The sequence below is a fragment of the Cupressus sempervirens genome, chromosome 1 (genome assembly GCF_028749045.1).
Source record: "Cupressus sempervirens isolate cs-2001-9-10 chromosome 1, ASM2874904v1, whole genome shotgun sequence".
Classification (NCBI taxonomy): Eukaryota; Viridiplantae; Streptophyta; class Pinopsida; order Cupressales; family Cupressaceae; genus Cupressus; species Cupressus sempervirens.
The window spans coordinates 245,318,438-245,390,526 of NC_143118.1; positions in this window are offsets into that span (position 1 = coordinate 245,318,438).

Consider the following 72,089-nt stretch of genomic DNA (forward strand, 5'->3'; position numbering starts at 1 on the left):
ACACTAATATTCATATTGTGGTAATATTCATATCAATTTTGTGCTGATATGCATTTTTAAGGCGAATCAGCCATAAAGAGTCAATTGGACTATCAATTTAATAGGGTATAGTGAGGTGATTGCCTCTTAGTTGCAGAGTGTATGCCTAATGATACCCTCACAAATTAGCTTTTCCATTGTAAGTTGTTGAGTTTACTTAAAGCAAGCATCATTGTGACAAGAACATAGGATTTTATTGTATAAACATAAAGCCTTTTTATCAGCACAATTTAAAGCAATATGTTTGACTCCTCACCAATTATTTATATTTACTATCTAGTTACAAGAATAGTTCATCCAGAAATGGATGCATAAATTGATTTGAAGTTATAAGTCCTTACGAGTTACAAAATGTCTAAATATTGTACATGTCTTGAAATGGTGAGATTCTTGTAAGAAGATATAATTAATTTGTGCATTGTATTTCATATTGAGGTGTAATTTGAGGTCTCTTTTTTTTATTGATATACTTAATCTGTACATCGTATTTCATGTTGAGATGTCTGCAGTTGTATGTGGACAACAATTCTCTATGTGGGTTTCACTTTGTAATTGAAATGATCCCACTTATAAAATGTATGAATATTATACATGTCTTGGAATCAACGTCATGTATTCATTAAGAAGTTTGATGAAAACTTAAAATATATCTAGTTATTGTTTTATTATTAAGGTTCATGAGTATTTAAAATTTATGTGTATTTCTCTTTCTAAGTTTTTGATATGCACAAACTATGTGTTATTCTTGTAAAGGTTTTGTATCTTGCTATAGGGGAGCTTTTTGTTGCATCTATGGACAAGATATGTTATGCCTATCTGATTTTATTGCTTTTGTTGCTACCACTTATATTACATCCTTCCTCAATTTAGAGTTGGACCATTCTTTCTATTTCACTAATATATATTTCTTAAATATGGGCTCACCATCATATTCAACTTTTCATATCATTTTTCCTCAATTGATCTTTATTTATAGCCTTTATTTTTGTATGATCTCATCTCCTATGATAAAGAGAATTGGGTATTAGCCAACCATCAGGTATTTTCACTTGTCAAGAGTATCATATGTTAAATATTACTACTTTGAATGATAATTTCTTTCCATATTTTAATCTAGCTCTATAATCTTTTTTGGACTATTATGCAATGTAACTTTTCCTTATAGCCTTCCAACTAAAAACATTTTTTCAATGATTGCAACCCAACATTCCAAACCTTGACACAGTCTTAAGGAATCTATTAAATAGCAAGATTCCTAAAAAAATTTGCACATCTATTCATATCTAATCACTCTTTCACCAAACCCTCATTTTAAGGGTTTCTAACCTAGGGCTCTCAAGAAAAGACCCTTCCCAGACTTTCAAAACCATTCAAATGGTTTAAACATCTTACAATATTCTCCTTCAAATATTTCCAATTAGTATTTAGCTAATCTAACCCTCAGTTCCTCTTATCCAACCTATGGTGCTCTCCAAGTGCACCTTCACTATTTTGTCCACCAATCTACTCAAAGAATTGCACTCATTTCATAGTAAAATACATGTTAAATCCATTTTAATCCTCTCCCACAAGTTACATTGATAAACAGACAGTGGGAGAGGTATTATTCCATTTGCTCACAAACTACTAAGTGACTGTCACTTGTTTGTTATAGACAGTGTATTATTCAGCACTGTTACAATAAAACTTTTACAATATATTTAACTCTAATGCTAAAGAGACTCTTAAAAAATCATTTATAGCCTCTTATGAACCTTAAATCTAACAAAACACCAAAATTTTCATGCAAATAAACTTGGAAATGTAACAACAATTATGGACAGCAATTAACAGTCACAATGTGATAGTAAAAACAGAGATTATTGACTTTTTCTTTTCTAAACTTGCTTTCTCTTAGACCACCATTGTCTCATACATTTCAAAATACATTCTTTTAAATACCCCTTGCCCTTTGACTATCTTCCAAACCTCTTGGATTGAACCAACTCCCTTATAACTGTCATAGGACAGTCATCAAACAGTTTTTTATAACATTTTAATGACAGTCATTACTTTTTGTTACTCTTTGTGACTTTTTATGACCAAGGACTTATGAAACCTTGTACTTTATCCCTAAGTACTTCTAAAGGACCTTTATACAAGCCTTATTTGGCTTATGTTGCCAACATTGGCAATTTACAAGATATTGCACTTTTAGTGCCTTTTACCCCTTTAGAGGCTTTGATAGCCTTATCACATTATTTTGGACATTAATATAAACTTGTTACACCTAAATGACCCTCTATATCTCTCACATTAAATTGAATGACTCTTAACTCCTCATTGTGCCATTTCGCCTAAATTTGCCCTTTTTTGGCAATACATTACAATTTTGACAATTTCATGCTTCCCTTACATTTGATGGCTTCAATAGCCATAATTCATCATCAAATGACTTGACATGTCTTCATTAGGCATTGATTTCCATTGGTACCTTCATTATCTCCTTCATAGCTCCTGGTGTACCTTGTAGCTTCCTGTGTCCATTGGGAGCCCTTGCACCAAAGTTCCTCTTGGCTCTCTTTAAAAGATAATTTTTGAGAAAAAAATTAATTTGATCATATAGTGATTTTTTTTTTAAAGCTAACATTTTTTAAAACAGTTTTCACTCATTCTTGTTATTCTGCAGGATAAGGATTCCCTATCCATTCCAATGGGGAGCGCACATATTTGATGCAGGACAAGCATTTGCAATGATGGCTTTTGTTTTTGTCTCACTCATTGAGGTTAGCTTGTCAAAGTCCAAATTTCAGTCTTCATATTTGATTGTTTTTGTAGTTGCTGACTACTTTGTTAATTATCTATATGTTGCAAAGTATATTGATTGTTGTGCTTTGAATTGGCTTTGTATTGATGTTGTGCTTTGAATTGTGCTTTGTATCCATATGTTGCAAAGCATAAATAATAAAGATTTTGTTGCATGTTGTAGTTGCAACTAGCCTGGTGGACATCTATGAAAGTTGTGGAAGAATACACATGGCATTGATATGTGTGTGTGTATGTATGCATTTTTTTATGTATGTACATATATAATATCTATATGTATGTACATAGCTATGTGTGTACATGGATGTATACCATTTTTAATGGAATACCTCAAAGAAATGTGGTTTTATAGCATTCCATAATTGTAAAATATGCACAAATTGGGATATATATGTGGATACATGCATGCACTACAATTATTACATGTACGTATGTAGAAACCTAATTTTACATGCATGCACTACAATTGTTTGAAACCTGATTTTATTTGAAAATGAAATTTTCTTGAAACCATAAAATATATGTGCAAAAACACCATCAATTACACCCTAAGAACATTGTAACCCTTGTTGCGTTTGAGTAGCACAATTTGTGGCACCTTGCACCTTGATGGCTCTCATGGGCCCCTCTGGCTTCAGAAAATCTACTCTCTTGGATGCCCTTGCATGTAATATCAATTGGGTTTCCATTTTCCATGAAGTAGATGATGAATTTCATATTTGATTTGTGATTCATGAAGTTTTAGATGTTTGATTTGTGTTGTGGAAATCAAGTAGATTGGCAGCTAATGCAATTCAGTTTGGATCTATCAAGCTGAATGGATGAAAGCAAAAGCTCTCCTTTGGAACTATTGTATGAATTAATCAAAGAAGTTTTTTTTGGGTGAATTGTTGATGTTTGATGTTATATTCTTACATGGGTGTTGTTTTCCTCTCCTCTTTTTTCTTGTAGGCATATGTAACTCAAGAGGATATTCTAATTGGGACCTTGACGGTGAGAGAAAGCATAGCATACTCTGGTCATGTAAGGCTCCTTGATAAAATGCCCTACTCAAATAAATCAGCATTAGCAGAGTCTACACTTGTGGAAATGGGTCTTTAGGAATGTGCCAACACTCCCATAGGAATCTGGCACCTAAGGGGAATCAGTGGTGGAGAAAAGAGAAGAGTGAGCATTGCCTTAGAAATTATAATGAGGCCAAGGTTGTTGTTTCTAGATGAACCAACAAGTGGCTTAGACAGGTAAGAATCTTTCTAAATTGGTGGCAGATACTAAATCCATCATCAAGGTTTTTGTTTGTTAGAAGTTTTGTGGATGTTCCTCAGATGATACCATTGGTTAAAATTCATCTAACAAGGAACCTTTAAACCTAATGACAGTTGTTTGAATTGGTTATATTGTGAAGTCTTATATATGTAAGAGGGAGCTGCTATTATAGATATAGAAGAGGGAGTCAGGTGTACTTGAAGAGAATGTTTTGAGACTTGTTCGTGTAAGAAAGTAATAATAATTTATATTGCAGTCAGCTTCAATTTTATCTTTCCATTGAAGCTTCTAGTCCAAGGCAAAACTAATAGCATATAACAACTAGATGCTTAATTGAGAGTATACCATTTAAGCAAAACATTTTTAGATTTTGTTCAACAGTTACATGCTTTTTATGGCTTGATAAACCTTAGATGTGAGGATGAAGATGGTCATGTCTGGTCTTGCAAGTTGTAATGGACTTCAGTAATGGCCCTTCCTGTGAAATTGTTGGCTAAAACTTTTCTAATGAGATAATTTGTTATGAGCTCTTCATCAATGGGATGGAACGTGAATCTAGGAGGCAGTTGTGCATTACCCATACCATGACTATAACTAAAGTTAGGAGCCTATATTATTGAATTCTCTTCCCTATCACCCATATTCATTTCCTTTTCTATTCATGCTTTACATGGGAGTCTTTTTATATGATGATTTATCATCAATCATGTCCATTCTCTACCAAACAATTCTTATTCTATAAATTTGAGACGCTGGAACTTTTGTGGATGTGCAGGCCATCGAAACATACTATAGGGAGGATGATGAACTTATTCTCAACTGTCAGACTTAGGCAAGTGATACAAATTGTAGAATCTTAACATATGGTTGTTCAAATTCTATATCTCCTAAATGATTTCCTTTTAGCGTATAACTTGATGTGCATAGTTGCCAAGTTTTCTTATTGTATCGGGCATATTAATGAAGAAGCATATTAGTTACTATCAGTGTTTATGATAGTTTGATTAGTTACTGTCGATATTCTTTAGGCATTCTATAAAAAAGTTCACATGCCTTGCATATGATATGACATTTTGCATGCATCCTGCACTCTCTCATCCGGCTGATGGTGGAGTACAAAGAGTGATTTGAAATGGTGATGCTAAAAAACACAATCAAAGCCAAAATAAACTTGCATTACAAATGGATTGTGGAAATTTGATATTGTTGATTTTGCATGCATGTCTACTAGGACAGTCAGAACTTAAACATATTTAAGTTGTGACTATCATGGTAGACATGCATGCAAAATCAACAATATCATATTTCCACAATACATTTGTAATGCAAGTTTATTTTGGCTATGATTATGTTTTTTAGCACCATCATTTCAGATCACTCTTCGTACTCCATCATCAGCCAGATGAGAGAGTGCAAGATGCATGCAAAATATCATATCATACGCAAGGCATGTGAACTGTTTTATAGAATGCTTGAAAAAAATTTACACCCAGATGTTGGTAGAAATTTTGACCTTCATTGGTCAAAATTTCTACCTTCACTGGTGAAAATTTTTGACCTTCATTGGTCAAAATTTCTACCTTTCTTGGTCAACATTTTCAACCTTCATTGGTCAAAATTTCTACCTTTCTTCGGCAAAATTTTCTACCTTCATTGGTCAAATTTTCTACCTTTATTGGTCAAAATTTCTACCTTTTTTGGTTAATATTTTCTACCTACATTGGTCAAAATTTCTACCTTTTTTGGTCAATATTTTCTACCTTCATTGGTCAAAATTTTGACTAATTCCTAGCAGAACTTGCACCATGGCTATGGAAGTTTTTTGACCAAAGTATTGGTCAAAATTTTGACCAACTAGTAGGTTGGTCAAAATTTCAACCAAATTTTTTTTGTCAAACTTTGGTCAAAAATTGAGTCAAAATTTCAACCAATAATGGTCAAAAAATGGTCTCAGATGTACTAGTGCATGAATCAAGTGTTTGAGCAAGATTGAGTCATAACTGCCTCTCCCACTATATAATCTATACAGCATCTTGGGATTTGGTAGATGACTCCTTTTACATAATATATAGTAAAAGAGGGGTCCTAGAGAGTAAATAAAGTATTTTTGTGGTGATGCCCTAGGTGAGCTAGAGATACATGGCTAGGGATCACAGTATGCAACAGAGGTTATATGAGTGATTGAATGAATGAACTGCATCAATCAAAGTATGGATTGTGAAAGGAGAAGGTTTTTAGGAACCCTACCTATAGGGTGGATCATTGGTAGAATTTTTTACGGATTATTAAACTTATTTCTTGCAAAACTAGTTTAATTACCTTAGAAACCCTAATTTTTAGGCACCAATATAGGTCATACTGTACGAATGCCTTGATAGTTTAAGACCTCATAAATTCTTAAGTTCTTTGAAAAGGGTGTTAGGTTCAGTGGATAGGCTATACCCTTTTTAAGTATTTTTCCAAGTTATTCCATTTTTTCTTGATTTGGAGGGCTAATTGCTTGTAGCCTATTTACAAAAAATTTTAAGCAATTTTGTGTAGTTCTTGGAACTCGATTAGAGTTTCATTTCCAATGGTAGTATAAAGTCTTGGAGAGTGTCCTAGGGATCTCTGAGATTCCCAAACCTTCATTTGAGGGTTATTTGTGAGTTTGGGGTTAAATGTAGAGACATGGAAGGAGAAGCAATAAGACCGAATCAAGCTTAGGAATAGTGTTAGAGAGTTGTTGTTCTTACTTAATGGTGTGCACTAGTTGAAGAGCCTAGGACCTCATAATCAGGATCCTAAGGGAAGTAGGGTAGGTAGTGTGTCATCTTAAAATGGAAGCACTTCCATCATGGTAGGTTTATCACCCTCTCTAAATACATTTGCCATGATAGATTAGCATTAAGGATGCATTATATATTCCATTCCTTCATTTTAGGTGAAATTAGGGTTAGGATCTCAAAGATTCTCCTTAATTTATTTCCTCAATTGCTCTATTTTCTAGGTAGGACTTAGGAATATTTCCTTCTATCCTTTATCATATTTGTTATAGGACTTGGTGTCTATTCCAAGAATTTAGTCCTATTCTAACATCATTTCTAGGTTTTTGGGCATCCTCATAATCCTCCCTTTTTTTTGCTCTATCTGATGATGATTCCTAGGTCAATCCTAACCTAGGGAAAGGTTGACTAGGTCAACCTTGACCTATGGAAAGGTCAACTAGTTTGACCTTGACCTAGGGAATGGTTGAGGTGGTTAAACCAACTCTGTTAAGAGATTTGAAATCACTGCTACAATGGTTAGAAAGAAACAATGAATCGACCTAAACAAGATGCAACTAGATTTGCTGACTACAGGTCTCTGTTCAGCATCATTAGATCCTCTTTGATCAAATATAGCTTTGCTACTCCTCAATGATCTTTGATCATCCTTAAAATTCACTTCCACAATAATCAGTCTTCATATCACATTAATTCCACACACACTTCCACTACACACTTAGAATTTGCAACTTGACCTCTTAATTATACCATTCAAATTGTCAAGTCGGCCCATTTACATGTTACATTTACCAATAAACCATACATCAGTCGGCTACAAACATTACTCTAAACAAATAAATGTCATTTCATAAAATAATGAAATCCTTTACTGGCCGACCCTACTCGGTAAATATTACTTCCAAAAATTTCCTAAGTTAACCTTCTTGACTCGGTTAACATTGCAATATTCGTAAAATCCTTTGGCTATCGAGTTTACTCAATAAGAACTAAATTCCTTCATGAGAGCTATGTAAGAATTGCTTCTACCACATTTCCTTTGATGACCGAGTGAGCTTGGTAAGAACTATTTCTGCCACATTTCCTTTGATGATCGAGTGAGCTTGGTAAGATCTATTTACTTGGTAGATACTGCAAGTTTTCTTTACTAACCTCCTGGGCTCGGTAGATTCTATCCTTTTGGCTCGCTAACCATCTGAGCTCGGTAGACACTGTCCTTTGCCTTGCCAACCTTCTGAGCTTGGTAGACACTATCCTTTGCCTTGCTGACCTTCTGAGCTTGGTAGACACTGTCCTTTGCCTTGCTAACCTTTTGAGCTTGGTAGACATTGTCCTTTGCCTTGATGACCTTCTAAGCTTGGTAGTCTTTATCTAATGACTGATATGACATTTGTGTCACATCAAGGACAACACACAATTAAATAATTGTATCCAACACCTAGGTTAGGGACAAGGTCATCCTTGACCTCTTTAGAAGTTTGATCCCCTTTTTCATTTTCGGTCCTAAAGGGCTCTAAAATTAGTGTCAGGCTTTTAGATTTGAATATAGAAGGGGTTAATTCAAGATTCATTCATTTATGTTCACTCCTTATTTGGTTATGTTGATTGGACCATAATTCAAGGTAAATTTTGAATTATGGGTCCTGACATTACTCTAGGAACCTCACCTTGAAGCCTATATATAAAGACTTTCATTTGCGTCTATCTACAACTAGACTAGAAAGAGAGAACATGATTGTAATAACTAGAAGGACAACTCGAAGAAAGAGTAGAAAGATGTAATATTGTAAGAGAATGATATAGAAGATCAAGCTATTGTGGATATCAAGCATTTTTATACCATTGTGAACATCTATTTGGAGCAAGAGAGATCCAATCTTCCCAAATCTACCATTATTGATATTTAAGCATTCAAATAGACAATCATGGGGTAGTAATTATCGATTATGAGTTTGTTAAGAGTACATTAGCCTTGGGGGGTTGGTATTCTTTCTTATCCTATTCAAGTCTATGCATTGTTTTTTCATATATATTCATGCTAGGGTTTTAATCTAGTAGATTAGATCTTGGCATTACACATTCATTATACACACATTCTATTATATTTGGCTATTCATGGAGCTAGAAATCACCAAGAAAGGGGTTTGACTAAGGAAAATCCCCATATAGCCACCCCAAAACCCTATTTAGATATATATGCAAGGGTTGTTTCAAATATCAGAGTGCAGATTTGGATACCCTTTTTGGAAAAATTCTGAAATTTATGAATGAAATTTTCATCGAAGAAGAAAAGGTCAAGGTCAGCTTTTTGGGGCATAATTGTACCTCACCAATAGGTTCAAGGTTGACCTCCCTTCAAAAAAAAAATATTTCTAGGTTTTCTCTGTTTCAACATTTCCAGTCTGGAATGTTGTAGATTTTTTGGAAACTGTGCATAGGCATCAGAAAATAGGTATTTTCATATTGGTTCCATGTTGTAGTATGTATATTGTCCTATCAAATTTCAAGCATTTCTATTACTTATTTCATATCAACTCTAAAACAAATAAATAAATAGTGGTAAATGTCCTACGCATTGTTAAAGATCTTTTTTTTTGTTCCTATTCATTTTGGTGAACCCATGATGTATGACTATTTCTTTTTGGTGTTAGATTTTTATCTTGTGTTAGATCTTGCATGTTAATTAGATTTCCTTTATTTATATGTTTTAAAAATATAGAGAAAGCAAAATTTCTTTAAAAATACTAAAACATTTACATTTTCATGCTTTTCGTATTTCAATATGTATGATTCTTATTTGGAATAATTTGATGAAGTTTTTATTGTAAAAGAGGATAGATTCCCTAATGAGGTACATGGAAGTGAGATTGAAAATGGTCCAGATAAGATCTCCATTAATCCTATTCCTATTTCACTCTCCTCCACAACCTCTCCAATTGACCTTTACCATAGGGTGTGTGCATGGTTACCTTCATGTTCCACTATATGCAATATTGATAAACCTAAGATGATATATCCTACACCTTTGAGGATAGTTAAAGGATGTCCTTGAATAAAAATTAAGGGTAAACCTAAAGATCCTTTGGATTTCTTTGATACTACCAATTTTGTTTCACATGCTTGTCACACATGGAATAACCCTTAGCCTACTATTCCAGTATCTTTACCATCTTCTCAACCTATTCTTCCTCAAGCTCCTAAGTTTTCTTCTACATTTAAGGAGTATAACTTAGTTGATCAATTATGTGCTACTCCTGGTATGATATATTTATGGGAGTTACTTCAAACTTCTCTGACATATTATGAGGCATTGCAAAAATATTTATCTAATCTTCCTACTTCACTTATAATCAAGAAAACATTCATTCTATTTTGGATTGCATGCATGATATGCCTTATGTATCTCCTATTGTGTTTTCTAATAATGATTTGCCATCTCTTGAGGTGCAAAATCAATATGATGCTCTTATGGTTGTTGTTTATATTAATTAGAGTATTATTCAAGGAACATTAATTGATAATGGATTTGGACTTAATGTTTATAGCATGAAAATGGTTAAAGCAATTAAGGCTGATCTTACTACTATTCAACCTAATAATGTTCTTGTAGTGGATTTGATAATATTGTGAAGAGAACTTTGGGAATTTTAATTTACCTATTAAAGTTGGTCTAGTTATTCTAAATACACCTACTCATGTTATGCCTGGACCTATCAATTACAATCTTCTTTTAGGAAAACCTTGGTTACATACTATGCATGTTGTTCCTTCTACTCTTCATCATAAGGTTCAATTTATTTATAACAACTTAATGTATACATTACATGCAGATGATGCACTGAATCCTTGCTTAAATGTAGACTATGTTAAAATCTCTAAGCCTTCCAACCAAGTAAAGAGATTGAAAAATAACCTAAGATAAAATAACCTATGATAAAACAACCTAAGATACAACAACCTACGATAAAACAACCTGAGATTCAATAGCTAGAAACTTCATCTTCTTCTTTAACTGAGGATGATTGGGGGAAGTTGGATTTTAATCCTACTTTTATTGGAAAATATAGGGTCTCTAATTTTTAATTCATGAAGAAACAAATTGAATTTGAGAAACAAGTTTTTATTCCTTCTCTACTTTCTGAGGAACTAAAAAGTAATTTTCTTGTTGCTTTGATTAATGAAATGATTGAAACAATAAAACCTAATTTTTCTGATATTGTAACATATGTCATTTCTTGGACTCCATCTAAAATGGTTGATTGATATGGTTCTAGTTTTCATTTGCTTAATAAATTAGTATTTAATGCAAAAGGATGTGGTAAATATGAGAAAGGTATACAAGTACCTTTGGATAATGAAATTTATGATCACACATATGGATTAGGGTTTAATCCATAGAAACAACCATCATATTTTCCTCTCAATGTTAATCATATATGTGGTGGTTAGTTGAAATTGGTTAACCCATTTCTTATTGACATAAATCAAGCACCTAGTTTGGATATTTTTCCTGAAGATGAAAGTTTAATGGAATTTTTTGGGATTAATGATGATTTACCTAAGTTCCATCATAAAAAAGAAAGCCTTATTGTTGAAATAAAAATGCTTATTTTGGAGAACATGATAATCAGGATATTCTTCCTTTATTGATGGATACTTTGATACAAAGTAATTTTTTAATAACTAAGACTATTGATATTCAAATGGATGAGAATAATCTTGAGAAGATAATAAATATTTGGAAATATTTAAATTAGGATGAGTGTGATCAATTAGGTTCCCTTTTACAAGAATTTAAGGATATTTTTTCTTGGACATATTTGGATATGTCGAGTGTTGATTCTAGGATTGTTACTCATAATATTGTTTTGAAACCAAATATCAAACCTGTGAAGTAGAAAATTTGAAAGGTGAATCCATGGATTGCTTTATTAGTCAAAAGTGAAATTGAAAAGGTATTGGATTATGGATTTATCCATTCTATTGATTACTCTAATTCAATTTCAAATATTGTACCTATTTCAAAAGGGGAAAATAAGATTAGCATGTGTACTAAATTTAGAGATTTAAACTTAGCATCCTTAAAGGATGATTTCCCATTACCCAATATTGATATGATTGTGGATTCAACAGTGGTTCATGCTTTGTTAGCTTTTATAGATGGTTTTTCTGGATAAAATCAAATATGTATTCCTCTTGAAGATCAATTTAGAATTGCATTTAAAACACCTTAAGGAATATTTTTTTGGTCCATGATGCCTTTTGGATTAAATGATCCATGAGAAACTTATTAACATGCTATGACTTTGATTTCTCATAATTACATCCATAAGATTCTTGATAACTAAGTCGATGATATTTAAGTAAAGTCTCTACAAAGAGAAGATCATGTTACTATTTTAAGACAAATATGTGAATGGATTAGAAGTTACAACATGAGATTGAAACCTAAGAAATGTGTTTTTGGAGCTCACTCTAGTAAATTTTTAGGATTTATAATCTCTAAGCGAGGCATAGAAGCTAATACTGAAAAGATTGAAGTTATTGTTAATATGCTTCCTCGTAAGAATATTTCTCAACTTCATACTAGACAAGGAAATATATGAGTTATTTGTCACTTTGTTTCTAAGTTATCTAATTGAACAATTCCTTTTACTTCCTTTCTTAGAAAGGATACCACTTTATCTTGAAATGATAAATGTAAACAAACTTTTGACCAATTTAAGGAGTATCTTGCAAATCCTCTTATCTTGCAACCAACTAAATTTGATAAGCCATTTCACTTATATACTTCAATGACTTTGAAGGTTGTGAGTGCCTTGTTATCTCAAAATGATGATGATGGTAAGGAAAGACCTGTGTATTACATTAGTCAAACTTTACTTGATTATGAAACAAGATACACATATTTGGAAAGATAATTTGTCGATGTAGTTTATGCATGTTAGAAACTTAGGCATTATCTTATAAATGCTGAAGTCAATGTGATTGTCAACATTGATCCTTTGAAACATCTTTTCTTACAAAATGATGTGTTTAGCCATTTGGAAAAGTGGGTGATCTTACTTATAGAATTTGATCTTAATTTTATTTTTCAAAAATATATTAAGGGGCAAGCTTTGAAGGATTATTTAGCTAAAGCTCCTTGTCCTGATTCATAAACATGTTCTACTTCAATGGAATTTCCTAATGATAATATTATTGTTATTCAGCAAGATGATATTTGGAAATTATATTTTGATGGATCTAAATGTAACACAAGATCTTGTGTTGGTATTATCTTAATTCCTCCTCAAAAAGGCCAATTCCTTTATCATACAAATTGAGTTTTCCTTGTACTAATGGAATATGCAGCTCTTATAGCTATTTTACGAGAAACTTCATCCCTTAACATCAAACACTTGCAAATATATTGAGATTATCAATCTAAGAATGATAAAATGACACAATATAGAGATTTGGTAAGCATGGCTTCTTTTGTGTGTCCAAAATATAATACGAAGAAGTTTCAATTTACAATAAAAATTGTAAAAAACCCTCCAAATTTTAAAAAGATTACCTCTAATTGTTTTAACTTGCATGAATGGTATTCTCGCATTTTTCATTTTTTGTAAGATGGTACTTTTCCTAAATCAACAACAAGAAACACATGTAATCGTATTAGGAAGCTTGTAGTGTGTTACATCATTTTAGGAGATACACTTTGAAAATGCTCTTATGAAGGATTGTTATTAAGATGTCTCAAAAGAACTAAAATTTTGGTAGCTTTGGGAGAAGCTCATTGTAGTTCTTGGGGAGGGAATTTTGGTGGAAAATCTTTGCTTAATAAATTACTTAGAATAGGATATTATTGGAAAATGATGGAGCAAGATTCTTTTATGTCTATTAAGAAATGTCCTCAATGTCAACAACATAGTAATTTGATTCATGCTCCTACTCATGATCTTCGTAATCAAGTTTCTCGATGGCCTTTTAGTATTTGGGGTTTTGATCTTATTAGAAAAATCTCACCACCTTCTTCTCAAGGACATGCTTACATTCTAACTACTACAGATTATTTTATGAAGTGGATTAAAGTTGTTCCTCTTGGTTTAATAACTCCAGATATTATTTGTGATTTCTATTAGAATGCTTTGGAATAACTAAGAGGGGGGAGGTGAATTAGTTATCCAAGGTCTAGATGTAGAAATAAAACTTTTCACAACTTAGTGAACCAATAAAACATTCATACCCATGCATGCAACTTACTGGATTATGCAATCACTAAAACTTGTATGTTACTGTCAAATCAACTTTCAGAAATGTAAATAATGAAACACAACAGATTCAGCAGTACATTTGACACAATGATTTACATGTAAACCCAATTTGGAAAAAACCACTAGTAACATGCTATTCCTTTTCACTCTTCTGAAGTGATGCCCTGTGAAAGGCCAACCCTATTAAAGGTTAAAATACACACTATTAAATGTGATCTAGTTAAGGGATTTCAATCACCCTATTAGAAGTGAGCATTTTTGGAGGACCTTAGGCCATGCACTTGGAATGCCACCCGGTTAAAGGATTTACAAATTACTATTAGGTCAACCTTAATCCAAAGGATTTACCCTAGACTGATACAATTGTTAGAGAGTAATAGTAGAGCTTTAATCTAATACAACTTACAAGTTCTCTTATAGATTACAAATCTTTATTCAGTCCTTAGTTCTTCTTGGCCTTCATACTTTGCAGCTCTGACAACTTGTTCGCCCTTCAAGCATTCATCTCCTTAAGCCTTCTTGCTTAACATGCCATTGTAGACTCTTGTCTTGGGTCACTTGATGAAGCAAAACTATTAACTCCTTCTAATCCTTAGGTTCTCACACATGAAAACTTTTCTTCATGACCAAACATTCCTATAAATATGAAATTAGGATATTTTCTCACTCATTTTCCATCATCAAAATCTAGGGTTCAAATGGATTAGGTAGGATACAATGTATCTACACCATATCTTGTCTTTCTTCTATAAAATTCTCCTAGAATCCATTTGAATTTTCCAAAAAATGGTTTACATCAATTTCTATGCCACCAGCTCATCAACCTTATCTTTCTCCTGGTTCACAAGTTTCAAGAAAAAAAACTTGTCATCTTAGATTTAGCAAATCTTTGATCTTTAACATAATGTAGCAACTCAGCATTACCAACCTTCTGATGCTCGGTACATACTATGTTGCTTGGCATCAACTAAACTTTACTGATGCTTGGCATCAACTAAAATTTACTCAACATCAATTGTCTTGCTCAACATCCATAGAATTTTCTTTCACTCAGCTTCGACTAACTTTATGCTCGACTTGCACTAACTTTGCTCAGCACCTACTATCCACTTGTTCAAGCTTTGCAAACAAACTTTGTATAACTTGTTCTTCTAAACTTTCTTAGTGTAGCCAACATTTGTAACCTTAGTAGATTATCAATACATCATGTGATCACTATCTTAACTGATCCTTGTACTGCATTACATAATCATAACTCAACCTTTCCTCTAGGTGTTATTGTTACCTCTTATTGATCAAATCCTCTTCATCAATTAACTAAGTGATAGTACTTGAATCTTATAAGCAATTGTCTTACCAGCAAATAGTAAGTTTGACATCAGTGACAAAACAATGATTGAAACACATAGTCTTCTTCAACAATCTCTCTTAACAATGATCTTTTCAATCAAATTTCAACAATCTCCCTCTTTGGCATTGATGGCAAACCAAACTGATCAACCAAGTCAATCAAATGGTGAACATCTTGTTCAAGAAAATTATCTAGGTTAAAACAGTAAAGCAATACCAAAAAAAAACTTGTATCAAAATTTCTCCCTCTATTATAAAATTCCATCTTCTAATTAGGTTACAAAATTCTTTCTTATAACTCCCTCTAAGTTCCTTCTTATATCTCCCTCTTACTAGGTAGATTAGGATTTCTCCCTCTTTCTTACATACATGAGTCTTCTTCAAATCACCAACATCAGTAATTATGTGATCTCCCTCTAAGATCAATAGCTTCTTGAGCTTCTTTGACAACAATCTCTTGGACTTTTTCCCTTAGCACTTATAAGGAATATGTCCCTCTATGATTATACATTCTAGCTCTCTGATCAATATCTCCTTTCTCTAATTACACTTTCTTTCTTTGATGTACTTTCTCCCTTTCTAATTAGTAGATCTCCCTTTTTTATGGTGATCAGTTTAATGTACTTTCTCCCTCTTTAACAACAATGCCAAAGACATGTACCAAAAACTTGTCATCTTAAAGCAAGTAGATATAAGCTTTTGTAGTTTCTTCAACTTCTCCTTTTGTCACCTTTCTTATGACTAATTTGAAGTTTCAACTCTATGATTACTTTAGGTAGCTCCTAAAGTAAGATCCTTTGTATCAATGTGTAACATATGAACATCAGCTTATTTGATGCAGGGCACTCCTCTTGTTACTTAGATAGCCTTTGATAGGGGTATCACCCCTGATTTACCTCTTATATACTCATGATCAGCCTTAGGTAATGGTTTTGTGAAGATATCAACAATTTGTTCCTTTGATTTAACATATTCCATCTTCACCTCTTTGTCTTGAACTAATTCTCTCAAGTAATGATACTTGATAGAAATGTGCTTTGTCTTTGTGTGTTTGATATATTGATAGCATTTGTATTATCACAATAAATTATCATTGGTTCTATTATTTATTCCTTCATTCCTTTGAGTAGTTGTTGATCCATACAATGTTTGTGCAGTTTACAGCAGCAACAACATATTCAGCTTATGTAGTAGATTGTGAAGTGCAACTTTATTTCTTTCCAGTCTATGTAACTAGTCTCTTGCCTAAGAAAAATGCTTCTCCACTGGTGCTCTTTCTATCATCAATGTTTCTAGCCAAATCAACATCAGTGTAGGATTTCAGTTCAAAAAATTTATTCTTCTTGTAGTATAGACCAAACTCTTCTATTCCTTTCAAATGTCTCATTATTCTCTTCACATCCATTAAGTGATTCTCCCTTGGATTAGTAGAGAATCTTGCAACTATCCCTATAGATAATGCAATATCAGGCCTGCTATTACTACATATAGCAATTTGTCAATCATAGACCTATATAATGTTTGATTCACTTTAGCATAATCATCATTCTTTGACAACTTATGTCTTGTCACCATAGGTGTACTTAATGGTTTGGAATCTTCTAATCCAAAAAAATTTAGTATCTCCTCAACATACTTTGTTGAGTGATGTATATACCATACTTCATCTGATAAAGTTGCAAACTCACAAAAAAATTGATTTGTCCAAACATAGACATTTCAAATGCTTGCTTCATTTGATTTGTAAAATCCTGACATAAAGCATCTTGTCTTCCAAATATGATTTCATCAACAAATATTTTAGATAGCAAAATACCTTTTCCTTTCTTATTCTTTATGTACAGATTGTTTTTATCATTAGATCTTTCAAATCTAATCTCTCATACAATGCTCTTGGTGCTTTTTTCAAGCCATATAGAGCTTTGTGAAATCTACATACCATGTTCTTATTGTTATTATCAACAAAACCTTATGGTTGTTCTATGTAAACTTCCTCTTCTAATATGCCATTCAAAAATGCAAATTTAATATCCATCTAATAAACTTTGAAACCTTTGTATGGAGCATAAGCAAGTAGAGTTCTTACTCCTTCCATTCTAGCAATAGGAGCAAATGTCTCCCCATAGTCAATTCCTTCTTCTTGTGCATATCCCTTTTAAACTAATCTTGTTTTGTTTCTTGTGAATTCACCATTTTCATCTAGCTTATTTTTTAATACCCACTTGGTGCCAATCACATTCTTCTCTTCTGGTCTAGGAACTAGACTCCAGGTTTTGTTCTTCTCTATCTCTTTAATCTCTTCTTCCATGGCTTTGTACTAATCCACATCTTCTAAAGAATCTTTCACTATTTTGGGCTCCTTTATGCTTAGAAAACATGGTTCACTTCTTAATATATTTCTTGTCATTGGCCTAGCATTTTTATCTCCAATGATTTGATCAGTAGGATGATGTCTTTTGACATATTTGGACAAGCTTGGCTTCGCTCTTATTTCTTCATTTTGTCTTTCAGCTTTAGAATCACAATGTATCTCTCTGTCAGGTATCATAGCATCTCTTTCATGTTTAGTAATCTCAGAATCAATATGTGCACCCACTTCATTCTGTAACTCAGTATTTGAATGTAACTTAGTTCCTGAATGTAACTTGACATTCATAGGATGTGACTTAGCAATTATTGACACTTGCTATTGGTTTGTAACTTGATTTGCAACATCTTCTTCAATAGGCATTCCTTCATAAAAATATACAAATGATTTGTATTCTTTTGGTTCTTTCATAGTTTTAGCCTCATGTACTTCTATATATTCATCAAAATTCACATTTGCACTTTCCACAATTTTTTTAGTGTTAGTATTCAAACACTTATAAGCTTTGCTTCTTGTGGAGTATCCTAGAAATATATCTTCTTCACTTTTTGCATCAAGCCTATCATTCCTAACATCTTTAAGAATGTAACACTTACTTCCAAATACCTTAAAGTATTTTACATTGGGTGGATATCCGTACCATAGTTCAAAAGGTATTGAATGAGTACCTTTCTTGATTTGCACATGGTTCAAGGTATATATAGTAGTACTTAAAGCTTCCCTTCAATATTTCAAAGCAATATTCTTCTCCATCATGAGTGTTCTAGCACAATCCATTATAGATCTATTTCTCCCTTCAACAATCCCATTTTGTGGAGGGCTCCTAGGGGTAAATGTTTGTCTTTTGATTCCTCTATCATTATAGAACATCTCAAACTCATTTGAGGTTAATTCTCCTCCTCTATCAGATCTCGAGCATTTTAGACTTTTACCTATTTCTTTCTCAACTCTTTCCAAGTACCACTTAAACATTTGAAAAGGATTAGATTTCTATTTTAGAAACATAACTATCATCATCTTAAAATAATCATCAACAAATAGCATTATGTACTTATCTCCTCTGTAGGTTTCCACTTCAATTGGTCCACAGAAGTCAGTATGAACAATCTCTAGTATTTCTTTAGAGGTGTAAGCTTTACTCTTAAAGCTTGACTTTTTCATTTTTCCTAGCTGACATTATTTGCACACTACATTATCAGGATTCTTCAACTTAGGAAAAACTCTAACTTTCTTCATGTCACTGATACTAACCAAGTTATCAAAATTAAAATGACATAACCTCTTGTGCCATAGCCATATATTATCAAATTTTACAACAAGACAAGTAGCATCCTCTATATCAAGATAGAATAGATCACTTCTAGTTTGATCACCTTTTCCAATCATTTTCCCCTTTGTGTCATATATCTTAGCAGTCTTGTTTCCAAATTCAACCTTACATCCCAAATTGTTCAATTGTGATACACTTAATAAGTTATAGTTTAGTCCTTCAACATAGTAAGAATTTTCATGTGAAATCTTGTCTACGAGTTTGATAGAACCTTTTCCTTTTATCAAATATAGTGCATCATTACCAAATCATACACTATTTCCATCATAACAATTCAAGGTAATGAATTTAGTTTTGTCTCCAATCATGTGATGTGAGCATTCACTGCCAATGATCCATCTATCATTTTTGTTCACACAAGTCACAAGTGTAGTTGCCTCATCTTCATCAGATTTTTCCTTCATTGCAACATACACCACTTCATCATCATGTTCATCAAAATCATCCCTAGTTTCTTCTTCAACAATGTAGCATGACTTCTTCCCTTTGTCTTTTTAATCTTCGTTGTCATCTTCTCTTTTGTTCTTGTACTTTTTGTCATCTCTATAGTTCTACTCTATACATCTTGTAGCAATATGACCAACCTCATTGCAATTGAAATAAATGATGGGTAACTTACCTTTGAATTTTCTTTTACCTCTATGAAACCTTCTTGCCAATAGTACTTCCAATTTTTCAACATCTTCCTCATCTATGTCACTATCACTAGCTAAATATTTTATCTTTCTCTTCTTCTTCTTCTACTTCACTTCATCAGAGTCTACCTACCATACCTTCAAGGGTTAGATCATTTCTTGGAATACATCTTAGTTCTTGAATTGTAGAAACTCTAATAGCATAGATAGGCAGTAGTGTTCTCAAGAATTTACATAGCATAGTATCATCATCTATGTGACCTTTAGCTCCTCTTATTGCACTAACAACTTCTTTTATTCTAGCAATATTTTCACCTTCTTCCATTCTCATATCATCAAACTTACCTCTGAGACTCTCGGATTTTGCTCTTTGAACATTTTTGTCTCCTCCATAGATAGTGTGTAGGGCATCCTAGATTTTCTTTGCAGTGTCACAGCCTTTGATATCATCAAATTTGGCATAGCTTAGGGTAGAGGAAATCTCCAACATTTTTTGATTGTGTTCTTTCTTCTTCTTCATATCTTGAGCAATTAGGGCTCCAACTAGATTAGCATGTTCCACTAAAATGGTAGAATATGCATGATCTCCAAGTCCTCCAAGGTGTAGCTTCATAAAACTTTGCCATGTAGGAAAGTTATCTTTATTGATCTTGGGTACTTCTCTTTTTGACATCTCGATCTTTGTGCTTCTAGTACCTTGAAACTAGTCTTCCTAAGCAAATGGCTTTGATACCAATTGTTGGAATGCTTTGGAATAACTAAGAGGGGGGGGTAAATAAGTTATCCAAGGTCCATATGTAGAAATAAAACATTTCACAACTTAATGAACCCATAAAATGTTCATACCCATCCATGCAACTTACTGGTTTATGCAATCAGTAAAACTTGTATGTTACTATCAAATCAACTTGTAGAAATGTAAAGCATGAAACACAACAAATTCATCAATACACTTGACATAATGATTTATTTGGAAACCCAATTTGGGAAAAACCACCAGTAACATGCTACTCCTTTTCACTCTTATGAAGTGATGCCCTGTGAAAGGTCAATCCTATTAAAGGTCACAATACACACTGTTAAATGTGACCTGATTAAGGGATTTCAATCACCCTGTTAGAAGTGAGCTTTGTTAGAGGACTTTAGGCCTTTCACTTGGAATGCCACCCAGTTAAAGGATTTAAAAATGACTATTAGGTCAACCTTAATCCAAAGGATTTACCCTAGACTGACATAATTGTTAGAAGGTAATAGTAGAGCTTTAATCTGATACAACTTACAACTTCTCTTGCAGATTATAGATCTCTATTCAATCATCAATTCTTCTTGGCCTTCATACTTTGTAGCTCTAATAGCTTATTCACCCTTTAAGTATTCATCTCCTTAAGCCTTCTTTCTTAACATGTCATTGTAAACTCTTCTCTTGGGTCACTTGATGATGCAAAACCCTTAACTCCTTCTCCTCCTTAGGTTCTCGCACATGACAACTTTGGTTCATGACCAGACATTCTTATAAATAGGAAATTAGGATATTTTCTCACTCGTTTTCCATCATCCAAATTTAGGGTTTAGATGGATTAGGTAGGATACAATATATCTACCCCATATCTTGTCTTTCTACTAGAAACTGCTCCTTGAATCCATTTGAATTCCCCTAAAAATGGTTTACATCAATTTCCATGCCACTAGCTCATCAACCTTATCTTTCTCCTAGTTCACAAGTTTCAAGAAAAAAAATTGTTGGCTTAGATTTGGTGAACCTTTGATCTTTAACATAGTGGAGCAACTTAGCATTACCAACCTTTTGATGTTTAGCACATACTGCATTTCTCAGCATCAATTAAAAAATCACTCGACATCTACTAAATTTTAATGATGCTCAGCATCAACTAAACTTTACTCGACATCAACTATCTTACTCAACATCCACTAGAATTTTCTTTCACTTTGCTCCAACTAACTTTCTACTTGGCTTGCACTAACTTTTCTTGGCACCTACTGTCCACTTGGTCAAGTTTGGTAGACAAACTTTGTATAACTTGTTCTTCTTAACTTTCTTAGTGTAGCCAACTTTTGTAACCTTAAGTAGGTTATCAATACATCATCTCATCACTATCTTAACTGATCCTTGTACTTCATTACATAATCTAACTCAACCTTTCCTCTAGGTGCTATTGCTACCTCTTATTCATCAAATCCTCTTCATGAATCAACTAATTGATAGTACTTGAACCTTATAAATAGTTGTCTTACCAACAAATAGCAGGTTTGACATCAATGACAAAACAATGATTGAAACACATAGTCTTCTTCAAAAATCTCTCTCTTTCAACAACCTCTCTTAACAATGATCTTTTCAATCAGATTTCAACAATTTCATCCTAAACAATATCATAACAAGATTTGGTATACCTTTAGCAATAGTTTTAGATAATGATACTTCTTTCAAAAGAAAAGAAGTAGCAAAATTATTAGAGAAATATTAAATTCAACATTAAATTTTAACTCCCTATTATCGTCAATCTAATGGTCAAGCTACAACATCAAATAAAATTATTGAACAAATTTTATTAAAAATAATCAACAAGTATGTGAAAGATTGGCATACTCAATTTACATATGCTTTATGGGCTTATAGGAAAAGTGTTCGTATTGCGAAGGGTACTTCTCCTTATAATCTCTTTTATGGTATTGATGTTATTATGCCTTTGAAATTAGAAATAACTTCTTTGTGTGTTTCATTTCATGGGATAATTGACAAGGATACTTTTTGATAATAGCATTTACAAGAGTTAGAAATGCTGGATGAACAATGAATACATGCATTAGAACATATAAAATCTTATCATATATCTTTACAAGCAATATAATCATAGGGTAATTGAAAGATCATTTTCGATTGGTGATTTAGTTTTACATGAGAATTAATGAAATGTGAATGATTTACCTAGTGAAAAAGGAAAGTTTAGCCCTAATTGGCTTGGATCTCTTTTTATTATTGAATATTTTGGTTCAGGTGCTTATAAACTTGTTGATATGAATGGTATTTCTTTTAAGGAACCTATTAATATTATGTATGTTAAACATTATTATCCTTAGTTTTATTCTTTCTTTTTTGCATTTATATATTCCTTATAGACATTGTTTTATAGGTTATGTAGTTTTAGCAAAATTACATATTATATATATTTATGCATCTTCTATTAAGTTGTATATTAAACATAGAACTTGTATGTGTGAATATGTGGCCTATGCTAACACACACACACACTTCAACATGGTCCTTATTTATGGATTCATCCCAGAATGAACATTGGATTGTTCATCCGAAAATCAATCGGCAAGGCAACCTATTGCCTTCTATCTAAAGGGAATTGCTTGTTAGATATCCTCAGATTTGAGGTGTTAAGCAACTAGACCCTCTATGAATGAAGGATTTAAAAGAAAATACAACTAATTTATATGAGAATGCAGATTAATCTAGAATGGAGTATGCACGTTTAATCTAAGAACATGTAAAAAAAAGCTATGCTAAAATGTATGCATATTATGCTAAATGAGATTAAACTAGAAAATGAATATCTTATAAAAATAATGAGCTCAAATGAATGCACAATCCAGCAGCAATTCAATGCAAATTCTCATTCAACCTCCCAAAATGAAGAGATGAGGGTCTCTTAAATAGACTTTCCTGGAATCCATCAATGGTTAAGATTGATTTCAATCAATGGTTAGGATTAAAGGTGAAGTTCAGTCATAAAGGAAGATTCCCAAATTAAAGGGAGTTAACTAACTTAGATCTGAGCGTAAGAGTTAGTCAGCTCAGATAGACTTTAGTGTAAAAGCAATTGATCTGGGTCACCTCTAATTTGATCAGCAGTGAACTAGGAATTTTCTTTTTTGAACTAAAGAGAGATTTTGGTGAGATATTTAATTTAATAAAATGAGATATGCTCTTTGTTAGGATAAACCACGGACAGAAATAAAAAACTACATGCAAATATAACCAATAACAGAAAATAATAGAACACATAGAAATGAACACAAGGCACCAAGATTTAACATGGTTCACCCAATCCCTGGGCTACGTCCACCAAACAGCAAGTCTGATCTTATTACAATCTAGTGATTACAACCTGATTACAATATGTAATCCCTTACAGCTCAATACCACCGCAAGAACCAATTTCGTATCACAACATTATAAAAAATACCCAACCCTAAGCCCTTTTATACAAGTATCAAACCATTTTAGGGTTATAACAGGTTGGCCATATGTCAGCCATAATATGTCGGCTACCATGTAACAATCTATTTATGAAGTATGTACAGTACTTTCCTGATCAGTCACCATAATCTAACAATCTCCCACTTGGGGACTGATCAGGCTCCACACTAAACAACAATCTCCCACTTGGAGATTGATCCTGTAGCAATACCCTTACCACATGGGGCTCCCACTGGATCAAACCATCTTGGACTCTACTATTCTTTTATTCATGTTCAGTCTAAAAGACAAACCAAAGCTGAAAAGGAGTTCAGCTTCTCCCTTGTTACAAGCTTTGTCAATATATCTGTTGGATTGTCATTGGTATGTATCTTCTCCAGCTTTAACTGTCCATCCTCAAAAATTGACCAAATGAAATGGTACCGCAACTATATGTGTTTGGTCTTAGAATGCAGAGCTGAATTCTTAGCAAGATGAATGGCACTCTGACTATCTGTGAACAAATAATTATCCTTCTGAGGATGTCCCAATTCTTCCAAGAAGAATTGAAGCCATATCATCTCTTTGGCTTCCTCTGTAGCAGCAACATACTCTACCTCTGTAGTGGAGAGAGCATTAATTTGCTGTAACCTAGAAACCCAGCTCACGGATGCCCCACCAACAGTAAAGACATAACCTGTAGTACTCCGCCTAGTATCAATATCCCCAGCCAAATCTGAGTCAACATAGCCTTGTAAATCAGTAGTAGAGCCCCCAAAGTGTAAACACTTATTGGATGTTCCTCTCAAATATCTGAGAATCCACTTGACAGCATTCCAATGCTCAAATCCATGATGACTCATATACCTGCTAACGACTCCCACTGCATGTGCAATATCTGGCCTAGTGCATACCATAGCATACATCAAACTTCCTATAGCTGAAGCATAGGGTACCTTGGACATCTTATCCTCCTCTTCCTGTGTCTTGGGACACATCTCCTTAGTCAATTTCAAATGACCAGGTAAAGGTGTGTTGACAGCTTTAGCATTCTCCATAGAGAAATGTTGCAACACCTTCTGAACATAATCAGCTTGAGATAGCGTCAATGTTTTGTTCTTCCTATCTCTGCAAATCTTCATACCAAGGATTTTTTTTGCTGCCCCCAAATCCTTCATAGCAAATGCATGTGCTAATTTGCATTTCAGCCCCTTAATATGATCCATGTTAGACCCAACTACAAGCATATCATCAACATATAAACATAAAATAATGTAGCTATCATCATCCAACCTCTTAAAATAAACATAGTAATCTGAATGGCACCTATTATATCCATGCTCATGCATAAAACTATCAAATTTCAGATACCATTGCCGAGGTGCTTGCTTCAAGCCATATAAACTTTTCTTCAATTTGCACACTAAGTTCTCCTTACCTTTGACCTCAAAACCCTGTGGCTCAGCCATATATATTTCTTCATCCAAATCACCATGAAGAAAGGTTGTTTTAACATCCATCTGCTCTAAATGCAAATCTTCAGTAGCCACAAGACTTAAAATAGTACGAATAGAACTCATTTTAACAACAGGAGAAAATATCTCGTCAAAATCAATTCCCTTTTTCTATGCAAATCCTTTTACAACTAACCTGGCCTTAAATCTTTTCTTACCTCCTTCCTCTTCTTTCAACCTGTAAACCCATTTATTCTGTAAAGCCTTTTTACCTGCAGGCAATTTGCACAAATCCCATGTCTTATTTTTCAGCAAAGAGTCCATTTCATCTTTCATTGCAGACTCCCACTGAATCTTAGTATCCACCTGCACAGCTTCATCATAACTTTCAGGTTCACCAGAATCAGTAAGTAAAATAGAATACAAAGAGGGAGAAAACCTTTGTGGAGGTCTAATTTGCCTTGTTGACCGTCTAACATTCACTGGTGTGTGTGGTATTTTTTGTTGTGGTTGTTGCACATCATGAGGAATGGCTAGAACATCAGCTTTTGGAGTATCATCCAGCATTACATAATCATCTTCTTTCTTCTCATGTTGCTGCAATAGATCTTTGTACAACACGTTTTCATTGAATATGACATCCCGACTTCTTATAATTTTATGATTTTCAAAATCCCAAAGCCTATAACCAAATTCATTAATTCCATATCCAACAAAGACACATTTCTTTGATTTAGCTTCGAGCTTGGTTCTATTTTCAGAGTCTATATGAGCAAAAGCTTCACAACTGAAGGTCTTGAGAAAAGAATAACTCACCTTCTTCCCAGTCCATGCTTCCTCTAGAATACCACAGCCCAAAGGAGTAGAGGGACCTCTATTAATCAAATATACTACAGTATTGATAGCCTTCGCCCACATGTGTAAGGGCAACCCAGCATGCAACCCCATGCTCCTTGCGCGCTCCATTATAGTCCTGTTCATGCGTTCAGCCACTCCATTTTCCTGTGGAGTCCTTAGAACAATTTTTTGTCTATGAATACCATTAGTGGAGAAATAATATTCAAATTGATGACTGCAATACTCACCACCATTATCATATCTGAGACATTTTAATTTCTTACCAGTCTCATTTTCAACCAAGCATTTCCATTTCTTAAAAGTTTGAAATACATCATATTTCTGTCTAAGGAAATAAACCCATACTTTTCTAGTTGCGTCATCAATAAATGTAACATAATAATGAGAGCCACCAAGGGAAGATACATGGGCTGGTCCCCATACATCTGTATGCACAAGCTCTAATTTCTCCTTTTTGTTTTCCTTCCCTGTCTTTACAAAACTCACTCTCTTTTGTTTTCCATACACACAACTTTCACAGAAATCCATATTCACACATTTTAGACCTGATAAAACTTTCCTTGAATGAAGTACTTTCATACCTTTCTCACTCATGTGCCCAAGTTTATTGTGCCACAGCGTTGTATCAGAATCTACAGGAGCTATTTGTTCTCCCTGCTCAACTGCAGTAATTGTTCCTGAATATTCATTTTTCTCTGAAACAATCAAAGTAGAAGGAACAATATGACCTGTACAAAGATATAAGGTACCTACTTTCACACCTTTTGCTACTACAAGGGAACCTTTTGAAACCTTCCAATTTTTATCATTAAAAGTAACTACACAACCCTCATCACCGAGTTGCCCTGCTGAAATTAAATTTCTACTTAGTTTTGGAACATGTCTTACCTCATGTAGTAGCCAATGATTCCCATTCTGCAACTTAATCTTAATTTTTCCCTTTCCAACAATCTGATAGGGTTCATTATCCCCCAAATAAACAAGCCCAAAATCCCCTTGGACATAATCAATGAAATAACCTCTATGAGGTGTCGCATGAAATGAAGCACCAGAATCTAAAACCCATGAATCATCAACACTCTCTAAAGATAGAAGCAAAGCATCCTCTTCGGATTTGTTACTTACCACATTTGCCTCCTTGTCTCCATCTAATTTATCTCCTTCATTTTTCTTTCGATTCCAGCAATCTTTCTTTTTGTGCCCTGGTTTCCCATAGTACCAGCAATCATTTGGTCCTCTCGATTGAGACCTCCTCCCCTTTGACTTTCCTCTTGATTTCCCACGATTTCCAAAGTTACTTCTTCTTTCAGTCGTTATGCCCCTGCTTTGTGCATTTAAAGCACTTCCTGATGTAGATCCACCTGAGGGTTTTCTACGAGTTTCCTCACTTAAAATAACACCGATCACATCATCATATTTTAGGGTACTAGATCCAGGAACAGAATTACTCACCGCCATTAACAAGCCATTCCAGCTTTCAGGCAAAGAACACAAAATCAAGAGAGCCCTAATTTCTTCATCAAAATTGATACCCACAGAAGATCATTGACTAGTAATAGTATTAAACTCATTTAAATGATCTGCAATAGATCCACCTTCTGCCATTTTCATATTAAATAAACGCTTCATGAGAAATACCTTATTTGAAGCAGAGGGCTTTTCATACAGTGTCACTAGGGTTTTCATCAAATCTTCTGTCGTCTTTGATTTTGTAATATTAAATGCCACTGATGATGCCAAGCATAACCAAATGCTTTCGAGTACCTTTCTGTCCAAAAGATCCCATTCAGCCTCTGACATAGTTCCCTGATTCTTGGCTTTTCCTTCCAACGACTTCCATAAATCCTTCTGATATAAATAGTCTTCCATTTGCATCTTCCATAACTAGAAGTTCTGCCCATTAAACCTGTCAACCCTCAACTTACCCTCATCTGTCATTGCTCCCACTCAACTGTGAGACTCCCACTTAACCGTGAGACTTTCCTGTAGAGGATAACTGAAAGACAACCTTGCTCTGATACCACTTGTTAGGATAAACCACGGACAGAAATAAAAAACTACATGCAAATATAACCAATAATAGAAAATAATAGAACACACAGAAATGAACACAAGGCACCAAGATTTAACGTGGTTCACCCAATCCCTGGGCTACGTCCACCAAACAGCAAGTCAGATCTTATTACAATCTAGTGATTACAACCTGATTACAATCCGTAATCCCTTACAGCTCAATACCGCCGCAAGAACCAATTTCATATCACAACATTATAAAAAATACCCAACCCTAAGCCCTTTTATACAAGTATTAAACCACTTTAGGGTTATAACATGTCGTCCATATGTCGGCCATAATATTTTGGCTACCATGTAACAATCTATTTATGAAGTATGTACAGAACTTTCCTGATCAGTCACCACAATCTAACACTCTCATAATTACCTTTTCTATTTAATTAAATAATTCTATTTAATTTATTAAAGACACTTTTCTTATTTAATTAAATAACTTCATTTAATTAATTAGGAATGGCTTCCCATTTTATTAAATAACTTTGTTTAATTGATTAGAAGTAAGTTCTCCATTTAATTAAATAATTTTGTTTAATTAATTAAAATAGGCACATTTATTAAATTAAATAAATTTAATTCCATAGTACATTAGCCTTAGGATATAATTTAATTTAATTAAAGTATAAATACTTACTAATTAAATTAAATATTAATCAATAGGTTTAATGTGACTAATATGAGTAAATACTATAGGAATTAAATAATAAGCATGATGAATGTAGATTAGGGTTTTCGCACCTGACAATTAAGTCAAGTAGCGAGTAGCCGAATAAGAATTTGCCTAATGGAATAGGACTTTAGGAATCAATCAAAAATAGACTAGAATTGGTTGAGATGGCAATGAGCCAATTTTGGGGTATTACAGAACTAAATAATAAACAATTTTTTTCATTCATCACAAAGTAATTTAAGTTCTAATACATATATGGTCAATGGCCCTATCTATCACTACGTTGATTAGTGCGCTCTGATGAACAATGGTTGTTGGATCTCTCCAGCGTATAATAGGAAGCAGTAGATCTATGTGTCCATGCATGACTCTTGGATATGCTCATACCATGTGAGCACTCTTAGGCACTCTATAGCTCAGCTATCAATTTCTCCTCTCTTTCCTTTCACATCCTTAACTTTTGTTGGACAACTGCAAAGATATTGCCATGCCTACTAGGATCTCTATAGCCATGAGAGGACTCTTATTCACTCATTGGTAATTAGTAGGATTTGCATGTATCCTTTAGAACCTTAGATACAAAACTCCTCCACTCTGCTACACTAGCTATAGAATAAAATTTATATTTATCAATTTCATACTTTTTCAAATCAAATTACATATTTAATCATATTTCATATTTTATATCTAGGTCTCCCTCCTAGATGTCATTGAAAGGTCTGGATAGTGGGAGCATGGAGTGACTACTCTCTCTACGCTCACTATTTCAAGGCCTCATCAGTGGTTTCTCTGTGTGGGTGCATGGGGGCCATCAAGATCTTAGTGGTGATATGTGATAAATGTGTACATTTCCACCAATATCATTAGTTGGGGGCATCTCCTCTACTCTCTCCTCTGCTTTTTCCTCCTCCATGGGCTCTCCCTTAGAGATGTTCTCCTCATCTCCAATGTCCTCATCCTCCTCTATTATACCATCATCTGGGTATGTCCTCTCTAAAGCACCTAGATCACTTGTAAGATAATCCTCAGGGAAGATAAAATAGGACCCCTATAGACTCTAGTACCTAATGTAATCTTGAATCATGCCTGAATAGGTCACATCTAATGCTATCTCTATATCCTCTATATCATCGGCATCACTATCCTCTCTATCTATTGTTGAAGGTCGGCATATGGCACTAGGTCTTTGATAATAGCTCCTCAATGTACATAGTGAGGTATTGCTCTAGGGACTTCCTTTACTAGACCAAATTTTCTCATCATCTAATCATAGTAGTAAGGTACCACTATATGATTTAGATGAATCTCTAGCATCTTTCTCCATTATGAGTATCTCATCTAGAATCATGTATCAAGCCACTCTGTCATCAGGCAGTAGCATCTCCATATCACATCTACACTAGTAATGTAGTCTAGAGATACTCTCTAAAACAAGATATCTCCAAACTACCAGGCATCCTTCAGTGGATAAGAAAAAATTCTAGTTGTGCTCACATCTACCATCACTAGAATACCCTATGGATGTGTACATGTAAAGTTCTCGAACAACCAAATCTATAGAAGAGTACACATAGACAAACTCTCTTTGATATATCACCAATTAACACAACTCATAGTATAGCTGAGCTAGCAAGTTGTGACCTCATGAGAATATAGTCCTCTCACTCTCCATCCTCTATATAATGTGAGTAAGTAGTGTCAAAAATATAGTAACCTTTGAGTTTGGTAACACAACCAAGGTACTATACCAAGCATCACATTTCATATTAGAGGAATAGAGCCTAATAATATGGATGATAGATAGACATCATCTTATTCTAGTCTACATCTATGGAACATGTCTCAAGAAATACTCCTTATCTACAAGGATATTCTCACAAACTCATTGTGCTCTAGGTTTGATGCTCTCACCTCAGATCGAAAGCCACAGGATCTTGTAGACATCCTCTAATGTAACTATGATCTCTCATAAGAGAAGATGAAAGGAGCATGTATCCTCATCCCACCTCTCTATAAGAGCTAATAACATGGCTTGATGTAATCTGATCCACAGTAGGATTGCTACCTAGTATAGTCCTACATAAAGAGATGCTCTCAAAGATGAACAATGTCATGTAAGTACAGATAAATAGCATATTCATATTTTGTATCATCAAATCTATAAATTGAACTTGACTAGGTCAAGATCAACCTTCTTAGGTCAAGGTTGACCTAGAGTAGGTCAAGGTTGACCTTGTTGGTCAAATATGACTTCATCCTAGAATAAATGCAAATTTGACAGTCAATGTTGACCTTCTTGGGTCAAGGTCGATATTTTTGGATCAGGTTCAACCTTTAAAGGTCAAGGCCAACCTTGCCTATATAAATCACATATTTGGAAGGTACAAAATCAAATAGCAGCAAACTCACCTCGAGAAGTGGTTATTTGGTAGCTAGGCACTGTCTCAATAGCCCCATGTGTGTCACTCAAAGTTCTTCTCTCCTCAATATCTTGCTTCCTCGTTTTGAATCTACAAAAAGTAAGAATGAGTCAGTATGACATCCTTTGCATTATTTAAAAGTATAATTAGGGTTTCTTTTAGGGTTTACTTATGTTAAACCTAGATTCCTCTTTTCTCATGCATTTAGATAGGCATTCACTCTTTCATCATAGTCTAAGATCAAAAATTCCAATTTTAGTGTTGTCAGTGGCATTGGAAATGTGATTTAGGTACCTAACTCCTTAAATCAATTTAGGAAGGCTATGAATCCTTCTAAGTGGTTTAAGAAAGACCTTTTCAACAAGATACATATCTAGTTTCTAGAGTTATCCTTATCACCTGGCTTCACCCTTCGAAATAAAAAGCCAAAATAGGGGGCATAAGGAGATTTATGAACTTCTCAATTGTCATTTAGTAATATTTAGGTGATTTATGGATTTTCATTAACTTTGTGTGTTGTAGGTTCTAATAGTTTTTTGTAGGATCTCTACCTTGAGGACTTGGTTGTAACCTTTTTATTTACTATGATGTTTTCTTACTTTAGCTTGCATATTCATGTAGTGTCATATTTGAGCTAAAGTGGGGGCTAAATGTATCATATTGAAATGGAATCACTTCCATTGTGGTAGGTTTAGAACCCTCTCTTAGTACATTTACCATGATAGATTAGCATTAAGGACACATTCTCCATTCGATTCCTTTATTTTAGGTGAAATTAGGATAAGGATCTTAAAGATTCTCCTTAATTTCCCTCCTCAATAGCTTTATTCTCTAGGTAGGACTTATGAATAGGTCCTCCTATCATTTATCGTATTCTTTATAGGACTTGGTTTCTATTCTAACCATTTAATCTTGTTCTGATATCATTTCTAGGTTTTGGGCATCCTCGAAATACCCCCTTTTTATGCTCAGCCTGATGATGATTCCTAGCTTGACCCTAACCTAGGCAAAGGTCAACCAGGTTAACCCTAACCTAGGGAAAGGTTAAACTCAACCTTGACCTAGGTTAGGTTGGAGGTCATCCTTGACCTCTTTAGGAGTTTGATCCCCTTTTTTATTTTTGGTGTTGGAGGGCTCTTAATTTAGTGTCAAGATTTTAGATTTGAATAGGGAAGGTGTTAATTCGAGATCAATTTATTTATTTTCCCTCTTTAGTTGGTTATGTTTTTTTAGACCATAATTATAGGTGAAATTTGAGTTATGGGTCCTCACATTACTCTAGGAACCTGTTGGGACTAAAAATTGTGTAGTCAATTTTGAGAACCATTGAAAAAATCAAGCCCTTAAATGCTTTTAAATGAGATTGTACTTGGTTGTCAGTCTGAGGCCTAAAAGGTGTTTAATGTTTCTAACACCTTTCATTTAGTGCGTCTATGTGTTCTATGAAATTAAACTAACATTTTGAACCATTCTGTGAAGTCCCATTTTGAGCTAGTGTCAAAATTTACAATTCTACCTGTGTCAAATAGCGATCAAAGGCCCAGTTTGCATCTGAATATCTTTTACCCAGGAATGTTTCATGACTAGCCACTTTGGGGATGTTTAGTATGCATAACAAAGAGCCTATGTTTAAATTTTCAAGTCATTTCAAATCCGTTTGACTAGGTTTTGCACCCCCCAAAGCTGGTCATTTACTGTTTTGTGCATTTGACTAGTTGTTCACAATTCTAGGAAGCCCTGTTCGACCAATCATATCTTTGACCTAGTTGACCCAAATGAAAAAATTCTTTTTGCATTGTGTTCCAAGGGTTAGACACTTCATATGTTCCAATTTTGAGATCATGTCAAATCCACTTGATCAATTTGCTAACATGATTAAAAACCCAGTTTGCATTGTTTTGTTACGGCTAAGGTATCCAGATTGATTCACATCCCTGTTCGGCATGTTATAACTTTGATCCTGTGATTGATAAGCCTAAGTGAATTGTACCATTGTGTTGTGTCCTAAAAATTCTTGAATTATGCCAGTTCTTAAGTCATGACAAATCCTTCTACATACTTTCACATGTCCGTACATTTGCTAAAAATTACTTTTTGACACATTTCTCAGTTAAAATTTCCAAGTGCCTATTTTTGGAAATTCGCCATGTGCCCTGTGATTCGTCATGAGCCCAAAACATGGAATTATATTCTCTCCATGGCAAAGAACTTATATCTTAGTTTTCAAAACCCCAAGTGATCAATAACCCAGTTTATAATGCCAAACCCGAGCCCAGTTTATGTTTTTTAACATTGTTTGCCTGCAAGATAATTGAAGTATGGATGTTCGGCAATTAAAATCTCTTGACTAGGAATCCATCATGGGTTGAAAATTTGCAGTGTGATAGAGTATGTAGGATTGAACACTCATGCCGATTTTCATGGCCTGGTTACTTGATTGAGTTAGTTTTTACGGCCACACCTGGCGGACCTTCAGACACAAATTTCACACTAGTGCGAAAATGATTAAAAATGAAATTTTAAAGTGATTGTTTTACATCCAATCATTACAATGCTTCACTATAGTCATTGCCATTATCTTAGTTCACTAAATGTATGAGATTGGACTTTTTTTTGAATGATAAAGGAATCAAATAAATGTGAAGGGCTATTTGTTTTGACAATATAATGTTTTATCACAAGAAGAAAACTAAGAAAATTTGTAGATGCATTGAGCAAAATAGAGGGCTTTCATGCCATAACAGAGGCATCACCAGGAAAAGAGTCATTCATCCACAGGGAAGGAAGAAGGGAAGCACCAGTTGAGAGTCTCACGTTTTAAAGAAGATCACCAGCAAGGAACTCCATGTGTTGGAGAAAATCACAGAGCAACCCATGTTTTTGGGGCATCCATATGTTGCAGGGCGTCCAAAGAGAAGAATAAAGATTACCAAGGGAAATGCCACTGTCTGAGGCAATAGGAACAGCAAAAGGCTCCATGTTTTGGCATAGGGACTATGAAAAATGCATCTCACACACTGAATGAAGCCCCACGATTAAAAGGCAAGTCCATGGCAGCAAATAATGCAGCAATGCACATTTTTGAGAGGGCCATGTGAGGATAAGTGTAGGAATTTACACAATGGGGAGGCCTATCAAATATGGCACATGATCCATGTATGAACAAGGGAGTTGTTCACTACAACCAAAAAGCATTGAAGTCATTTTATCTCATATTCATTGTGGGAAAGAGATTTTGATTATTTAAATACAAATATTTACCAATGCTTTGTGTCAACAAGACAAAGGCTTTTGAAAAGCCAAAGCTAGCACAGATGGGCCCATGGTTGGCTGAAAATAGATACAATTTTGAAGAAAAACATGCACACAAAAGGATGACATCAGCAAATTCGGTCAGGAAAGTTCAAAATCTGGCAAGTTGCCATAGCGCTTGCTGGAAAATCTCAGAAAATCTGGCTAGCGACTTGGCGACTTGCTGGAAAATTTCAAATTTGACTAAAAGGTAAAATGAGCACGTGGGTCCTGCTTGGATATGGAGCAGCGAACCAGAAGGTGACATGTGGCAAACGCTTCTTGATGTGGCATGCTTCCCAAGGTGTTGATATGGTTGAGGGTGACACATGTCGCGAGGTCGCTATGTTGTTGATGATGTGGCAAATGCTGACATGTTACAATGACATAGTGACTATGACGTGGCAATGATGACATGGCAACCGGTGACATGGCCATCAAATTGACAAATCTGGTGATGACACACGGCACCCAGTTGGAGGTGTCTAACAACTGTGCATGGAAGGAGCGAATCATAATATGCCATGTGTCAAGGTTGGTCAACAAAGTTTGAACCGGATAGAAAATGGTGGAGAATTTGAGAAATTTCAAATTTAAATATTTTATTATTTCTCCCATTTAAATAATTTTTGAAACTTTAATATAGTTTAAACTATATAAAAGGTTTTAATTTTTTGCAAAATAATGTGCAAACCTATGAATGGAAGCTTGATTTTCAGAGGGACATAACTGGGGCTATTTTAATCCAAAATAGGAACTCCAATATACTGTTGAAATTGGGAAGAGCTGAATTTTCTATTTCTACAGTCAGATTATGCACAGGTGTTCACTGGTTCACGTGGTAGGCCAGTTTGTCAAATCCAAGGTATTGGCAACAAAATAATCAGATTTAATCTTTGAGCATCTAAATCAGTTATAGGGAAGTTCTGAAGACCTTTTGGAACCCGAATGTGAAAAAAATCATCCTTAAGCAGTTTTCTTACATTCTAGAAGTTCCATTGAACTGGATTTTCACTTTTATGGTGAATTCATTTTAGTATCAAGAATTAGTTACATCCTTTCATCATTACATTTTGAGATATTTTTATGAGCCAAAATGAAAGGATTTAATTTTCAGTTATAGAGAGAAGGTAGAGAGAAGCTTTTAGTTATCTTGGAAAGGAATTCTGAGGGTACACTTGTCGACTGCAAATTCAATTCGAGAATTTCCCTCTTCATACATATTCTTTCTTCTTCTCTGAAACAAGTTTGGTGGCTTTTCTATTTCCAATTCTTGGAGCTCTGCTCAGGCTGTGAAAGCCACACAGCCAGCATTTCTCTTTTGTATTGAGCAGCATTTATGTTTTATGTAGATAGTTCTTGCCCGTTAGATGATTTCATGAGTCATTTTTGTATATCTTTCATATATTTGGTTTCAAAGAAAACAAATAAAGCACAGCAAAGGTTTAAGTTCAATCTGAATCTTATCTCCTGATTATGGATCTGTTATTTCTTCTAATTTGTGATCAAAGAGCATGAATTAGGTTGCATTTCATTTTGGAATGTATGTGGTTAAAATGTCTTGCGGATGGAACAAAGAACCATGTAATTGCTTGTTGTTTATCACAGGGTTTACAGATTTCATGATAGGATGTTCTGAGTATGAGATTCATTTTGTAGCAAAAGTCAGTTCACAAAGTGAAGGATAGATCAGGGATCTTGATGTAGAGATATGTCTGAGATTTCTAGGAGATGTATGGTTATAATTCATTTAATTGCCCAATGGATAAGGCACTGGTTAAAGATAGGATCATTAAGTTTTTTTGCTCATACTTGGGTCATACTATTATCAACATATTAAATCAATTTTCCCTTTTATGTTGAAAGCTATTCAATGTTAACCCGCACTTAGCTTGTCAGTTTCATGAGTTATGTTCTTAGCTATTTCATGCTTTTGACTCCTGGTTAAGTATAGAAGATTTAGGGGTTTTTATCTGCTTTATATTAGATTTAGTGTATGCTTTGACAACTAGTACCATATAAAGAATCTATAGGTATACCCACCTAGGTTTTGCAGAGCCTGAAGTGTAGAAGGATCATAGCCTTATAGTTGGCCGAGGTTCTCGATGAAGTGTGTCCATTATTGGAGATAGCTGCCCGTAGACGCATTCTTGCCTTGCATACTTGGTTGTTCAAACACTGTTAAATCAGGAGCCAACAGAACCTCACCTTGAAACCTCTATATAAAGCCTCTCATTTGCATCTATCTACAACTAGACTGGAAAGAAAGAACCAAATGCAATAACTAGAAGGACAACTAGAATCAAGAGATGATGATATGAAGATGAAATATTGCAAGAGAATGATATAGAACATCAAGCTATTATGGATATCAAGTATTTTTATACCATTGTGAACATCTATTTGGAGCAAGAGAGATACAATCTTCCTTGATCTGCCATTATCGATGTTCAAGTATTTAAAGATATAATCATGGGGTAGCAATTATGGATTATGAGTTTGGTAAGAGTACCTTAACCTTAGGGGCTTGGTATGTTTTCTTATCCTATTCAATTCTATGCATTTCTTTGTCAAATATATATTCATGCTAGGGTTTTAATCAAATAGATTAGATCTTGGTAGTACACATATATTATACACACATTCTATCATATCCAACTATTCATGGAGGTAGAAATCACCAAAACGGGGGTTTGACTAAGGCAAAACCCTATATAGCCACCCCAAAACCTTATTTTTAGATATATGTAGGTGGTATTTCAAAGATTGAAGTGTGGATTTGGATACCCTTTTCAAAAAAAATTTAAGATCTGCAAACAAAAATTTTGTCAGAGTGAAAAAGGTGAAGATCAACCTTTTAGGGCACAATTGTACCTTGCCAATAAGGTCAAGGTCAACCTCCTTAAAAAAAGACAAAATATTTCTTAGTTTTCTTTATTTTGATATTTCCAATCTAGAATGGGTTATAAATTATCTAGAAATAGTTATTTTCATATTGGTTCCATTTCGAGGTATGTATCTTATCCTTTCAAATTTAAGCATTTCAATTACTTATTTCATATCAACTCTAAAACAAATAAATGAATAGTGGTGAATAACCTATGCATTGTTAAAGTTCCATTTTTCTTCATATTTAGGTAGAAACCCTATTTGGTCAGGAGCAATACCTAAGGAGACCCTAGAGGAATCTAGGTTAGAAGCAAGGCTAGTAGACACATCAGGGTGGTGTTATAGCGATTTAAGAACTTGGGAAGGAAGTGTATGTCTACAAGTACTAGAGAATTAGTGGATGAGTCAAATATGGTGACTAATGAAGAGCTAGCTAAGTAAGTTGATGAGAAAAAGGAGAAGAATAGACTCCTTGAAGAGACCATAGCAAAGGTAAAGGTAAAGTTGGATGCAATTGCTGATGTAGCCAAGAAAAATGAAGAAGAGAGAAATGCTAGGGGTAAGGAGATAGTAGAAGAAGATCTTTTCCTAAGCTAGACCCTATCTTGAATAAAGAACCTTTCTTGAAGGCCATAAAAGCCCTAGGAGGAAAGGCTTTGAAAGGTGTGTCACTATTTAGTGGGAAGATGGGCATAGATGTAGTGATGAATTGGATAGATGGGATGGAGAACCATTTTGAATGTGAAGGGTTGTTAGAGGCGCAAAATATCGAAGTAGCCAAATCAAGACTTAGAGGATCAGCATTGACTTGGTGGAAATATGTTCAAGATGAGAGGGTCAGGGTGGCAAGAAGCCTATAGCCAATTGGAATGCCATGGTAACCAAAATAAGGAAGAATTTCCTACCAAATGACTATGTGATTGAACTCCATAAAAGGAGACAAGGACTGAAACAAAATGATTTGGATGTGACCTCTTATACAGAGGATTTTTAGATATTATTCCTTAGATCCAAGAAGAAAGAGGAAGAGCCAATAAAGATGGCTAGATAAATTGGTGGTCTAAAGTGGAATATCCAAGAGGAGCTAATCTTATGGACACCTACTATTATTCAAAAGTGCCATCAACTATCCCTAAAGGTGGAAGAGAAGACTAGGAAAAAAAGGGAATCAAACTTTAAGGATAGGTGAAAGGGTAAAAATCAAAGAGGACAAAGAGGAGGATACCAAGGTAGAGGTAATGAGCAAAGGAACCAAGGGGAGACCAAGCTGACTAACCAAGCCATTGAAATCACTCCTAGAGGAGGTTATAGAAAAGGAAGATGTGTTAGTGTAAATAATTAATTCCTATTTACACTTTACTTAAGTTTACTTATGTTAAATGCATTATTTTATTATTTATCATATAGACACCTAGGAGTATGCATACTCATATGAGTTGTCTTGTTGACAACATAGGAGTTAGCAACTCATTTTAGCCCATGGTGTCTAGAACATAGGATTTTGCATAATCAACTGAGTTGTCATGTAGACAACATAGTTTTTCACACTCTAATTAAGCACATCATGTCTACAACATCTTTTTATGTGATATACCTATGTTAGCTTATCCTCTCATCATCGCACAAACTTTTGTGCTCAATGGAGAATAATCCACTCTTGGTGGACATATGCTTAGTTGTGAGGCTTATCACTTTCCTAACTCCTAGTCATTCTAGAGGCCTTTATATACAAGAACTTCTAGTGTGTATAATCAATTATTCATTCTTATATTGTTATCATGATCATACATCATTTGGTCTATATTATACTTTGTTCTTGAGCTTCTTGATCTTGGTGTCATTTTTCCCTAAGGCAAATTCTTACATGGTATCAAAGCCATAGTAGTTTCATTGCATAGCCATTGTGGAGATTTTTTTGTAGGTCAAGATTGGAGCTTGGTGGTGTAAATTAGATGTTAGCATCAGATTTATTGATCTCATGGAGTCATGTCACAAGTGTCAATTTGGTTTAAAATTGAAGTTGACAAAAATGAACAATAAAAAATAGAGTGCTTTGATGATTGATCATCTAAGAGAGCATAAGGAAGTATTTCCTTTTCTATGTTCCAAATAACTACCTTATTACATTGATCCATCACCTATTAGCATACTTTTGCAAGCCATTTTTATAAATATCAGTTATGATTGTTTTGTTGTCCTTGGAAAGGCTAGTGAACCTTATGACCTTTTGATGTGCCTTTGGAAAGCATATGGAGATCCAACAATCCCTCTATTCCTAAAGGATATTTTCCCTCTAGTCACTCCAGTTGTGGTACCTACAACTTCAATTGAGATCATACCTACTAATGCTCATGTTGCTTCTATTGATCCAGTTCTAGCCACATATGCTCCTAATTCAGTGTAGCAAGAAACACAATGTCTTCCTATTTCAGCTTCATGGGATGACTTTCTTCCAGACATTATAGTTTTTTTCATGGAGTCTTACATTGAAGGTGTGGGAGACATTATTGATGACATCCATCTTCTCTTTGTTGAGGAGAATTCTTCTTCACTTGTTGTGAGGGAACACTCTGACCCTCAACCACTTGATCTTTCTTTTGAGACTAACATGATTATGGACACTTATTTTCAATAGTTGGAGGAGGACTCTTTTACTTCAAAGGAGACATATCAGTATTTGGAGATTATATTCTAATTTCCTTAGACATCATATCTTTTGAGGATTCTTCCTACTAGTTAGGGAGCATTCTCTACTACACCTATGGCGCCACTTCTTCCTACAACTTCTTTCAGTTTTCATGGTATAGCTTCTTCAGTCATTAAGGAGCTTCTTTCATGGGTGTGCATTCATCATTAAGGGGTGGCTACATTGCTTCTCTTCCCATGTCTTCCTATAAGGATGATTCCTTGTCTTTGGAGTTTGATTCACTTTCATACATGGACATGTTACCTTATTTGCCATCTTCTTTTGGGAATTCACCAGATTGGCTTGTGGCATCTACATTCATCAAGGACTTGTTAACATATGAGAAGACTTCAAAGGAAGCATCCATAGCATACTACATATAGATTCCTCATCCAGCTTCCTATCTACAATGGGAAGTATACTTGCACCTATACTTGGTGTATCTTCTTCCTAAAGGGAGAAAAGTTGTTTGTAGGCATTGGATACTTTTTTTGTCTTCATGAAATCCTTTCAAGAGATTATTATTCAATATGGGGGGATACCATCTTCTATTTTTTCTTAAGGGGGATATGCTTGTACATGCATGATGTATGTCATAATAGGTGGTTCTTGATTACTCCATCCTTGCATGCATCTTGTATTTCTTTATCTCTCTTTTTGGAGGAGGTTTTTCCCATGAGGTTTTCCCTCTTCCTCTATTTTTAGAGAGTTTTCATTGCATTTATACATGGGTACCTAACATGGCCTAGTAGTTGGGACCCATCATGCATTTTCATCATAGCCCCCTAAGTTGCACTTAAGGGGGGGGGGGGGGGGGGGGGGGGGTTAGTCTAAATAATTAATTACTATCTGTGAGCTTAAGTGCATTCCCCTAAGTTGCACTTAGTGTAAATAATTAATTACTATTTACACTTTACTTAAGTTTACTTATGTTAAATGCATTATTTTATATTTATCATATAGACACCTAGGAGTATGTGTACTCATATGAGTTGTCTTGTTGACAACACATGAGTTAGCAACTCAATTAGCCCATGGTGTCTACAACACAAAAGTTTGCATAATCAACTAAGTTGTCATGTAGAAAACATAGCTGTTCACACTCTAATTAAGCACATGGTGTCTACAACGTCATTTTATTTGATACACCTATGTTAGCTTATCCTCTCATCATCACACAAACTTTTGTGCTCAATGGAGGATAATCCACTCTTGGTGGACATGTGCTTAGTTGTGACACTTATCACTTTGCTAACTCCTAGTCATTCTAGAGGCCTTTATGTAGGCACTTCTAGTGTGTATAAGTAATTATTCATTCACATATTGTTATTATGATCATATATCATTTGGTCCATATTGTGCTTTGTTCTTGACCTTCTTGATCTTGGTGTCATTTTTTCCTAAGGAAAATTCTTACAAAAGGTAACCAAGGAGGTTCTAATAGAGTTAGAGGATTAGGAAGAAGCAACTCATACTTTGCTAGTATGAAGTGTTATAATCATGGTCAACTAGGCCAACTAGCATATAGATGCCTTGAAAAGCCCTCTTCTTCAAATCATGACAAAAAAGTAGCATATGTACAAGAGGATAACTCTAGCTGTAAGGATAATGAAGTGGATCACATAGAGTCTAAAAAAGGTAAGAACCTTATCTTTAGGAGGATACTAATCAAACAACCTACTCCTAGTGAACCTAAGCATAAAAGGGCACTATTTAGGATTAGATGTAAAATCCTTGGAAAAGTTTGTTAGTGGTGGATTTAGGCTCTATTGATAACATTATATTAGAGGAGGCATTCAAGAAGTTTAAACTAATTATAATACCACATGTGAATCCATACATGGTGAGTTGGCTCAACAAGGGTCAAAGTATATTGGTCAATAGACAAACTTTGGTGGATTTCTCCATAGCAAGGTACAAGGACAGGTTATTATGTGACATTTTTCCCATGGATGATTTCCATATATTGCTAGGTAGACCCTAGTACTATGATAGAGAGGTAGTGTATGATGGGAAATCAAGCTCCATATCATTCAAGAAAGGAGGCAGAAACCTTTGAAAACCAATCTTTGGTGGAGGGAGAGGAATCACAGTCCAACATGTCTAGTGTGTGACTATGCAGTGGAAAAGAATTTGTTAATGATCTCAAGGATGAGGAAAGCCAAAGTTATGTAGTTGTGATGAAGTCCAAGGGAGAAGACAAGACAATCAAAGATCCATTACCTACAGAGTTTCAATAATTGCTTGAAAAGTACAAATGCATTGTTAGTGACAACACTCCTACTACCCTACCTCCTAGAAGAGTCATCAAAAATCAAATAGACTTTGTTCCTAGTGCATCCTTACCAAACAAAGAAGCATGCAAGCTCACTCTGGACCAAAACTTGGAAGCGGCAAGACAAGTGCAGGAACTAATGGACCAAGGTTTGATCAAGAAGAGCATAAGCCCATGTGCAATCCCTGTTGTACTAACATCCAAGAAGGGAGGAATGGAGAATAGGTACAAACTCAAGGGCTATAAATAAGATCACAATCAGGTATATGTTTCCCATACCTAGGATTGAAGACCTCATGGATTGTCTTAGAGGAGCAATGTACTTTAGAAAGTTGGACTTGAAAAGTGGATACTACCAAATCAAGATTAAGGAGGGAGATGAATGGAAAACAAAATTTAAGACAATGGATGGACTATATGATTGGCTTGTGATGTCATTTGGTCTCTCTAATACCCCTAGTACATTCATGAGGCTCATGAATGAAGTGCTTAAATATTTTATTGGGAGATTTTTGGTTGTATATCTGATTATATACTCATCTTAAATAAGACAAAGGAGGAGCACATCAAGCATGTAGAAGTAGTGTTAAAAAGACTTCATGAGGAGAAGCTTGCTATAAACCTTTAGAAGTGTGAACTCTTCAAGCAAGAGCTTGTCTACTTGGGATTTGTGGTGTCTAAGGGATCCTTGAAGATGGATCAAGAGAAGGTTGTTGCTATCCTCAACTGGGCACCACCTACTTCATCTATTAAGGTAAGAAGTTTTTATGGTCTAGCTCAATTTTATAGGATGTTCATTAGGAATGTTAGTATCATATGGGCACCTTTTCTAGATACCATAAAGGGTGGGGTCAAGTCTAAGCTTAAATGGACCTTAGAAGTTGAGAAATCATTTGAGATGCTAAAGAGACAAGTAACTACTCAACCTATTTTGCAAATTCCTAGCTTTGAAAAAAATTTCACCATAGAGTGTGATGCAATTGGCCTAGTAGGAGGGGGAGTGTTAAGCTGGGAAGGTAGGCCAGCAGCCTTCTTTAGTGAAAAATTTAATGAGGCCAAAAAGAAGTATTCTTTCTATAATTTAGAACTTTATGCCCTGGTTCAGTCTCTTAGGAAGTAGAGACACTACCTATTTCCTAAGGAATTTTTTATGTTCACTGACAATCAAGCTCTCAGCTATATCAACACCCAATAAAAATTGAGCAATGGGCACTTGAAGTGGATGGAGTTCTTACAAGCTTTTACCTTCACAATCAAGCATAAGAAAGGGCAGATGAACAAGGTGGCAAATGCCTTAAGTAGAAGGTTGTTAACAGTCCAAGAGGTTCAGTTGCATAGAATTTAGATAGAGAACTTCAAGATTCTCTATAAGGAGAATGAAGATGTTGCAAAAGCGTATAAGGTATGTTCTAATTTTGAGAACCATTGTCATAGTAAGTTCTTTAAATTTACCTTACAAAATGGATTTCTATTTAAGGGAAACTAGTTGTGTGTACCAAGGGGATTAATAAGGGAGAACCTAATATAGGAGAAGTAGAATGGAATTCTAAGTGGATACTTTGGTGTGAGAAAAACCCTAGAATTGGTCCAAAGGTTCTATTATTGGTCTAAACTAGTCAGAGATGTAACTAGGTATGTAGAAAATTGCATGGTATATATGAAAGCTAAAGGTGGAATGAGTGATGTAGGACTTTATCAGCCCTTTCTAGTCCCAAATAGACCATTGGAGTGTGTGAGCATGGACTTCATAGTAGGTCTGTCCAAGATAAAATAGGATTATGACAATGTTGGTTAATAGTTTGTTCTCCTATTAGATTTTATAATCTTTACTCTTTGATACCCGATGCTTGGAGAGACAAAAGGATGTTGACCAAAAAATGGGTCAATATGTGTATTTTATAACTACCCTCTGAATTGATTAGGTATAGCTCCCTATGATTTGCAATGATATGCAATGAATATGTTTTTATGAGATAAAAAATTTTGACAACCTGAGAGTGGTAAAGGATAGCCAAATTTTTTTTAGGCACAAAAAATTTAGGAAAAGTAGATTTGGACAACCTATCACACCCAATGGAATGATTGTAATAGATTATCTTAAGATTTTATGACTCACTTCTATTCTAAATGTAGTGTTAACCATCTAAAATTCAAAGAGGAATGTAAGAAGAAATGCACATCAGGGAAAATGGATTTGCTTTGACTACTAGACTTGAATGAAATGGAATTCAAAAAGTTACTAATACATTAATATACTTTTATCCTTCAATTCATAATGAAACTATCTAATACAATGTGAAATGAACAAGAGAGGAAGCAGAATCATAAATGAAGAAAGTAAATAGAATCAACTCTATGCAAATATCAAAATGAAATGAGATCCACCTAATTATCATAGGATCACATATAATTGACCTTCAACTCTTAATGCAGAACTAATTTATGCATGGGAAACAAATCATGACAAGAAAATAGGGTAAATGGAATTACAAACCAATTCACTGTCAAGTTTGTCCACCTATGTATTGTCAAATGAGATTACATTTATAGTTATCTATCATCCCTCGGTTCTGGTAGAGAAACAATCTCATAATAGAAAATAAAATGAGAATAAAATATAAAATTTTCCAATATGCATCATAATATGAGCACGTGGTATCCCTTCTATAGATGATTTTGAACCCATGGTATTTTTGAAAACACCCAATGATTGTTTGTCTTCATTAAATTCTATGAAATCCTATGAAGATCTTCATTCTTTCATATTCTATAGTTTGGCACCATATCTCCATATTTCATATTCTAGTGGTCATTCCATCTTTGAACTCTAGTTGTCAATCTTAAATTAATGATCATGATTAAAATGTTATAACCTTCCTTTATAACATCTTCTATGGGTCCCTTCGTATACACATTTCTTTCCATCACTATGGCACTATCATTATTTTCCTTACAACTTTACATAGCAAGATAGCAACAAACTAGATCTTCTTCCAATCTGACAGTGATAATAAAACTATGTTAAGTTTCTTTGTTTCATGGTGTGGATCTACTTTCCAACTAGGTGCATCATGGTAGATAGATGGCAGTAATATATTGTTTGGAAGAACTAACATTGACTTAGTTTTTATTTTTGAAATGTGATGGCACATAGGACATGTGTCTTTCTATCATTTTGTTAGCATGATTAAAACATGTTCATCTTTTCATAACAATATAATGATTGTAGATGTTCTTTTGATCTGACAGTGACGAAAAAAGACTATAACTTCTTTGTTTAATTTGTGATGTGGGTCCACCTTCCAATTATATATGTAGTGGAAGACATGTAGTAGTACTTTATTGACTAGAGAGTCTGATATCGGCCTATATGTACCCTATGGAATATAATGGGCCCATCAAGACACATGTTGATCTATCGTTATGTCACTACAAATAATGATTAAATAACTTTTAATAGTGACATAATGATGATCATGGATCTTGTAATATTTGACAGTTGAAGGCATTCAAATTTTGTTTAATATTTGAATGGGACTCAACCTGATAGGTAAGCATTTGGACTTTTCAATTGGCCAATAGCATGCATTCTTTTGTTAAATTAACTTTTCAACTCTGCAAATTATACATGTGGATTAAATTTTAATCATCAATTTCATTTCAAAAATTCATACCACCTTTGACTTGGTTCTTTTTCCATTTTTGCATTTTTGAGTACTAACTCTATATTGAATTTAATTGATCTTTCTTTTGACTTATTCTTACAATCTGTATATCGATCTTTTAGCCTTAGTCTTCAATGTTCTCTATTGATTTTTCTTTGTATATGCCTATGATCTCTTTTAAATGTATCCTTCCTTTAGATATAGACCTTTTACCATGAAGTTAGAAATTCTTAGAGATTTAGAAATACTTTCATGAAGAACTACTTCTTAACATGAATCTTTGTCTTCAACATGATTAGGAACAAGGAAATATGACTTAGCAAAATATCCAGACCTTGTTCTCATCAGGATAATGCATAACAAACCCTCCAAACCCTAATCTCCTAGTTTTTGATTGATGCATTACTCATATTATTCTTGCATTACATTGATCAAAAGAATGATTGGAAGAAAGATCATCCTATAGGAAATCTAGACTTAGACTCAAGACATTGACACTTGACTTGACACAAAACCCTAGAGTAAAAGATATGAATTAAAACTTGGGAAACAACTAGCTCTCTGGGAATTTAAGAATGATAATGCTTGAAAGAACTCTAGTAATCTCTAGCTCTACATAAAAGCTGACAATTTGTAAACAAAAAGAATAGACTAAACTAGGAAAATAGCAAAAAACTACCTAGGAAAGCAAGAAACTAAATTGAAGAAAAATTCATGAAAGGAAAACCTACCTATGTGGCTACTATGAAAGGGTTACTTGCTTACAATTTCACATTTGATACAACTTCAAATCATGCCCATTACAAGAACATGGTAGGGCTTCTCCCATGGGATATGACAACTTGAATGAGTTAATTTAATTTTCTTGTGTGATTTGAAAAGAACCTTTCCACAAAGACTAAAATTTTGAATGCATACCTCTTGTTTCATGCCTCTTATCCCATAGCAATGCCATATCACCTTCCATGAATTTTCTAGGCCCTTCCCTTTTATCAAACAACTTATTTACCCTTCCTTGGTGTTCACTAATTTGGTCAACCATCTCTTCCCTGTCTTCTTCCAACTTGGTGAGATACATGATTCTCTTCTCTAATCCATCTTTGAAAACATCTTCTTTAGTGATAGTCTTTAATATACATATAACAAGTTCTAGAGGCAATGGAAAATTTTCTTCCACTCCATAGACTTATTTAAAAGGTGAAATACATATGGCTCTTTTAGGTGTGGTTCTATAAGTCCATAAAGCATCATTAATCTTCTTATGCCAACTTTTCTAATTATCTTAAACCAATTTCTTCAAAATATTAATCAGGCTCTTATTACTATACTCGGCTTGCCCATTTCCTTGAGGGAAATAATCAGAGGAATGCCCAACTTGAATACCATTATCATAAAAAAATTCAACTATTTCTAAAGAAGAAAAATAAGATGCATTATCCATTATCAATTTCACAAGAACTCCAATCCCAATCAAAGTATGTTCTTTGAGAAAATCATATACTAACTCTGATGAAGTCTTCTTCATTGGCTTGGCTTCAACCCATTTACTAAAATAGTCTATGGCAATCAGTATATATGCATGTCCTTGACTGGAAGGAGGATTAATTGGACATATAAAATCTAAACCCCATTCATGAAAAGGAGCTTCAATTACCACCGGATTAAGAGGTAGGGCAAAAAGCTAAGGTTTACTAGTAAACATCTTGCATTTCTCACAATTAGCAACCCACTTATATGCATCTTTAAACATACCAGGCTAATAACATTGTCTCGTAATTTTGAATGCAGTGACAATGCTAGAAGAATATCCTCCACATGCTTCATCATGCAAAGGTCTTAACAACTTTACCTATTGCTTCTTATCTACACATCTTAAAAATGTTCCATCAATTGCTCTCTTGAACAAGACATCATCATGAATCATATACTTCAAGGCCTTTGTTTTTAGATCTCTTCTTTTCTTACTAGTTATTCCATCAAGGCATTCACCACATGTCAAAAAATAAGCAATGTTTGAGAACCAAGGATCTTGAAGACTTACCATAAGAACTTTTGGAGTATCTTATTTTTTACATTGTTGATCTTCTACCAAAGCTTTATAGAGTGCATTTCCTCTCACAAGTTTGGTTGGCTTAATTTCTATATCATATTCTTTGCCTTTTTCTATCCAAACTCCTCTATTATTGCAACCAACATCCTCTTGTGTCAAAATACTTTTACTGTAGGATCTTGCACATATATGATTGAATGTGAATGCAATACATAAAACCTAAAAAATTTAAGGGCTCTCAACATTTTATGTGCATGTTTCTCCATTTGTGAATATCTTAATTCTTGATTCTCCAATGGTATACTCATGAAAGCAATTGGAGCTTGTATTATCTCTTTTTTTTTCTTGCATCAATATGGCTAACATAGTATGTTTTGAGGCATAGTAGTAAATGATGAATTTTTTAGTGTAGTCAGAATGGACAAGCACAGGGGCTTTGGCAATGGTATCCTTGATATCTTCAAAATTATTTCTCCCAACATCACTCCATTTTAAATTTTTATTTCCTTTCATCATATCAAATATACATTTAACTATCTTAGAGAAATCAGGCACAAATCTCCTCAAGAAATTTACTTGGCCAAAGAAGGACTTCACTCTAGTTTTACTCAATGGTAGATTTAATTTTTGAATAGCTTTAACTCTATTTGGATCAATTTTCACTCCTTGGCATACAATATGACCAAGAATCATGCCTTCTATCACACAAAATACTAACTTCTTTGGATTCAGTGAGCTACCATGATCTTTAGATCTTTGCAACACCTTTTCTAGATCTATGATATGATATTTTCTCTTCTTGGAAAAGACTATCAAATCATTAAGGTATGTGACAATAATTCTATCTTTCAAATCTTCAAAGGCTAAATTCATGCCATGCTGAAAAGTTGCACATGCATTAATTAGACTAAAGGGAATTCTATTGTAGGAAAAAGCACCCATGGTGTGGTAAATGTAGTTTTGAACTGATATGATTCATCTACCTAGATCTAATTATACCCTAAAAATCCATCTAACATTGACAACATCTCTAAACCTGTAAGAGTTTGTAAGAGATGGTCCATATAAGGGAGAGAAAATTTATCTTTGAGTGAGACTTGATTTAGATTCCTAAAATCTACACAAATGCTTATTTCTCCATTCTTCTTCCTTACTAGCACAATATTAGCAACCCAAGTAGAATGATGAATAGAATATATAATCCTAGCCTGCAACATTTTGTCAATCTCCATGAATATTGCTCCTTCAACTATAGGATTATAGTTTCTTTATTTCTACCTAAATGGTGTTGCTTCTAGTTTAACATGGATTTCATGTTTGAACTTTTCACCCATGAAATTCTTTAGGTATTCATAACTCCAAGAAAATACATCTTGAAATTCAATAAGTAATTTACTGATCTCTACCCTTTCCCTTGGTGTGTAACACTTTCCTAAGTTTATCATCTTTGGGCTGACTATTGTCCCTATATTGATTCCATCATATTCACCATAGGATTTTTCTTTCTTATCTCTTTCCCTCTTTATGTATGCATCATGCCTATCAAAAAAAATTTCTAAAGAGATTAGATGAGGTGGAATCTTATTACTTTTCAATTGAATCATATCAAGCTTTGTTTTCTTCTTATCACCTGTCACTAACTCATCACCATTTGCATTACTACTTCCTTCAAAACATAAGCATTCAAAAGGATCTTCCCCTTCAATAAGTTTTAGTATGTGTTTATCATCTTCAAACACCTATCATGAATGTTTATTATTAGGAACATTAGGCCTGAATAGAACTTCTACTTTATAGGTATGATCTTTAAAGTCAGGATGTGGTAAGAGAAATGATGTAGAAACTACCAAAGAATCGACTCTTGAATTGAATTCTTTGAGTATTGATGTAATTAAGAAAGCATCTAAACTCTCAATTTCATCCCACACCTTATAATGGTAGCTTCTTAATCTTGAGTTCTTAACTACATGTTGATTTCTAATTTGTTTTACCACCAATACTACATCTCCTTGAGCTTTGATTAACTTGAATCCTTTTTGTTTTCCTACCACTTTTCCAAGGAGAAGTGCTTCATACTCTACATTATTAGTAGTATTCTTGAAATCTAAGTTATATTTGAAGCAAGTCATCTTCTCACTAGGTGATATTAACACTACTCTTACACCTGAACTTAGCACAACTGCCATCAAATTCCAAAGTCCATAACTGATCACCTTTAGTTTGTTCTGATTCTTCTTGAATATAAGGAGTTTCAGAGAATAGCATATAATTACCAAACTTCATTTTATGATACAATATTTGAGACCTAGGATCATCTTATTTTAGAACAGAAAACTTTTCCTTTTCCTCTAGTTCTAGTTTCACCTTTTTATCTCCAACTTGGATAGTAACACTAAACCAGTCTAGTTTTATATCTCCTCCCATGTCTTTACAAAAACTTTTACTTAGGAGCATTTGATAACTTGTAGAGATGTCTACTACTAGGATGGTAAGTTTAAATCTCTTTGAAGGATATGCAGCTAGGGGAACTTAAGCATATTTTATTTGTCCAAGCAAGGATACTTGTTTTGCATCCATTGAATAACATCTACCAAAGGTCTTAATCAATCAAAGGCCTAAATATTTTGCTACAAAGGTAGGCATTACATTATCAGAAGCTCCTAAATCTAAGATGCAATTACTCAACTTATTCCCATTGATGAACAAAGAAATGTAGAAAGAATTTGGTTTTTGATTTGGATAGGTGGCTAAGACAATGGATTCCTCTTCTTGAAACAACTTAGGGAGTGCTAAATCTTCATAAATCAAAGAAGATCCACTAGTACTAGCTTTACTGAGATAATCAATATTAGCATTAATACTAACATGTTCTTTATCTTTATTGCAATGTTCAACTAACCTTTTCAATAGATTAGAATTAGCTTTCAACTAATCTAGTGGAGAAATCTAAGTTCTTGTCTCTTCACAATATTTTATTATTTCAAAAGAATAAAATGATTTACCTTTGTGTTCCTTCTATGAAGCTGAAGTTACCATGCCTTTATCTTTATCAGTTTTCTTTGATGGTGCATTATTTTTGACAGGGACTGAATTGTTGATCTGAATTTTTTTTTTCTAACCTCTGGTCATTACTATCAACTGATGTCCTTCTATAGTTGAAAAGAAGTCACCTCCTATTTATGAATTTGATTCATACTCTAAGAAAAAGCTTTTAGAGTCATCACAAGGAACATGATCATCCTCACTTTCAGGATATTCAATTTTTTGTTCTTTAGTTTCTACTATCTGCTTATATCTAATCATATCAGCACATGTATCTCCATCATGAACTACTCTCAAGTGAAAAACATACATATTTTGTCTCTTACAAGTACATTCAATTGTTAATCTCTATTTAATAGGTGATATTTGTAATCCTTTACCTCCATTTTGGTTTCTATAACCTTCATGTTGTGGTTGATAAAAAGAATGAGTAGGCCTATTAATTTGTTTCTTCAAAGAAAATTTTATAACACCCAATGGAATGATTATAATAGATTATCTTAAAATTTTATGACTCTCACTTCTATTCTAAATATAATGTTAACCATCTAATATGCAAAGAGAAATGTAAGAAGAGATTCACATAAGGGCAAATAGAATTGCTTTGACTACTAGACTTGAATGAAATAGAATATAGAAAGTTACTAATAGATTCATACACTTCTATCCTTCAATTCCTAATAAAACTATCTAACATGATATGAAATGAACAAGAGAGGAAGCAAAATCATATATGAATAAAGTAAATAGAATCACCTCTACTACAAATATCATAATGAAATGGGATCGACATGATTATCATAGGATTACATATAATTGTCCTTCAACTCTTAATGCAAAACTAATTTATGCATGAGAAAGAAATCATGATAAGAAAATAGGGTAAATGGAATTACAAACCAATTCACCATCAATTTTTTTGACCTATGTATTATCAAATGAGATTACATTTATAGTTCTCTATCATCCCTCAATTTGGGTAGAACAATACTCCCATAGTAGAAAAGAAAACAAGAATAAAATATAGAATTGTCCAATCTACATCATAATATGAGAATGTGGTATCCCTTCTACTGATGATTCTAAACCCATGGTATTTTTGCAAATACCTGATGATTGTTTGTTTTCATGAAATTTCATGAAATCTTGTGAAGATCATCATTCCTTTGTATTATGCAATTTGACATCATATCTATGTATTTCATATTCCAACAGTCTCTATATCTTTGAGCTTTGGTCATCGATCTTAAATTAATGATCATGATCAAAATTTTATAACTTTCCTTTATAACTTCTTCCATTTGTTGCTTCATATACATGTGTCTTTCCATCATTGTGTCACTAAAATTATTTTCCTTACAACTTTACATAGTGATATAGTGACAAACATAGATCTTCTTCTAATCTACTGGTGGTAATAAAACTATGTTAAGTGTCTTTGTTTCACAGTGTGGATCTACTTTCCAACTAGGTGTGTTGTGGCAAACAGATGGCAATAATTCATTGCTTGGAAGACCTGACATTGATGTAGTTTTGCTTCGTGAAATGTGATGGCCCATAGAACACATGTCTCTCTATTTCTTTGTCACCATGATTGAAACATGTTCATCTTTTCATAATCATATAATGATGATTGTAGATGTTCTTTTGATTTGATGATGACAAAAAAAGACTATAACTTCCTTGTTCAATTAATGGCATGAGTCCACCTTGCAATTATATACCTAGTGGAAGACATGTAGTAGTACTTTATTTACTGGAGAGTCTAACATCAACCTATTTGTACCCTATGGAATATAATGCACCCATCAAGACACGTGTTGATCCATCCTTATGTCACTACAAATAACAATTGAACAACTTTTAATAGTGACATAACAATGATCATGGATCTTGTAAGATCTGACAGCTAAAGGCATTCAACTTTTATCTAATATTTGAATGGGACCTAATCTGATAGGTAAGAATTTGGACTTTTCAACTAGCCAATAACATGCATCCTTTTGTTTAATTAACTTTTGAACTCTGCAAAATATACGTGTGGATTAAGTATTAACCATTGATTTGATTTCAAAAAGAGTCATACCACCTTTTACCATTTCTGCATTTTTGAGTACTCACTCTATATTGAATTCAACTAATCTTTCTTCTGACTTATTCTCATGATCTGTATATCAATATTTTAGCCTCAGTCTTCAATGTTCTCTATTGCATTTGCTTAGTATATGCCTATTATCTCTTTTAGATGTATCCTTCCTTTAGATATACACCTTTGACCATGAAGTTAGAAATTCTCAAAGATTTAGAAATGCTTTCATGAAGAGTTGCTTCTCAACATGAATCTTTGTCTTCAACATGATTAAGAACAAGGAAATATGAATTAGTAGAATATCCAGACCTTCTTCTCATCAAGATACTACATAAAAAACCCTCCAAACCCTAATCACCTAGATTTGGACTAATGCATTGCTCATATGATTCTTGTATTAGGCTAACTCAAAAGAATGATGAGAAGAAAGTTCATCCTATAGGAAATCTAGACTGAGACTCAAGACATTGACACTTGACTTGACTCAAAACCCTAGAGAAAAAGATATGAACTAAAACTTGGGCAACAAAAAATATTTATGTGGTTGTTGATAGGTTTAGTAAGATGGGGCACTTGATTCCATGTAAGACTATCAATGATGCTAGCCACATAGCATGTATTTTAAGGAGGTTGTTAGGATTCATGGATTTCTATTAAGCGTTGTTTCAAATAGGGATGTGAAGTTCATGAGTCACTTTTGGAAGAATTTTTGAAGTAGACTTGGTACAAACTTGTTATTTGGTTCATCATACCATCCTTGGATTGATGGCTAGACTGAGGCAGTTAACAGGATGCTAGGTAATCTCTTAAGATGCCTAACTAAGAAGTATGGGTAGACATGGGATGTGATCATTCCCCAAGTAGAGTATACTTACAATGATAGTAGGTATAGGACCACAGGTAAAAGCCCATTTAAAATTATGTATGGAATACATTGAAGGAGTGTGTATCAGTTAAGGGATCTTGGAGGAATGGATCATAGAAGTGTACATTTTCCCAAACCATGAAAGAAATCCAAGAACAAGTCAAGAAAAATATCCAATATAATACATAAAAATTTGAAGCCAAGGTATATGAAAGAAGGAAAGACATTTGGTTTGTTTTTGGTAACTATATTATGGTGCATTTGAACAAGTTCAAATTGCAAAAAGGTATACCAACTGAGATACAAATGAAAAGAGTGGGACCCTACAAAATCATAGCCAAATATGGAGCCAATGCCTTTAAAATTAATTTTCCATTAGATTTTGGCATCTCTCCTATTTTCAATGTGTAGGACTTGGTTGAATTCAAGGGTACCCTACCTTAGAGTAGTCATGGGGTTAGTACTAATCTAGAGCCTACAATAGTACCTTCATCAAGCAAGTTCAAAGTTGAACAAGTGTTGAATTTCGGAGTTAAGAAGGCCACCAAGAACCATATGTATATGGAGCACCTCATCAATTGGAAGGGATAGCCTAATCCAAAAGCAACTTGGGTTGTTGAGGCAAACTTCAACAAGGAAGACATCCCCCAAGACCTACTATCCCCAAGAGTGACATAGTTTTCTTTTGTGGGGGAGTATGTTACAACGACACCTAGGGAGGCTCATGGAAGACCTAGGGCTCCTATGTTATTTTTTCTCATAGTGGTGCTAGCCGTACCACTATATGAATAATATGGTTAACATAATCCTAGGTTGAGGTGAGTTAAGGTGTGAAATCCTAATGAGGCCTGAATTTCTCATAGTTGCTTGATTAGGTCAAATTGAGAATATTTGTGTCTAGAAGGGTAGAATGGTTAGATAAGTGTTTAAAGGTTTCCAATATAGATTGTACTGTACGGATGCCTTGAGAGTTTGAGACCTCATGAATCCTTAAGTTCTTTGAAAAGGGTGTTAGTATTAGTGGATAGGTTACCCCCTTGTTAAGTATCTTTCCAGTTTATTCCATTTTTTCTTCATTTGGAGGGTTAATTGCTTGTAGCCTTTTTACAAGAAATTTTAAGTAGTTTTGTGGAGTTCTTGGAACTTGATTAGGATTTCATTTCCAATGGTGGTAGCAAGTCTTGGAGAGTTTCCTAGGGATCTCTAAGATTCCCATACCTTCATTTGATGGTTATTTGTGAGTTTAGGGTTGAATGTGGAGACATGGAAGAAGAATTCACAAGACCAAATCAAGCTTAGGAATAGTGTGAGAGAGTGGTTGTTGTTACTTAATGGTGTACACTAGTTGAAGATCCTAGGACCTCATAGTAAGGACCCTAAGGGGATTAGGGTAGGTAGAAAGCCTATTTTGTTAGGAGAAAGACCTAAGGAGACCCTAGAGGAAGCTAGGGTAGAAGCAAGGCTAGAAGTCACATCAAAATATTGGATTAGAGTAATGAATGAGGAGATTGATCAAATAGAGAAGAAAAAAACATGGATATTGGTGCCAAGGCCAAAGGATAAGAATGTGATTGGAACCAAGTGGGCATTCAGAAACAAGTTGAATGAGAAAGGTGAAGTCATAAGGAATAATGTGAGATTGGTTTGCAAGGGATATGTACAAGAGGAATTGACTATGGAGAGAATTTTTTTCCAGTTGCAAGGTTGGAAGGAATAAGAACATTACTTGCATATGCTTCTTACAAAAGATTCAAGGTATATAAAATGGATGTCAAATCTATATTTTTCAATGGAAACTTTGAAGAGGAATACAACATTGAACAACATGAAGGTTTTGTTGAACCTAGAAAGAAGAACATTATATGTAAGTTCCATAAAGCATTGTATGGTTTTTAAAAAGCCCATAGAGCATGGTATAAAAATATTACATGCATATTTGGTGAGAATTGGTTTTACAAGAACTAATAATAATGGAAATCTATATTTGAAAATTGAACCTAAGGATAATATATTGTTAGCTATAATTTTTTTGATGATATCATATTTTGAGGACAAGACTTAATGTGCAAATAATTTTCTAATAAGATCAAGAAAGAATTTGAGATGTCAATATTGTTGGTCTTAGAATGGTTTTGACATTTGAGTGTCAATACACTTAACCACTTTCTACATTGAAGCCAAGTACACTATGTATGTTGAGCTACAATATGTGACGAGCCAGAATTCCAACAGGTGTTGAGTAACTTTAGGTGTTGAGCACTATACAGGTGTCGACTGATATATAGGTGTCAAGTCACAGTTGATGTCAAGCAAATCAAAATACTTCATATGCTGAGTGAGCCAGAGTCATACATGTGTCGAGCAAGATAGAATGCAATAGGTGTTGAGAAAAGTAGGATAGTATATGTTTCGAGCACCAGTAGTCCAGTATGTGTCAAGTAACAAAGAATCAACATATGAGTTTGTACCCTCACAAACTTAGATGTAAACCATTTTTGGAGCCGACATAGAAGGATTTTGAAGGATAATAATGATAAGAACAAATCTTTTATATTTCCTATGCAATCAGCATGCAACAAATCAGAAAAATGGAGAAGGCATGCAACCAATGAGAAAAATGCAAGGAATGAGAAAGAATTCAAGATTTAATATGGATCATAGATCCATACCTAACCCTAAGTCTATGAAGTCTTTATAAGAAGGCTTAGACCCCATGATTTTAAGTTGTTGAATAGAAGAAAAGGAAGTTGCTAAGTAGATAGTAAAGTTGCAAAAAAGGGCAAGTAGCAAGGGCATCAAAGACTTAGTGAATTGAGCAGCAATTACAAGTCTAGTTGTTCAGAACAATATAAGGGATACAAGCAGATATTAGATCAAGCAAGGATCACATCACAATGAGCAGATCAAGTGTCTCAAGTCAGTAATCGAAGATTTTAAGTAATCAAGTCAACGATTTTCAATACTTTCTAGCAATTGTATTAGATAGTGAAAACCCTATGATGATAGGTTAGCTTAACAGCTATTTTGTAGATCCTTAGAAGAGATGACTAAATCCTTTAACAGGGTAACACTTCATGTAAATTTATTATAAATCCTTTAACCAGGTCACTATTGACATAGTGTAAAGTCTTTAATAGGGCAGGCCTTTCATAGGGCAGACCATCAGAAGTGATCAAACAATTATTGTTGCAATGATTTTGTGGGTGTCATCCCCACCCTAGTTTTACCTTCTTATTCCTAGAGGGTTTCTGGGTTACCAAATTCTGGTGTCATGTGTTTACTTTATGTTCATTTAATATGTTTGCATGCATGCAGTTTAATTTTAGTTATTTGATTTTAAAAAGGATTTGAAAAGGTTAAAGTGTGGTACTTCTGATTCACAACCCCCCCCCTCCTTAGAAGTACTCTTCCCATTTGAATATTCCAACAAATGTTTGGAGAGATAAAATTCTTTGTTGGTTTTCAAGTATATCAAATGAAAGGAATTGTATACATTACACAATCAAAATATATCAAAGAGATACTAAAGACCTTTGGAATGGAAGATTCAAGACTAGTTGGAACACTTATGACTACTGGACATTAAATTTCAAAGAGTGATGATTCTATTGAAGTAAATCAGACATTGTATAGGTCAATGATTGGAAAATTGCAATATTTTTTTCATAATAGACCTGACATTGCATTAATTGTTAAAATTTTTGAAAGATTTTTTGCTAATCCTAAGGAGAACCACATGATTGTTGTGAAAAGGATAATGAGATATCTAAAAAGGAACATAAGACTATGGTTTTTGGTATAAGAAGAATGACAAGTTTAAGCTAAAAGTTTACACAAATGTTGATTGGGCTGGAAACATTGATGATAGAAAGAGTACAAGTGGAGGAGCTTTACTCCTAGGAAAGAGATTGATTTCATAGATAAGTAAGAAGAAAAATTGTATTTCACAATCCATAGCAGAAGCTAAATATGTTGCAATAGTAGATAATTACTCAAACATAGTGTAGATCGAGAAATTGTTGGAAGGTATGAAAGAAGAGATTACTGAACCTATGGTGATATATTGTGATAAAAAAAGTGCTATAAACATATCCAAAAATCCTATGATGTACATGAAGATAAAGTACATTGAAATCAAGTATCATTACTTAAGGGAATTGGTGCAAGACAAAGAAGTAAGACTAGAATATGTGAATACAAGGGAGAAAATGGTTGATATATTCACTAAGGTATTACCCAAGGATTTTTTTGTGTGTCTAAAGAGGTAATTTAGGGGGAATTATCCTATCTAAAGAAAACTAAGAAGGGATGCATCAATTGTTATTATTAGAATATCTTATAGATTGATGTAGGAGGTCACACTTTATGAGCTACCTAAAGATGTGAAAAAGACAATAGCATGAGTTGATAAAGCTAGAAGTAGGCACATGGTGATACATTCAAGGACAAAGATAAACAAAGATGAAAGAGGGAGAGATAATTTAAAGATTAGTTAGTATAGAGGTTAAAGACATTTATATGATGGCTTTTTCATTATTGTCAAAGAGGGACGTGTGTCAAGTTACTATCCAATATCTACAAAGAATGAGAGATATGTCAAAGAGGCAGCCAATATAATTGGTATTAAAATTAGAATCTCAATTGGTATCATAGAGCGAGAAGTGTAAAGGTGCAAAGAGGGAGAATATCAGAGGTTGCATGGACGAGAATCAAAATGGAACTAATAATATTGCATGGATGGGTATGTGCAAGATCATGGTGTACCAAACTATGGCCTTAAGTGGCAGTGAAAAATCAGCAAATCAGGTTTATGTCAACTTGACACATAATTTTGAAGTGGTTATGGACTTTATATCAAAAAGTTGTAAGAAAATAATTTGTAGAAAATTGAATGTAGTTTCTAAACTACTAGGCCTTATCAGGAGAAAAAAATAATTGATTGGTCAAAAGTTTGAATTTTAATGCAGTACTAAGAAAATTTCAGGGCAAAAATAAAAAGTAGGTGTATGTCTGACCACCTTAATCAAAATCAAATCATAATATTTTTTTAATATAATTATAGATATGAAAACTAGACTCATGCCCGGATGTGACGCATATTTTTTGATATTTTTATTCCAAATAAATAATTAAATATAAATTTTCTACCAAAACTTTTTTGGATTAAAAAAAGTCTCGTGTCTGACCACCCTAGCTAATAGAAAATTTGATCAAATTTTTCTTTTTTTGTTTTTTTCTTATACTAGGTGAAGTATAGAATGTGACGCAACTTTTAGATTTAAAAAATGTTATACCGTTTGAAAGTTATAGCTATTTTTCATTCAGTATGTCAATCAGCACTTTACAATAATCTTCATCGATAATTAACTAATAAATACTTATCGAACTCAGAATTTGACAGAAATTATATTGATGGAATCTAGAGAGCGATATTAAAAAACTCATTTCGTTTCATTCAATTTTGATCAAAATAACATTGTCAGACGGCTACCCGAAGTCTGAGTATCACTAAAACTCTCTATAAACATGTCTTTGGGGTTGACCGGGCAGGCTTGGTAAATACCAAGCCTGATCGGATATCTGATTCAAAATCGGATATCCGATATGGCTCGGTAGTCAAATTTTAAAAATCTTCAAATTTTGGAGGGAAATTCGATTTAAATGTTCTAATTTTTTATTTATAAATTATTTCACTTATATTAATATGTAAAGGCATATTTTAACATATTATATATATATAATAACGTAATGTAAATATACAAGATATAATCTAGTAATATATAATAATATCTTATGTTAATCTTACTACAATCTATAAATATAATATATATTATTATTATTTTTACTAAATATAATAACGTAATTTATATATATATAAAATATGTATTATATATTATTATATTAATATGTATGTTATTAATATATACAATAACGTAATATTTTCATTAAATGTAATATGTATTATATATTATTATATTAATATCTATAATAATATAATATTTATATAACAACGTAATATTTTTATTAAATATAATATATATTATAAATATTATTATATTAATATGTATGTTATTAATATATTTAAATAATAACGTAATATTTTCATTAAATATAATAATGTAACATGTATATGTATATATATATATATTATTATATTGATATGTATATTATTAATATATATGTATATTATTAATATGTATATTATTAATATGTATATTATTAATATATAAGAGTCAAAGGGGGTCATAGGGTGATCTATAACCCTCTTTGACCAATTAAACGACGATATATGTCTCTAGGGGTCCTAAGAACCCTAGGGACATATGTCGTCCTTTAATGGGTCAAAGGGGGTCCCTTTGACCTATTAAATGACGACATATATCCTTAGGACCACCAGGGACATAACCGAATCGTTCATATCGGTCAAAGGGGGTCATAGGGTGACCTATTACCCTCTTTGACCCATTAAACGATGACATATGTCTCTAGGGGTCCTAGGACCCCTAAGGACATATTCGAATGGGTATTATGGGTCAAAGGGGGTCATAGGGTGACCTATGACCCTCTTTGACCTATTAAACGATGACATATGTCCCTAGGGGTCCTAGGACCCCTAGGGACATAGTCGAATCATTCATATGGGTCAAAGGGGGTCATAGGGTGACTTATGACCCCCTTTGACCAATTAAATGATGACATATGTCCCTAGGGGTCCTATGACCCCCAGGGACATAGTCGAATCATTCATATGGGTCAAAGGGGGTCATAGGGTGACCTATGACCCCCTTTGACCCATTAAACGACGACATATGTCCCTAGGGGTCCTAGGACCTCTAGGGACATATTCGAATGGGTAATATGGGTCAAAGGGGGTCATAGGGTGACCTATGACCCTCTTTGACCCATTAAACGAAAACATATGTCCCTAGGGGTCCTAAGACCCCTAGGGACATATTCCAATCGTTCATATGGGTCAAAGGGGGTCATAGGGTGACCTATGACCCTCTTTGACCCATTAAACAACGATATATGTCTCTAGGGGTCCTAGGACCCCTAGGGACATATTCGAATGGGTAATATGGGTCAAAGGGGGTCATAGGGTGACCTATGACACTCTCTGACTCATTAAACGACGACATATTTCTCTAGGGGTCCTTGGATCCCTAGGGACATATTCGAATTGTTCATATGGGTCATAGGTCACTATGACCCCATTTGACCCATTAAACGACAACATATGTCCTAGGGGTCCTAAGACCCCTAGAGACATATTCGAATGGGTAATATGGGTCAAATGGGGTCATAGGGTAACCTATGACCCTCTTTGACCCATTAAATGACGACATATGTTCATATTCGAATCGTTCATATGGGTCAAAGACCCATTAAACGATGACATATGTCCCTAGGGGTCCTCGGACCCCTAGGGACATATTCGAATCGTTCATATGGGTCAAAGGGGGTCATAGGGGGACCTATGACCCTCTTTGACCCATTAAACGATAACATATGTCCCTAGGGGTCATAGGACCCCTAGGACCCCTAGGGACATATTCGAATCGTACATATGGGTCAAAGGGGGTCATAGGGTGACCTATGACCCCCTTTGACCCATTAAACGACGACATATGTCTCTAAGGGTCCTAGGACCCCTAGGGACATATTCGAATGGGTATTATGGGTCAAAGGGGGTCATAGGTGACCCATTAAACGACGACATATGTCCTTAGGGGTCCTTGGACCCCAAGAGACATATTCAAATGGGTAATATGGGTCAAAGGGGGTCATAGGGTGACCTATGACCCTCTTTGACCCATTAAACGACGACATATGTCCCTAGGGGTCCTAGGACCCTAGGGACATATTCGAATTGTTCATATGGATCAAAGGGGGTCATAGGTCTTTGACCTAGTAGATGATGACATATGTCCCTAGGGGTCCTAGGACCCCTAGGGACATATTCGAATGGGTAATATGGGTCAAATGGGGTCATAGGGTTACCTATGACTCTCTTTGACCCATTAAACGATGACATATGTCTCTAGAGGTCCTAGGACCCCTAGGGACATATTTGAATCGTTCATATGGGTCAAAGGGGGTCATAGGGTGACCTATGACCCTCTTGACCCATTAAACGACGATATATGTCTCTAGGGGTCCTAGGACCCCTAAGTACATATTCGAATGGGTAATATGGGTCAAAGGGGGTCATAGGGTGACCTATGACCCTCTTTGACCCATTAAACGACGACATATGTCCCTACGGGTCCTCGGACCCCAAGGGACATATTCGAATGGGTAATATGGGTCAAAGGGGGTCATAGGGTGACCTATGACCCTCTTTGACCCATTAAACGACGACATATGTCCCTAGGGGTCCTAGGACCCTTGGGACATATTCGAATCGTATATATGGGTCAAAGGGGGTCATAAGGTGACCTATGACCCCCTTTGACTCATTAAACGACGACATATGTCCCTAGGGGTCCTAGGACCCCTAGGGACATATTTGAATCGTTCATATGAGTCAAAGGGGGTCGTAGGGTGACCTATGACCCCCTTTGACCCATTAAACGATGACATATGTCCCTAAGGGTCCTAAGACCCCTAGGGACATATTCGAATGGGTAATATGAGTCAAATGGGGTCATAGGGTAACCTATGACCCTCTTTGACCCATTAAATGATGACATATGTCTCTAGGGGTCCTAGGATCCTTAAGGACATATTCAAATCGTTCATATGGGTCAAAGGGGGTCATAGGGTGACCTAAGACCCTCTTGACCCATTAAATGACAATATATGTCTCTAGGGGTCCTAGGACCCCTAGAGACATATTCGAATGGGTCATATGGGTCAAAGGGGGTCATAGGGTGACCTATGACCCTTTTTGACCCATTAAACGACGACATATGTCCCTAGGGGTCCTAGGACCCCTAGGGATATATTCGAATGGGTAATATGGGTCAAAAGGGGTCATAGGGTGACCTATGACCCCCTTTGACCCATTAAATGACAACATATGTCCCTAGGGGTCCTAGGACCCCTAGGGACATATTTGAATCGTTCATATGAGTCAAAGGGGGTCATAGGACCCATTAAACGACGACATATGTCCTTAAGGGTCTTAGGACCCTAGGGACATATTCGAATGGTTCATATTGGTCAAAGGGGGTCATAGGGTGACCTATGACCCCCTTTGACCCATTAAACGACGACATATGTCCCTAGGGGTCCTAGGACCCCTAAGGACATAATCGAATCGTTCATATGAGTCAAAAGGGGTCATAGGGTGACCTATGACCCCATTTGACCCATTAAACGATGACATATGTCCCTACGGGTCCTAGGACCCCTAGGGACATATTCGAATGGGTAATATGAGTCAAATGGGGTCATAGGGTAACTTATGACCCTATTTGACCCATTAAACGATGACATATGTCTCTAGAGGTCCTAGGACCCCTAAGGACATATTCGAATCATTCATATGGGTCAAAGGGGGTCATACGGTGACCTATGACCCTCTTAACCCATTAAACGATGATATATGTCTCTAGGGGTCCTCGAACCCCTAGGGACATATTCGAATGGGTAATATGGGTCAAAGGGGGTCATAGGGTGACCTATGACCCTCTTTGACCCATTAAACGATGACATATGTCTCTAAGGGTCCTAGGACCCCTAGGGACATATTCGAACGGGTAATATGGGTCAAATGGGGTCATAGGGTAACCTATGACCCTCTTTGACCCATTAAACGATGACATATGTCTCTAGGGGTCCTAGGACCCCTAGGGACATATTCGAATCGTTCATATGTGTCAAAGGGGGTCATAGGGTGACCTATGACCCTCTTGTCGCATTAAACGACGATATATGTCTCTAGGGGTCCTAGGACCCCTAGGGACATATTCGAATGGGTAATATGGGTCAAAGAGGGTCATAGGGTGACCTATGACCCTCTTTGATCCATTAAACGACGACATATGTCCCTAGGGGTCCTCGGACCCCAAGGGACATATTCGAATGGGTAATATGGGTCAAATGGGGTCATAGGGTGACCTATGACCCTCTTTGACCCAATAAACGACGACATATGTCCCTAGGGGTCCTAGGACCCTAGGGACATATTCTAATCGTTCATATGGGTCAAAGGGGGTCATAGGGTGACCTATGACCCCCTTTGACCCATTAAATGACAACATATGTCCCTAGGGGTCCTAGGACCCCTAGGGACATATTTGAATCGTTCATATGAGTCAAAGGGGGTCATAGGGTGACCTATGACCCCCTTTGATGCATTAAACGATGACATATGTCCCTAGGGGTCCTAGGACCCCTAGGGACATATTCGAATGGGTAATATGGGTCAAATGGGGTCATAGGGTAACCTATGACCCTTTTTTATCTTTTAAATGATGACATATGTCTCTAAGGGTCCTAGGACCCCTAGGGACATATTCGAATCGTACATATGGGTCAAAGGGGGTCATAGGGTGACCTATGACCCTCTTTGACCCTTTAAATGATGACATATGTCTCTAAGGGTCCTAGGACCCCTAGGGACATATTCGAATCGTACATATGGGTCAAAGGGGGTCATAGGGTGACCTATGACCCTATTTGACCCATTAAACGATGATATATGTCTCTAGGGGTCCTAGGACCCCTAGGGACATATTCGAATGGGTAATATGGGTCAAAGGGGGTCATAGGGTGACCTATGACCCTCTCTGATCATTTAAATGACGAGATATGTCATTAGGGGTCCTAAGACCCCTAGGGACATATTCGAATGGGTAATATGGGTCAAAGGGGGTCATAGGGTGACCTATGACCCCCTTTGACCTATTAAACGACGACATATGTCTCTAGGGGTCCTAGGACCCCTAGGGACATATTCGAATAGGTATTATGGGTCAAAGGGGGTCATAGGGTGACCTATGACCCTCTTTGACCCATTAAACGACGACATATGTTCGTAGGGGTCCTCGGACCCCAAGGGACATATTCGAATGGGTAATATGGGTCAAATGAGGTCATAGGTCACCTTATGACCCTCTTTGACCCATTAAACGATGACATATGTCCCTAGGGGTCCTAGGACCCTAGGGACATATTCCAATCGTTCATATGAGTCAAAGGGGGTCATAGGGTGACCTATGACCCCCTTTGACCCATTAAACGACAACATATGTCCCTAAGGGTCCTAGGACCCCTAGGGACATATTTGAATCGTTCATATGAGTCAAAGGGGGTCATAGGGTGACCTATGACCCCCTATGATGCATTAAACGATGACATATGTTCCTATGGGTCCTAGGACCCCTAGGGACATATTCAAATGGGTAATATGGGTCAAATGGGGTCATAGGGTAACCTATGACCCTCTTTGACCCTTTAAATGATGACATATGTCTCTAGGGGTCATAGGACCCCTAGGGACATATTTGAATCGTACATATGGGTCAAAGGGGGTCATAGGGTGACCTATGACCCTCTTGACCCATTAAACGACGATATATGTCTCTAGGGGTCCTAGGACCCCTATGGACATATTCGAATGGGTAATATGGGTCAAAGGGGGTCATAGGGTGACCTATGACCCTCTTTGACCCATTAAACGAGGATATATGTCTCTAGGGGTCCTAGGACCCCTAGGGACATATTCGAATGGGTAATATGGGTCAAAGGGGGTCATAGGGTGACCTATGACCCTCTCTGACTCATTAAATGATGAGATATGTCGCTAGGGGTCCTAGGACCCCTAGGGACATATTCGAATGGGTAATATGGGTCAAAGGGGGTCATAGGGTGACCTATGACCCCCTTTGACCCATTAAATGACGACATATGTCTCTAGGGGTCTTAGGACCCCTAGAGACATATTTGAATGGGTATTATGGGTTAAAGAGGGTCATAGGGTGACCTATGACCCTTTTTGACCCATTAAACGACGACATATGTCCTTAGGGGTCCTTGGACCCCAAGGGACATATTCGAATGGGTAATATGGGTCAAAGGGGGTCATAGGGTGACCTATGACCCTCTTTGACCCATTAAATGACAACATATGTCCCTAGGGTAGGGACATATTTGAATCGTTCATATGAGTCAAAGGGGGTCATAGGATGACCTATGACCCCCTTTGATCCATTAAACGACGACGTATGTCCCTAGTGGTCCTAGGACCCCTAGGGACATAGTCGAGTCGTTCATATGGGTCAAAGGGGGTCATAGGGTGACCTATGACCCCCTTTGACCCATTAAATGATGACCCTCTTTGTATTATATATTATTATATTAATATGTATAATAATATATTATATATATAACAACGTAATATTTTTATTAAATATAATATATATTATAAATATTATTATATTAATATATATGTTATTAATATATCTATATAATAACGTAATATTTTAGGATATACTATTTATACTATTTTAGGATAATAATTATAATATAAATAAACACTAAATATTAATATTATTATATGTATAGTAATAATAATAATACTATTATAGCTATAATAATAATATATATTAATACTATATATTGTAGCTTAATATAAATAAACACTATATATTTACACTATTATATCTATATTAATACTATTATAGGTATAATAATAATATTGATACTATAGGTATATTAATACTATTTTATATTAATATTATTGATATTTTATACTAATACTAATATACTATTAACTTAGTTATAAATTAAAGTCGTTTGCCTTCAAATATTTTTGTAATATTAATATTATTGTGGCAAAGGAGGGAACCCTATGATCCCTTTTGACCCATTACATGATGACATATGTCTCTACGGGTCATAGCACACCTAGGGACACATTAGAATTATTCATATCGGTCAAAAGGGGTCAGAGGTTGACCTATAACACCTATGACCCCCTTTGACCCATTACATGATGACATATGTCCCTAGAGGTCCTAAGACCCCTAGGCACATATTAGAATGCTTCTTATGGGTCAAAAGGAGTCATAGGTTGACCTATGACCCCCTTCAACATATTACATAATGACATATGTTCAAAGGGGTTCTAAGAACCCTAAGGGCATATTAAAATCGTTCTTATGGGTCAAAGAGAGTCATAGGTTGACCTATGACACCCTTTGACCCTTTACATGATGACATATGTCGCTAAGGGTCATAGGACCCCTAGGGACATATTAGAATCATTCTTATAGGTCAAAGGGGGTCATAGGGTGACCTATTACACCCTTCAACCTATTATATGACGACATATGTCCCTAGGGGTCCTAGGACCCCTAGGGACATATTAGAATCATTCTTATGGGTCAAATGTGGTCATAGGTCAACCTATGACTCCCTTTGACCCATTACATGATGACATATGTCCCTACGGGTCATAGGACACCTAGGGACATATTAGAATTTTTCATATAGGTAAAAGGGTGTCATAGGTTGACCTATGACCCTATTTGACCTATTAAATGATGACATATGTCACTAGGGCTCCTAAGACCCCTAGGGATATATTAGAATTGTTCATTTGGGTTAAAAGAGTTCATAAGTTGACCTATGACCCACTTCGACCCATCAAATGATAACATATGTCCCTAGGCATCCTAGGACCTCTAGAGACATATTAGAATTGTTCATATGAGTCAAAGGGTGTCATAGGTTGATCTACGACCCCCTTCAACACATTACATGATGACATATGTACCTATGGGTCCTAGGACCCCTAGGAACATATTAGAATCATTCATATGGGTCGAAAGGGGTCATAAGTTGACCTCTGATCCCCTTCGACCCATTAAATGACAATATTTGTCCCTAGAGGTCCTACGACCCCTAGGGACATATGAGAATCATTCTTCTAAGACAAAGGGGGTCATAGGTTGACCTATGACCCCCTTCGATGCATTACATGATGACATATGTCCCTACAGATCCTAGAATCCCTAAAAAAATATTAAAATAATTCTTATGGGTCAAAGGTGGTCATAGGTTGATCTATGACCCACTTTGACCTATTACATGATGACATATGTCCCTAAGAGTCCTCAAAACCCTAGAGACATATTAGAATCATTCTTATAGGTCTAAGAGGGTCATAGGTTGAACTATGACCCCCTTTGACCCATTACATGATGACATATGTTCCCAGGAGTCATACAACCCCTTAGGGACATATTAGAATGCTTGTTATGGGTCAAAGGGGGTGATAGGTTGACCTATGATCCACTTCGACGTATTACATGATGACATATGTCCAAAGGGGTCCTAGGACCCCTAGAGACATATTAGAATATTTCTTATGGATCAAAGGGGGTCATAGGTTGACCTATGACCCCTTTCGACCCATTAAATGATGACATATGTCCCTAGGGGTCCTAGGACCCCTAGGGACATATTAGAATCATTCATATGGGTCAAAGGGCATCATAGGTTGACCTATGACCTCTTTTGACCCATTACATTATGACATGTCCCTAGGGGTCCTAGCACCCCTAAGGACGTATTAGAATCATTCATATGAGTCGAAGGGGGTCATAGGTTGACTTATGATCCCCTTTGAGCAATTACATAATGACATATGTCCTTAGAGGTCTTAGGACCCCTAGGGACATATTAGAATCATTCTTATGGGTCAAAGGTGGTCATAGGTTTACCTATGACCCACTTCGACACAATACATAATGACATATGTTCTTAGGGTTCCTCGAAACCCTAAGGACATATTAGAATCATTCTTATGGGTCAAAAGGGGTCATAGGTTGACAATTGACCCACTTCGACACATTATGTAATGACATATGTTCCTAGGGGTCCTAGGACCCTTAGGAACATATAAGAATGCATCATATAGATCAAATGGTGTCATAGGTTTACCTATGACGCCTTTCGACCCATTAAATGATGACATATGTACTTAGGGGTCTTAGGACACCTAAGGACATATTGCAATCATTCTTATACATCAAATGGGGTCATAGGTTGACCTATGATCCTCTTCGACCCATTAAATGATGACATATGTGCCTAGGGGTCATAGGTTGACCTATGATCCTCTTCGACCCACTTACACCCATAAGAATATATCCCTAGGACATATGTCATCATGTCATGGGTCAAAGGGGGTCATATTTCACCCTATTAGCCCTTTTGACCCATATGAAGCATTCTAATATGTCCCTATGGGTCCTAGGACCCCTAAGGACATATGTCATCATGTAATGGGTTAGAGGGAGTTATAGGTCAACCTATGACCCCCTTTGACCCATAAGAATGATTGTAATATGTCCCTAAGGGTCCTAGGACCCCTAGCTATATATGTCATCATTTAATGGGTCGAAGGGGGTCATAGGTCAACCTATGACACCCTTTGACCCATATGAAGCATTCTAATATGTCCCTAGGTGTCTTAGGACCCCTAGAGACATATGTCATCATATAATGTCTCGAAGTGGGTCATAAGTTAACCTATGACCTCTTTTGACCCATAAGAACGATTCTAATATGTCCCTAGGGGACCTAGGATTCGTAGGGACATATGTCGTTATGTAATGGGTCGAAGGGGGTCATAGGTCAACCTATGCTCCCTTTGACCCATATGAATGAATCTAATATGTTCTTAGGGGTCCTAGGACCTCTAGGGACATATGCCATTATGTAATATGTCGAAGGGTGTCATAGGTTAATATATGACCCCCTTTGAGTCATAAGAATGATTATAATATGTCCTTAGGGGTCCTAGGACCCTTAGGGAGATATATCATCTTTTAATAGGTTGAAGGAGGTCATAGATCAACCTATTACACCCTTTGACCCATATGAAGTATTCAAATATGTCCTTAGGGGTCCTAAGACCCCCATGGACATATGTCATTACGTAATGGGTTGAAGGGGGTCATAGTTCACCCTATGACCCCTTTGGACCTATTAAAAGGATTTTAATATGTCCTTTGGGGTCTTAGGACCCCTAAGGACATATGTCATCATGTAATGAGTTGAAGGGGATCATAGGTCAACCTATGAACCCCTTTGACCCATAAGAACGATTCTAATATGTCCCTAGGGGTCATAGGACCCCTAAGGATATATGTCATCATTTAATGGGTTGAAGGGGGTCATAGGTCAACCTATGACCCCCTTTGACCCATAAGAACGATTCTAATATGTTCCTAGGGGTCCTAGGACACCTAGGGACATATGTCATCATTTAATGGGTCAAATGGAGTCATACATCACCCTATAACCCCCTTTGACCCATAAGAACGATTCTAATATGTCCCTAAGGATCCTACGACCCCTAAGGACATATATCATCATGTAATAGGTCAAAAAGGGTCATAGGTCAACCTATGACCCCCTTTGACCCGTAAGAATAATTCTAATATGTCCCTAAGGGTCTTAGGACTCCTATAGATATATGTCATTATTTAATGGGTCGAAGGGGTTCATAAGTCAACCTATGACACCCTTTGACCCATATGAAGCATTCTAATATGTCCCTAGGTGTCCTAGGACCCCTAGGGATGTGTCATCATTTAATGGGTTGATGGGGGTCATAGGTCACCCTATGACCCCCTTTGACCTATAAGAACGATTCTAATATCTCCCTAGGGGTCTTAACACCCCTATAGAGACATATGTCGTCATGTAATTGGTCAAAGCAGTCATAAGTTGACCTATGACCCCCTTTGACACATAAGAATGATTCTAATATGTCCGTAGAGGTCCTAGGACCCCTAGGGACATATGTCATCATTTAATGGGTCGAAGGGGGTCATAGGTCAACCTATGACCCCCTTTCACCCATATGAAGCATTCTAATATGTTCGCAGGGGTCCTAAGATCCCTAAAGACATATGTCATCATGTAATGTCAACCTATGACCCCCTTTCACCCATATGAAGCATTCTAATATGTTCGCAGGGGTCCTAAGATCCCTAAAGACATATGTCATCATGTAATGGTTCGAAGGGGGTCATGGGTCACCCTATGACCCCCTTTGACCCATAAGAACAATTCTAATATGTCCTTAGGGGTCCTTGGACCCCTAGGGACATATCTTATCATTTAATGGGTAAAAGGGGATCATAGGTCATCATATGACCCCGTTTGACTCATATGAAGCATTCTAATGTGTCCCTAAGGGTCTTAAGACCCCTAGGGACATATGTCATCATGTAATGTGTCGAAGGTGGTCATAGGTCAACCTATGACTCCCTTTGACTCATATGAATGATTCTAATATGTCCCTAGGGGTCCTAAGACCCCTAAGAACATACATCATCATTTAATGGGTCGAAAGGGGTCATAGGTCAACCTATGACCCCCTTTAATCCATAAGAACAATTCTAATATGTCCCTATGGGTCCTATGACCCCTAGGGACATATGTCATCATATAATGGGTCGAAGGGGTTCATAGGTCAACCTATGACCCTTTTAGACCCATATGAAAGATTCTAATATCTCCCTAGGGGCCCTAGGACCTCTAGGGACATATGTCATCATGTAATGGGTCATGAACAATTCTAAGACGTTCCTAGGGGTTCTAAGACCCCTAGGAAAATATATCATGTAATTGGTCAAAGGGGGTCATAGGTCAACCTATGACCCCCTTTGACCCATAACAATGTTTCTAATTTGTCCCTAGGGCTCCTAGGACCCCTAGGGACATATGTCGTCATTTAATGGGTCGAAGGGGGTCATAGGTCAACCTATGAC